General features: G+C 41.6%; 2 protein-coding genes across 3 annotated transcripts in view; both read left to right on the top strand.

The window, feature by feature from the left end:
* The window catches only part of LOC139162726 (complement component C9-like), a 35003-nt gene extending 23073 nt beyond the window's left edge, over positions 1-11930 (top strand). Inside the window, exons 7-12 of one of the 2 annotated variants that reach the window (XM_070743413.1) lie at positions 800-1040; positions 3491-3616; positions 6977-7155; positions 9305-9533; positions 9956-10130; positions 11793-11930. In XM_070743413.1, the coding sequence (XP_070599514.1) occupies positions 800-1040; positions 3491-3616; positions 6977-7155; positions 9305-9533; positions 9956-10110 (930 nt within the window). In that variant the 3' untranslated portion in view covers positions 10111-10130; positions 11793-11930. The remainder of the gene's footprint in view (positions 1-799; positions 1041-3490; positions 3617-6976; positions 7156-9304; positions 9534-9955; positions 10131-11792) is intronic. The other variant, XM_070743414.1, reaches the window with a different exon arrangement.
* Positions 11931-22595: 10665 nt separating this feature from the next.
* Positions 22596-59556, top strand: LOC139162725 (complement component C9-like). The gene is made up of 12 exons (XM_070743412.1): positions 22596-22688; positions 24717-24810; positions 26394-26541; positions 28855-29002; positions 36263-36401; positions 40056-40268; positions 45097-45337; positions 48904-49029; positions 52174-52355; positions 52969-53197; positions 54478-54652; positions 56798-59556. The coding sequence occupies exons 1-11, from the start codon at positions 22615-22617 to the stop codon at positions 54630-54632; spliced, it is 1749 nt and encodes a 582-aa protein (XP_070599513.1). The 5' UTR covers positions 22596-22614; the 3' UTR covers positions 54633-54652; positions 56798-59556.
* The last annotated feature ends 5970 nt before the right edge of the window (positions 59557-65526 follow it).

Genomic DNA, 65526 nt, shown 5'->3' on the forward strand with positions numbered 1-65526 from the left:
GCAATATCATAGAAACATAGAAACATAGAAGATTGATGGCAGAAAAAGACCTCATGGTCCATCTAGTCTGCCCTTATACTATTTCCTTTATTTTATCTTAGGATAAAGATATGTTTATCCCAGGTATGTTTAAATTCAGTTACTGTGGATTTACCAACCACGTCTGTCAGAAATCACTACCCCTAAATCCTTCTCTTCTGAAGTTTTTGCTAACACAGAACTGCCAGTACAATACTCGGATTGAGGATTTATTTTCCCCAAGTGTATTATTTTACATTTGGAAACATTAAACTGCAGTTTCCATTGCTTTGACCATTTATCCAGTAAAGCTAAATCATTTACCATATGACTATCAATAGCACTTAGACTTATATACTGCTTTACAGCTCTCCCTAAGCAGTTTACAGAGTCAGCATATTGCCCCCAATAAGAACTTCAACTTCCATGTTTGCACCTGTTGTCTATGAGCTGTGGTGGTGCAGCAATATTTCACATTCTGGAGTTTGATCCTGATGGGTTCAAGATTGACTCAGCCTTCCATCCTTCCAAGACTGGTAAAATGAGGACCCAGATTGTTTGGGGCAACATGCTGACATTTACAGAGTGCTGTAAAAGACTGTGCAGTGATATATTGATATAGTGCTATTGATATTGTCTATGAATTCCTGCATGACTTCAGAATTGCCCATATAAATAAATTTATAACAATCAGAGGACAATGTAAGAGTACTACAATCTCATTCTCTACCTCTATACTTGTGGATAGAATAACTTATATATTACTATTTTCTCTTTATAGAATCCCATCTATTTACATGTCAGATCTAATATACAACTGGGAATATTCCAGTTGCGAAGACGTGATTTGAGATTGACTGAGACATTCCTAGAAGATATAAAGCTTTTGCCAAGTGACTATGAGAAGGGAGAATATTTTAAATTTCTTGAAACATATGGAACTCATTATTCACAGAAAGGAACAGTTGGAGGAAAATATGAGCTAATATATGTGTTGGATAACCAAACTCTTTCATCACGTGGTAAGGATAGAATGAAAGTAATCTCTTAAACTCAAGAGTAAATTTTGGAATAATGGCATAGCTGGCAATCAGAGCAAATTATTTCTGACCATAATGCAGTTTTCTTTAAAACTGGGTTCTTCTGCATCTCAGCTTAGATCAGTTCAGGGTACCAATTGCACCTAAGGGTGTTTATAGGTCATGACCTATAAAGCCCTTCATGGCACCGGACCAGATTATCTCCGGGACCGCCTTCTGCCGCACGAATCCCAGCGACCAGTTAGGTCCCACAGAGTGAGCCTTCTCCGAGTCCCGTCAACTAAACAATGTCATTTGGCGGGACCCAGGGGAAGAGCCTTCTCTGTGGTGGCCCTGGCCCTCTGGAACCAACTCCCCCTGGAGATTAGAATTGCCCTCTCCCTCCTCGCCTTTCATAAGCTCCTTAAAACCCACCTCTGCCATCAGCCATCGGGGAACTGAGATATTCTTTCCCCCTAGGCCTTTACAATTTATGCATGGTATGTTTGTATGTATGTTTGGTTTTATAATAAGGGTTTTTTAGTTGTTTTAGTATTGGATTGTTACATGCTGTTTTTATCATTGTTGTTAGCCGCCCCGAGTCCATGGAGAGGGGCAGCATACAAATCCAATAAATGAATGAATGAATGAATAAATAAATAAATAATATTGAGTCACTGTTAATTTTATTGTTGAATTCTTCACCTCAAAGACAACAGTTGGATCCCCCCTAAAAACTTACAATCCTTGGTGCTTGCTTCATATGATTTTAACCTTTCTGAATACTTTTAGTTACAATAAATACATATTGCATTGGCATCAGACTGGTTAAATGATAAGAGTCAGCATCCATCATTATGGTTTTCCCCAAATTATATTCATCAATTTATTTCTTTATCAAGTTTATATACCACCCATCTCACTTAAGTGACTAGTACAGAGGGGGGTTTCTTAAACATAACTTTATAACTTTTAAAAATTATATTATTGTTGTTGTTGTTGTTGTTGTTGTTGTTGTCAATACAACACAGCAAACGAGATCACTATGCTGGATTTCGTATTTCATCACCAGTCGGGCACTTCCCAAGCACCTAGAACTGTGTGATGTAGCAGTGAATTATGTTTGCCGATCCCTTTTGCAATTGACAGATGGAGATTTTGTCAATTCCAATGGTTTTCAAATGTCCGCTGAGATCCTTTGGCACTGCGCCCACATATTGCAAAACAATCAAGTAGCCTGCCAGCTCCAACTACTCAGGATATCACGCCTAATCCACAATCATTAACTAATCAGCATACCTCAGTTACATCAATGACCCCAGGTGTTACCCCACTGACTCACCAGGAAGTTTCTGCACAGCAGGCAATTGCTGAGCCATCAAACCACACCCGGCCACCAGTATTTATAGAAGGAAGGCAGCTCAGGTCTCACTGTGTTCGCCCTAGAACAAGGACAGCCTGAAGATGACGATTGGGACCTCGTGGAAACATCGCCAGAAATTTTCAAATCCTACACGGGAAGAAACCCGAATATACCAAGACCGTCATATATATATATCTCCAATACAGTGGTACCTCTTCTTACGAACTTAATTTGTTCCATGACCAGGTTCGTAAGTAGAAAAGTTCATAGGAAGAAGCAACTTTTCCCATAGCAACCCCAACCCAAGAGTCACCCCTTTTGCCTTGTGCCGCTGGGAATCCCCGCCTCTGGACTTCCATTGCCAGCCGAAGCACCCATTCTTGCACTGCTCTGATTCCCCTGAGGCTCCCCTCACTTGGATTCCCTTCATTTTTGCCCACGCTGCTTTGAATCCCAGCAAGGAAAGCCCCAGGGAAATCCCAGCAACGCAAGAACGGGCACTTTGGCTGGCAATGGAAGTCCAAAGTCTTGCATTGGTGGGATTCCCCTGAGCCTCCCCTCGCTGGGAAACCCCACCTCTGGACTTCCGTTGCCAGCCAAAGCACCCATTCTTGCACTGCTGGGATTTCCCTCAGCCTCCCCTCACTGGGATTCAAAGCAGCGCCAGCAAAATTGAAGGGAATCCCAGTGAGCGGAGCCACAAGAGAATCCCAGCAATGCAAGAACAGGCGCTTCGGTTGGCAACGGAAATCCAGAGGCAGGGATTCCCAGCAAGTGGAGGCTCAGGGAAATCCCAGCGTTTCAGCTGGCAATGGAAGTCTGGAGGCGGGGCATCCCAGTGATGGTGGCTTGAGTTCATAGAGTGAAAATAGTTCGGAAGAAGAGGCAAAAAAAATCTTAAACACCAGGTTCATATCTCAAAAAGTTTGTTAGTAGAGCCGTTCGTAAGAAAAGGTACCACTGTACTTCCCATCTTGCAATTTCTTCTGAAGGAAATAAAATCAGGAATTTGATAGCATATTCCCCAACACCCCTTTTCTGTGTAACACTTATGTATCCCTCTAATCATTTTTATTTACTCTATTTTCAGGGGTTACTGCAGAGGATGTCAGCGACTGCCTAGGCTTTAATTTAGGAATTACTGTCACCGCAGATGTTGCAGAAGCCACAGCTGATATTAAGGCTAAAAAATGTAAAGGCGGTGGATTTAAAAGTGGTGAGTACATCAGCCCCTATCTTCTTCTGACATATTGCTGTCCAAGTTTGCATGTTGATTGACACCCCCATACAATAACTAAGACGTATTGTTACAAGCTTCATACAAAAACTAAGACGTGTTTTCAATCACATGCTGTATAATCACATTAAGTAATGAAAAATACTGATGTACTGATGTAATGCTAACATAACAGTCTCAAAATGGGTGAACAGTGCGGTCAGGCAGTAGGGAAAGCAAGTATTTATTTATTTATTAGATTTGTATGCCGCCCCTTTCCGTGGACTCGGGGCGGTAGAATGCTTGGCTGCATAGCTAGAGGTATAACAAGCAGGAAGAGGGAGATTCTGGTCCTGCTGTATAAAGCGCTGGTGAGACCACATTTGGAATACTGTGTTTAGTTCTGGAGACCTCACCTACAAAAAGATATTGACAAAATTGAACGGGTCCAAAGACGGGCTACAAGAATGGTGGAAGGTCTTAAGCATAAAACATATCAGGAAAGACTTAATGAACTCAATCTGTATAGTCTGGAGGACAGAAGGGAAAGGGGGGACATGATGGAAACATTTAACCATGTTAAAGGGTTAAATAAGGTCCAGGAGGGAAGTGTTTTTAATAGGAAAGTGAACACAAGAACAAGGGGGCACAATCTGAGGTTAATTGGGGGAAAGACTAGAAGCAACTTGAGAAAATATTATTTTACTGAAAGAGTAGTAGATGCTTGGAACAAACTTCCAGCAGATGTGGTTGGTAAATCTACAGTAACTTAACTTAAACATGCCTGGGATAAACATATATCCATCCTAAGATAAAATACAGGAAATAGTATAAGGGCAGACTAGATGAACCATGAGGTCTTTTTCTGCCATCAATCTTCTATATTTCAATCTTCTATAATTATAATAATAATACAATACAATACAATACATAATGAGTGGCATGGTGGCTTAGTGATGAAGATGTTTGCCTGCCACTAGGAAGGTTGAGAGTTCAATCCTAGGTAGCAGCACAAAGAAAAAAAATCTGCTGCCTGTAAATGTTCTACTCCATCCAGTGACCTCTGACTCTAATCTGAATAAAGGGGTTATCAGGTCGTTAAAAGGGTGGGTTTTTAAAAATATTTATTTATTTATTTATTTATTTATTAGTTGGACTTGTATGCCGCCCCTCTCCGGAGACTCGGGGCGGCTCACAACTCACAACTCACAAAATATATTATAGTAATTATATCATGTCTCATAGGACAAAATAGGAAACTAGGAAGAAAAAGGTATATTAGATATGTTTGACTCGGGATTTTGGCAGGATACAAATAAGTACCGTTAAATAAATAAATAAATAAACATAAAATATTTCACTAATGTGCCGATCACTAAATAATGCCATGATATAGTGTTAATCTGTAGCTTTATGTCAAGCATTTGTGTGAAGGGGCTTTCATGAAAGATGACGTTCATTGCATCTACAACAAGTCTAGCAAAGAAGGCAGAATTTTCTGTTCAGGAAGATTTCAACTGATGCAGTGAGTTGTGAGCCGCCCCGAGTTTGCGGAGAGGGGCGGCATATAAATCCAATAAATCTAATCTAATCTAAATCTATGGAAGAGTACCAGAATAAAGAATCTGACAAAGACTCAATAAGTTAAGACTCAATAAGTTATATTTCACAAGACAACAGATAATTGGCCACTGACATAATGAGGCCAGTGTTCCCTCTAATTTTTTTTTTGGGGGGGGGGGGCGGAAAAGTATAGTGTCTGAGCGGCAGTCCCTTCGGGACTGGGCGGCACAGAAATAATAAATAAATAAATAAATAAATAAATAAACACACAAACAAACAAACAAATAAATAAAAAACCCATCCTGTTTTGCCTCAGAGAATTTCAAAATAAAATACTGTACTGTGTGTCTATAACAATGAGCTCATAATAGGGCAACTCTATCAATATCAAAATGCCACTTAAATAGTTAGTTTCAAACTAGATTTTGATTTTATTTCTCTCTTCCTTACTCCCATTCTTTTTCTTTTTCTTTTCCTTCCTCTCTTTTTTCTATCTGTTTCTCTCTCTTCCTCTCTCTCTCCTTCCCTCTCACTCTTTCCGTCTCGGCTTCTGGGCAGGTTTGAAAAACTCTGAGTTGATGATGATTTTTAAGTGAGCCATGGCTCATTGCTCAGCTTAGAGGGAACTATGAATGAGGCAACAGGACTTTTCTGGAAGAGCTCTCAGAAACATGAGAAAAAGCTACGGTGGAACTGGCCAGGTTTCTGCAATTTAGTCAAGTACCTATGGAAGGTGTAAATATAGCTGAGTCCTGTAATCTGTGGAAACTACTTTCACAGAACAACCTTATATAGAGGTGTCCTACCTCAAGACTTATGGAACAGTTCATTCCAGGATGGCGAACCTATGACACACACGAAGCCACATTAGAGAAACATCTTTCAGCTGTGGCGAGGGGGGCATTTGCCCAGGTTCGCCTGGTGCACCAGTTGCGGCCCTATTTGGACCGGGAGTCACTGCTCACAGTCACTCATGCCCTCATCACCTCGAGGCTCGACTACTGTAACGCTCTCTACATGGGGCTACCTTTGAAAAGTGTTCGGAAACTTCAGATCGTGCAGAATGCAGCTGTGAGAGCTATCATGGGCTTTCCTAAATTTGCCCATGTCACACCAACACTCCGCAGTCTGCATTGGTTGCCGATCAGTTTCCGGTCACAATTCAAAGTGTTGGTTATGACCTATAAAGCCCTTCATGGCACCGGACCAGAATATCTCCGGGACCGCCTTCTGCCGCACGAATCCCAGCGACCAGTTAGGTCCCACAGAGTTGGCCTTCTCCGGGTCCCGTCAACTAAACAATGTCGTTTGGCGGGACCCAGGGGAAGAGCCTTCTCTGTGGCAGCCCCGACCCTTTGGAATCAACTCCCCCCAGATATCAGAGTTGCCCCCACCCTCCTAGCCTTTCGTAAGCTCCTTAAAACCCACCTCTGTCGTCAGGCATGGGGGAATTGACATGTTCCTTCCCCCTAGGCTTATAAAATTTGTGTATGGTATGCTAGTGTGTATGATTGGTTTTTAACTTGTGGTGTTTTAAAATTAATTTAATATTGGATTTGTCTTGTATTGCTGTTGCTGTGAGCCGCCCCGAGTCTGCGGAGAGGGGCGGCATACAAATCTGATTAAACTAAACTAATATCAGAGGGCAAGTGAAAGTGAAAATATAAAAACCAAATGAATATTCAGTTGCTCCTATCACCACCACCATTACCATCATCTCTTTCTACTGTCCAAGAAAAGTTGTTTTCTTAAGGCCACTCTTCCTATTATTTCACCTCCATTTTTTTTCTCCTCCAGATGAGGAAGTGAAAAAGAGCGGGATTATCAAAGATGTAGTCTCTCTAGTTCAAGGTGGGACAACAACTACTTTAACAAAGTTGAATGAACAGCTTTCTTCAAACGTCATAGTCGATATCGAACAGTACATTGAGTGGGCGGCTACACTATCTCAAGCTCCTGTAGTGATAAAACAAGAGGTGAGAGGTTTTTCTTCTATCTATCAATAAGTTGGAGAAGTTGTCAATAAATGTGAACTCACAAATGAAAGAATTTTCCTCTTTCCTGAGGAACAATTTCTCTGCTAACTTTCAGAGTCAAAGATTCTGGTCAAGTAAAGCTAAAACCACATTCATGTGAAGTTTGACTGCTGTGGTTTTCTATGATCAGTTCATCAAAGTTTTCTTCTTCAAGATATTTTTTGACTCTACATTCATTCCAATTTAAGTTATGTCTTTACCTAAAGTTTTCAAACAACATTTCTCTGATTTTAAATGGTAAAGTATAATAAAATAAAATTGTTCCAAGTCAGGGGTGTCAAGCTCATAAGCCAAATCTGGCCTGTAGTTTGATCTGTCCCAAGGGGCCAGCCTGGCTTTGGCCTGGTCTACCCAATGCAAAATGGAAACATGCCAGTGGTTTGGGGAGTGGCGTCAAACTAACCCTGCCTACCTACTTGGCCACACCCACCCAGTTGGGTACACCACCCAGTTGGCCATGCTCAACTGGCTCCCTGAGGTCAACCACAGCCCTGATGTGGCCCTCAATGAAATTGAGTTTGATACCCCTGTTCTAAGTGGACAAATCCTAGATCTCTTGCCCTATCTCAGTGATGGCAAACCTATGGTACGGGTGCCACAGGTGGCACGCAGAGCCATTAGTGCTGGCATTATTATTATTATTATTATTATTATTATTATTATTATTATTATTATTTATTAGATTTGTATGCCGCCCCTCTCCGAAGACTCGGAGCAGCTCACAACAAGAAAAAGTACAAATCCAAAAATTAAAACAATTTAAAACCCTTAATATAAAAAGCACTCATACGTCTCATACAGACCATACATAAAGCAGAAACGGCCCAGGGGAATCAATTCCCCCATGCCTGACGACAGAGGTGTGTTTTGAGGTGTTTGCGAAAGGCAAGGAGGGTGGGGGTAATCCTAATCTCTGGGGGGAGTTGATTCCAGAGGGTCGGGACTGCCACAGAGAAGGCTATTTCACTGGATCCTGCCAGATGACATTGTTTCGCCGACGGGACCTGGAGAAGGCCAACTCTGTGGGACTTAACCGGTCGCTGGGATTCATGCGGCAGAAGGCGGTCCCGGAAATATTCTGGTCCGATGCCATGAAGGACTTTATAGATCATAACCAACACTTTGAATTGTGACTGGAAACTGATCGGCAACCAATGCAGACTGCGGAGTGTTGGTGTAACATGGGCATACCTGGGGAAGCCCATGATTGCTCTCGCAGCTGCATTCTGCACGATCTGAAGTTTCCAAACACTCTTCAAAGGTAGCCCCATGTAGAGAGCATTACAGTAGTCGAACCTCGAGGTGATGAGGTTGATGGCATGCAAGCTGTTTATTTATTTATTTATTTGTTAGATTTGTATGCCACCCCTCTACGTAGACTCTGGGCAGCTCACAGCAACAATAAAACATGTTGCCCTAGCTCAGCTCTAATGTGCATGTGTGTGCTGTCCAGCTTTATTTTTGGCTTGCACAGAGACTCTGAAGGCCTTTTTTGGCTTCCAGAGAGCCTCCAGGGGGATGAGGAGGGCGTTTTTACCCTGCCCCCTGCTCCAGGGAAGCCTTTGGAGCCTGGGGAGGGCAAAACACGAGCCTACTGGGCCCACCAGAAGTTGGGAAACAGGCCCTTTCTGGCCTCCAGAGTGCCTCCTAGGAGTGAGGGAAGCTGTTTTTGTCCTCCCCAGGCATTGAATTATGGGTGAATAATTGAATCACATGTGCGCAATAGCGCGTGCTCACACTCCTTCAGCACCCAAGGAAAGAAAGATTTGCCATCACTGCCCTATCTTGATGGTGCTACTTTCCTGAGGCCTACTTCTAAAGTCTCTCATAGACATCTCTAATATCATGAAAGAATGACTGGGAATTTGATAGAAAGATTGACACTTTACAGCTATTATTGAGGGAGCAGTACTAAAGTGAATAACTAACACCTGCATTTGAAAGAATCAATTACTGAGGAGAGGTAAGTATGACTGAAGGAAAACATGGATCTTCTCAGGATGAATTGCAATAGTCAGTCATTTCTTTATGTACGTAATAAGAATAAGCAATTGTTTCAACTGAAAAAGTGCATTCAATATTTCTGCAGTTAACCCCAATTTCGGAACTTGTACCGCTGAAAATCCCAGACTCCAGGAGAAAGAAAGAAAATCTGGACTTAGCTGTAGAGGATTTTTTGGCTGAATACAGCGTATGCAAATGCCAGCCTTGTCTACATGGTGGGACGGCGATGCTGATAGAAGGGAAGTGTGAATGCACCTGCACTCCATTTTACAAGGGAGATGCCTGTGAAATACCCAAGTCAACTTTCATACCAGGTTAGAATTCGTTCATTGACTTACTATATATTCGTTCATTGACTTACTCTCTTGGCTCTACTGTAGGCTTTTTTTCATTACTCTATGTGCTCCAAATATGTTTCCTTCCAGCCCTAATCAGGTGCTAACAATGTTCCCACCTCTTACCAGCTTGCAGTCAGCCTATTGCTGCCAACAATCTGGGCCCTAATTTTGCCAACCTTGGAAGGATAGAAGGCTAAGTAAACCTTGAGTCTGATGAGATTCAAATTGCCAAATTGCAGGCAGCCGGCAGTCAAGTAGCCTGCAGTACTGCATTCAAACCATTGCGCCACCATGGTTCTTTTATACTGTAGGATTATGGGATTCTGAAGGAAGACAAAGTTATTTCTAAAATTCTGAATGTTCTGAAGTTAGACAAATTCTTTCTGATCCTGATCCAGTTCAAACAGCCATTGATGGGAGCTGGAACTGCTGGTCTAGCTGGTCCACGTGTCAGCATGGAGAACGTCAGCGAACAAGAGAGTGTAATAATCCTGCACCTGGACACGGGGGCAAAACATGTCCTGGAGCAAGTGTAGAACCAGGCCATTGTTAATTACGGACGACTACTAAGAGGTTTGTAACTTCTGAATGTGTATAATGAATATGGTACTATTTTAAAATAAGTCCATGGGATATCCTGGATTTAATACTTCTGGAAGCAACGCATCCTCATGGAGAACTGAAACTGTGAAGGTTTTGCTGGAGGGTGGGACAGAGGGAGGGAGGGAGGGAGAGAAGGAGGGAGAGAAGGAGGGAGGGAGGGAGAGAAGGAGGGAGAGAAGGAGGGAGGGAAGGAGGGTGGGATGGAGGGAGAGAGAGAAGGAGGGAGAGAAGGAGGGAGGGAGAGAAGGAGGGAGAGAAGGAGGAAGGGAAGGAGGGTGGGATGGAGGGAGGGAGGGAGAGAAGGAGGGAGGGAGAGAAGGAGGGAGAGAAGGAGGGAGAGAAGGAGGGAGGGAGAGAAGGAGCGAGAGAAGGAGCGAGAGAAGGAGGGAGGGAGGGAGAAAAGGAGGGAGGGAAGGAGGGCGGAACGGAGGGAGGGAGGGAGAGAAGGAGGAAGGGAGGGAGAGGAGGGAGAGAAGGAGGGAGGGAGAGAAGGAGGGAGAGAAGGAGGGAGAGAAGGAGGGAGGAAGGAAGGAAGGAAGGGAGGGAGGGAGGAAGGAAGGATAACTATTTGGAAATTTGGAATTTCCTGGAACAGGAGGGAATGGGAAATGTCTTTTCAGAATTCAGCTGACTGACTCAGAGAGAGCAAAGATTGATAGCACCGTGCTTGCTTTCAGTTGCTATTCCATCACTAGTTGTGGTTGGGAACTAGGCTAGTGAGCATATGGAATATGTTGGGAATGATTTCCAGAAGGGACAGACGATGGCGTGATTTGAAAAGTGTTTTAGTCAGTCCCAACTATTTTTACAATTACAACCATGTATTATTTATTTGTCAGATGGGTAACTAATCTTTCCCTCAGAACATCAAGATAACTAACATAATGCTCCCCCCTCCATTTATTCCCTTCAAGAGCAACCCTTTGAGGTAGATTGGGCTTAGGGAACTCAAAAACCATCCAGGTAACATCTGTAGCCAAGGATCAACTTGGACTGATTGTCTTCAGCCCTAGCCTGAAACCTGAATTACTGGACCATTTCTTAAATGGAACAACTTTAAGATGTGTGTTCAATGCTCAGAATCCCCCAGTCAGAACAGGAGATTTCTTTCTTTCATTCTTTCTTTCTTTCTTTCTTTCCCACCCTTCTCCAGGGGACTCATGGTGGCTTATAGCATAAAATCAATAAAAAGATTACAGATAAAATTATACACCCACCCTAAAACACAAGCCATCATCATTTGGCCAGATTTTTAGTTAAGGAATTTAACAAAAGCTTAGTTAAATTAAAGCTTTAAGCTTAGTTTTCTCTCTCTCTCTCTCTCTCTCTCTCTCTCTCTCTCTCTCTCTCTCTCTCTCTCTCTGATGCAAAATTGGCATCTTCTGACTTGGTTTACCACCTTTTCCAAGTCAGAAGATGCCAATTTTGCATCAGATCTTTTTTTCATCTTTTCATCAGTCGGGGGTTCTAAAACCCTTTACTACCAGTGCACATGCACAGAAGCATCCCAGGCAGGTAGGCAAAGCATCCTGGGCAGAGTCTCCCATCACTGGTGCTGCTGGTTCTAAGAACCAGGCCGAACTGGGAACAACTCACCCTGCTTTCAATATACATGTTTTCTGTATCTTTCAGCAACCTGAACATTCCTTTCAGATCTACGGATCAAGAATCTTGTGACCAGATTGAATTAAAAGCTATTGTACCATTGATCTTTGGATTTCAGAGCATCACTTTGTACTACACAATAAATTTAATTGCTTGCAGAATGCACAACGGTGTTGTTTGTTCTATCGACTTTATGTTTAATCCCTGAAACCTATTTTACGTCACTGTACTGGATATTTTACTGTCCCCCCCCCCCCAAAAAAAGAATAAAAAACATGACCAACTGTTCTTACCTTTTGGAAAACCCTGAAGATTGTTCTATGGAGCATGGGAAGTTAGTTGAGCCCAAGTGATCATGTACGGTATTTTCAGCAGCGGCGTTTTCTTTAAGTTACTTATGTGTATTTTCAAAATTGCATTTTTAAAGTTTTTGTAAACCGCCCAGAGTCACATCAGTGAGATGAGCAACCATATAAATAATTCAAAGAAAATGATTTAATATTATTCCATGATGGGATGCTGTTCAGAATAGAAAGGAGACGGGCAAGAGGGTGAGGCCAGAAAGATGAGATAGGACATAGGAGCATAAGGTTTTCTAAGAGCATAAGTTTGGGAAGGAGTTGGACCACCAGAAGATGCAGTCCCAGGTTGGGTCTGGATGGGAATGAGCCAGAAAAGCAGCAAGAACATAAGGCAGAGTGGAGAAGAATGGAAGTGGCTGCAGTGACCATTGGGCAGATGCTGGTGAAATTACACCACAGAATCTGGGGGTCTCAGAGGTTAAGTTTATAATTCCGAGTTCCTGGCTGCAGACTCCACATTTTTGTTTCATACACAGCCAAGATTGACTTTCTTTAAACACAAGAACTATTGAGACAAATTCCAGTTTGAGACTTAATATGTCAGAAGAAACAAACATCTTGGGGCCGGGGGCACCCAATTCTTTGCTATAACAGCACCTCTGATCAACTGCCAAGCAAAATAGATGATTCTTATTCTTATTCTTCTTGTGTCATCAGATGTTGGCAATCATGCTGGCGATCCTATTTTTATCAATGGCTACACTAAAAAATGATGTTGAGTTTTGTCCAAAACAATCCCTTAGATTTTGAAGCCATGATGTTCTTCTTCTGCTTGGACCTCATTAGCCTTCAATCTTTCCCTGCAGGATTTAATGAAGTATGCCATCTTTTTCTGGGTTTAGCACAGTGAAGGGTTGCCAAAACCTTTGCTACCACACTGTGGCCGTGGCTTATGCAGGACGTCCTACATTTTCTTTCAACGTGTTTCAATGCAAATTGGGTGCTCGGAGGTGGAGCTCCATTTTCGCTACCCCACTGCGTCTCCCTGCCCCAGCCAGGCGGTAACCCACCCCTGGTTTTGCATCACATAACCAAAATATTCTAACTTTTGCTGTTATGTGGTTTTGATTATTTTCCTTGGCTTTGGTATATTTATGACTGCTTGTCTTTCAGATTCATATTCTTCATCTGAGCAGACATTATCATGAAAACCCATTGTAATGGACTAATTTATGTCACTTGAATGACAATGTCATTGTACAAAAGGTGTAAATCCACATGGACATTACGACCACTGGGTACAAAGTTCTTATCTTGAAGCCTAGAAAATAGAGTTTTCCACATATTCTCAGAGTCATAGATTAATAGGATGCATCTGCAGCCACATGAGAGCATATGCTGTCCTTCAAGTGTTTCTTTCACACATAGAGATCTGCCATAGAAGCTGATTCTTCAAGTAGTAGATAAGGATATGTGAACTGGCAGTTTGAAGAATACAGGTGGTGGGTTTTTTTTTTTACTATAATACCTTGTTTGAACACAATACGAAAAGGAAAGTAAAAGGGGGACACTTCTTCAACACTGTTGTGGAAAACACATGGCATATGGCAAACAAATGATTATACCACAGAAGTCTTGGTACTACCACGATATGAATCAAATAAATAAATGAGCAAAATGAAAGTCCTGCTTCCATTATTGTTGGCTTAGCTTTGGGCCAGGTGTTCAATACTCAACAAGCAAACTATAAGACAATATTTCACAGATTAAAATCAGGATATCCGTGCTTGTGGGATGGGAGCGACACAAGCACTACTCTGGTATTAAATGAACTTGTTTTCATGGTGAATATGGGACAGTATTTTTCAAACTTGGCAACTTTAAGATGAGTGGACTTCCCAATTCAAAGTTGCCAAGTTTGGAAAAAATTGACAAAGGAGAAACTTTGGATCTTTGTGGATAGGTATTCTTAGAAAGCATTCTTATGTATTGCCATATTTACATTTTTCCTTCACAAATAATTCATCCCTAAAGCAGCTGGCTACTTCACATTCAAATGTAGGTGTACGTTTTTAAGTGAATACTTCAGTTTTTTAAGAGCAATGCCAAGACTGAATTTATATTACCAAGCAACTTTTGAGACTCTCAGATGTGTAGTATATTCCACTGCTGACCCTTACTTGCTGACTGCCTTCTGCCACACAAATCCCAGCGGCCAATTAGGTCCCATAGAGTTGGCCTTCTCCGGGTCCCATCAATTAAACAATGTCGTCTGGCGGCACCTGGGGAAGAGCCTTTTCTGTGGTGGCCCCGGCCCTCTGCAATCAACTCCCCCCATAGATTCAAATTGCACCCACCCTCCCCTTCTTTCACAAGATGTTAAAGACTCACCTATGCCGCCAGGCATGGGGGGATTAACTCCCCCCTCTCTTCTGACTATAGCATTTGAGAATGGTATGACTGTGTCGCATTGATTGTTTTTAATATTAAGGGGTTTTAGTTCTACTTTTATTAATTGGATTTGTATTATTGTCTACTGTATTTATTGTTGTTGTGAGTTGCCCCGAGTCTTCAGAGAGGTGCGGCATACAAATCTAATAAATTAAATTAAATTAAATTTTGCTCCTTGTTCATTACCTTTCTCTAAGCATGAAAGTGTGCTGAGCTGGAATAAGATTTCAGATTGAAACAATTACATAAATATGTGTTTGGTTATATAAATACAGTATTACCGTATTTTTCGGAGTATAAGAAGCAACAATGTATAAGACACACCTTTATTTTGTAGGTGGAAAACAAGGGGGGAAAAGTATTCTGAGCCAAATTGTGTTTTTTGCCCTTTTTTTGCAAAAACGGGGCCTTTTTTGCCATCCCCCAGCAACCAGGATTTCTCTGCAGGCTCTCTCTGTCCAAAAATGGGATGCAGGGACAGGGCTTCCAGGCAGCAAAAATGGCTGTATTCAGTGTATAAGATGCACTGACATTTCCACCCTCTTTTAGGGGAGGAAGGTGCGTCATATACTCCAAAAAAGTACGGTATATGTTTGCCTTTAAACTAGATTGCACTGATGTCATGCTAAAGAATGGAATTCTTGAGAATTGATTTGAGTATATATTCCAATGAATTCTTATCTCTTCTTCCTTCCCAGTAAAAGTCCGGGGTCAACTTGGCAATTATAACAAAGCTGATATATTACATGGTAATATAGGTGTAGCAATCTCCAGTCCTTGTAAAACAGCATGGACATCTTTTTTTGCTATGTTTATCTATTAGCTTTTATTACTTGCGTTGATAAGAACCAATTTCGATTTACTGGGATTATAGAGAAACATCTTATTTGCTTGAACTTCAGGTAGACTTTCTTTTTCACTTCAGTCTGTCAGGTGCCAAAGAATGAGACTCCGTGCAAAACCTGGAAGGAGCAAATATTGTTTGTGATATAATGGTTACACTGTTTTAACTGTAAACAAAATGAGCTATCCAAAGTATTAAAATTGCAACAGATCCTTGCTTCTTTTGCTTGTTGTACTATTATGGATCTATTTCTCAGCTTGTAGAATTTGAAGCTGTGGAGTGGCAAATGGTTCTACATGTTTACATAGTCTTTGTCTTGATCAGAGGATTAAATTGATCAGCAAAGGACTGGGTCTCTAGTTAAGACTGGTGATCAATGTCTTCTTATTGAGAGGTTAATTTGTTTGTTTGTTTGTTTGTTTGTTTGTTCATTCGTTCATTCATTCATTCATTCATTCATTCATTCATTCATTCATTTATTTATTTATTTATTTATTTATTGGATTTGTATGCCGCCCCTCTCCCCAGACTCGGGGCGGCTAACAACAGCAACAAAACAGTATACTGTATAACAAAATCCAATACTAAAAACAGTTAAAAACCCATTATATAAAAACCAATCATACATACAGACATACCATGCATAAAATTGTAAAGGCCTAGGAGGAAGTGTATCTCAGTTCCCCCATGCCTGGCGGCAGAGGTGGGTTTTAAGCAACTTTCGAAAGGCAAGGAGGGTGGGGGCAATTCTAATCTCTGGGGGGAGTTGGTTCCAGAGGGCCGGGGTTGCCACAGAGAAGGCTCTTCTTCTGGGTCCTGCCAAGCAACATTGTTTGGTTGACGGGACCCAGAGAAGACCCACTCTGTGGGACCTAACTGGTTGCTGGGATTCGTGCAGCAGAAGACGGTCCCTGAGGTAATCTGGTCCGGTGCCATGAAGGGTTTTATAGGTCATAACCAACACTTTGAATTGTGACCGGAAACTGATCGGCAACCAATGCAGACTGGATTAATGTATGGTGGGGTCAAACTCTCCACATCACGTTGCTGTCACATGACGTTTAATGACGTTGTTCCCATTCATGGAGCTGGGGTGATCTGTGTATGATGCATCCTGCCTGCGGACTGCAAGTTTGACACCCATGGAACAGCACTTAGACTTATATACTGCTTTACAGTGATTTACAGCCCTCTCTAAGTGGTTTACAGAGTCAGCCTAATGCCCCCAACAATCTTTTGCCATCATTTGCCCACCTCAGAAGGATAGAAAGATGAGTCAACCTTGAGCTTGGTGAAATTCAAACTGCCAAATTGCAGGCAGTGGACAGTCAACCGAAGTAGCCTGCAGTAATACTGTACACTCTAAACCAGAGGTCTTCAAACTTGGCAATTTTAAGACTGGTGGACTTCAGCTCCCAGAATTCTTCAGCCAGCTGTGTGGGCTGGAGAATTCTGGGATTTGAAGTCTACAAATCTTAAAGTTGCCAAGTTTGGGGAGCCCTGCTCTAAACACTGAGCTGAAACCACTCTAACATACTGTTCTCTCTGCCTAGAGATACAGTAATAAGGACTTTACTGGGAAAAAAAGTATCATTTGATTTGGAAATGGATATAGTTGCAAGATGGGAGAGGGATGTAGTAAGTGTTTCTTGCCAGCCTCAGGAAGTATCAGACTCTGAGGATGAGGAAACAGAGAGGAGAGGAAAAAGGGGGGGAAATCCAATAAATTTCCAGCAAAAAATAGAAGGAAAATATCAATTTAGGTTTGAGGAAAAATAACTAAGAAGTTGCTTAACATTTCACTTCTTGGCTCACCTTCCTAAGAGTCTTCGTTGGTCTAGTTGGATAATGATAGAAAGGAGAACTAAAAGGAAGTGTCTCATTTTTATTTTTATTGACCAACTATATTTCATTTCTATAGCAACCCAAATCAGCAAATAACTCTGGCTGGCTCACAGTTTGTTTGTCACTATTATCAGAAATTGTTGTTAATTTGGTAGGTTGAACTCTATAAAGATCATGATATGCAACTTCCTGAACAATGCAATTCTGGGGCATAGTCCTCAGCATGCAAAATAAATAAATGCAGAACTGTAATAGCCCCTTCTCTTTTCAGAAAAATCGTGTCAGCTCAAAGTTTATTCAGAACTGCAAAGAGTTTAGTTCCTTATTCTGTTTCTTTTCTTTGCTGATACCTGGCAAATATTTTAAGAGAGTGTTGCTCATCTTTGCACCCTTAAAATTAACTGGAGCAAAGAGAAATTTCTGCTTCAGAGAAAAGGGGAATTTTCTGTTAAGGCCAAAGACAATGCTTCTTCTGTATTAGTGTAGATCAGTCCACCACCCTCTTGATGCTACAAATTCATCCTCACTGCCTCCCCCTCCCTCAGGTGGGTCTGGCTTGGTGGTCAGATGATTGGGTGGTTGTGGCCAACTTGCAAAATGTGGTGAAACTCACTTAACAATGCTCTTGCTCAATTGTAGTCATTAGTCTTTCATTCTTTCTTTTCTTTCATTCTTCCCTCTTCTTCCTTTCTTTTTCTTTCTTTATGTCTTTGTTCCTACCATCTTTCTTTTTCTTCTTTTCTGTCTTCCTTCCTTCCTACCATCTCTTTCTTTCTTTCTTTCTTTCTTTTTTCTTTCTTTTTTCTTTCTTTCTTTCTTTCTTTCTGTTGTGGTTCCGTCTGAGGCCCCTCCGGGAACGGCTGATCTTCTGTCGGTTTCCAGCTCAGAGGGAGAGGCTGAGGAACAGGAGGTGCAGACAGACGAGGAGGAGGAATCCCAGGCTGAAGAAGAGGGAGGACAGCCAGAGTCCCACCAGGGGGAGCTCTCCCCAGCAAGCAGCCTGGATTCCTTAGAGGAAAATGCACAAGCCATAATTGATCTGCGACAAAGAAGAGCTACTCAGAGACGGAATCAATTGGCTAAGTACTTTCAGCATTAAAGTGGCAACAGCTGGATTTGGGTGTGGTGCTCTTGGGAAAGGCTAAAAGGCAGACCCACCCTTCCTGGCTTGTGGAGTTTTATCTTTGAGAGTCGTGGGACCTGGCTGTGAACTTTGGCGTCTTGGAATCCTGGTTTGTGCCTTTGACTATTGAAATCTTGGGGGGGGGGGTGCCAGCAAGAAGCTTGCTGTATTGTCTGGACATCAGGACCCTGCTGTAACATATTATAGCCTGTCTGTTGGGAAGAACAGGTTTTCCTCTGTGCTTATTTTTTCCAGTTATAAAATACTTTTGGCTTTTACCAGAGTGTCTGGCTGTTTTTTCCAGTTGGTGTTGAGGTCTTGGGGAACCCAGACAGAACACTTTCTTTCTTTTTTCTGTTTCTTTCCTTCCTTCTTTCTTTTTTCTTTCTTTCTTTCTGTCACCCTCCCTCTCTCCCTGTCTCTCTTTTTCTTTCTTTCCTTCTTCCCTCCCTTCCCTTCCCTCCCCGTCAATGTCGTCTGGCAGTCCTAGGGGAAGAGCCTTCTCTGTGGTGTCCCACCTATGTCACCAGGAATGGGGCAATTGAGATACCCCCAGGCTTATATAATTTGTGTATGATATGACTGTGTTGTATGGTTTAAATGATGGGTTTTTAGATGTTTTTTAAATATTGGATTTGTCACTTATTATTGTTGTGATCCACCCCGAGTCTTCGGAGAGGGGTGGCATATAAATCTAATAAATTATTATTATTAAATTATTAATTATTATTAATTATTAATGAAGTTGAATTAACAGCCGGTGTTCAGAAAAGACTGGTTGGTTGGTTGGTTGGTTGGTTGGTTGGTTGGTTGGTTGGTTGGTTGGCTGGCTGGCTGGCTGGCTGGCTGGTTGGTTGATTTGAGTTGAAAGGGACCTTGCAGGTCATCAAGTCCAACCCCTTGCTCAAGCAGGAAATCCTACACCTCCCCAGCCTGATGGCAGTCCAATCTCCTCTTGAATATGCCGAGAATTGGGGCATTCACAACCTCCGCTGGAGGGCCATTCCATTGGTTTATCGCTCTGACTGTCAGGAAGTTCTTCCTTATTTCCAGGTATTTAAACTGCATTTGTTTGTAATGACTCCTAAGAAAGCTCATTTGTAGTCCTTAATTAGTAAAGTAAAACATATACAGACTTTGTGTGTGCTGCATTCTTGGTGGTCTATAGCTGGGGCAGAACAGGCATACACCCTGTTTCCTCAAGCAAAAGGAGGTTTGGAGCAGTGATATGTATTTCTTTTTTCTTTTTTTTTAAGAAAAGTTTTTATTTACAATTATAAATACAGAAAGAAAAAAAAGACAATACAAAACACAATATCTGAGAGAATTTACTTCCTTTAGTCACAATTAACTATGAGAACAAAAGCCCTATCATTAATCCATCTATTGTGTCAGTTCTTCTTTGGACTATATACTATAAGCCCAGCATAGTTAAGCAAGTTTATTTCTAGCTCCAGCGTGATGTCAAACCCCACAAAACAGGTCAGGTTAGAGAAGATGAATCCTTCTAACACCAATGTGTCCTTGCTCATTTATTAAGAGTAATCTCCACTTCAATGTTTAATGCCATCAATTGTACAACAACTGAAACTAGGATTATTAAACAGTCTACATTTTCATGAAGAAGCTGTTAACATCTCTTTAATAATGCAGTGAAAGCTACACTGGTTAACGTGCACTGCAGGGTGCAGTTATTTTGATGAGAGAAAGCTGCTTATCTCTTCAGTCTTGAAATTCATCCTTGTTTCACTTTTGACTAGGCCTTGAGCAAAATCAGTTCAGAAGGAAGGAAGGAAGGAAGGAAAGAAGGAAGGGAGGAAGGAAAGAAGTTAGGAAGGAAGGAAAGAAGGGAGGGAGGAAGGGAGGGAAGGAAGGAAGGAAGGAAGGAAGGAAGGTACGGCTTATTATCAGGGCCAGTTCAAGCAAAGTGTTGAGTGTTTTCCGTTGATTAAACTTCATTTAAGTTGCTTCAGGTTGTAAAAACAACTTTATTTGGGCTAAATTGAACTGTTTAAATCAGTCTTCCACCCATGCGATTTTTAGGGATAAAGGCAATTGGTTTAGTTTTGGTGCTTAAATGAAGTCCAAGTGATGATACCAAACTGTCCAGATCTTAAATGTTCATCTCTAAAACACCATAGTTTCTTTTTACTCTAACATTCTGGGCGTGGGCTTATCCCCCAGATGTACAGATAATCTCTGACTTTTGACCATAACGGAGCCTTGTGATCTTAAATTGTAATGGACATAAAACAAGTCATCACATGACTGATCTGATTTTTATGGGTTTTTTTCTTGTAGTGGTCATTGAATGAGTCACCAGAGTCTGTAAGCAAACATCACAGTTCTTGAGCAAATCCATTTTTTACTATAGTTGTCATTGATGAAACTTTGGAAATATGTTGTAAGTAGCTTTGGGGCAGGGAAGGGATGGCTATTATAAATTGAGGACTAGCTGCAATATAGAAATGTTACAAGGAAAATACCCAAAGTTGCTGAAAACATGTGCCAATACTTTGTGACCAACACAAACAAGTGAAACTTTTAAAATGAATTAACTATTTATGGAGCTTTAACCAATCACCCCAACTGAAAAACAACCCCCCCCAAAAAAAAAATAGTAATGAATTAATGATAAAATACATTAAACAATACTTAAACTGCTTGGAGTAATGATTTTTTTTCTCAATCTACTGTTTTGTAGTTTTATTATACAAAATAATGAATACAAATTAGGCGAAACCACACTCACCATGAGTGATTGTGAAAGGGATCTTGGAGTCTTAGTAGATAACCAGCTAAACATGGGCCAGCAATGTGCAGCAGCAGCTAAAAAAGCCAACACAATCCTAAGCTGCATGAACAGGGGGATACACTCCAAGTCCAGAGAGGTAATAATACCACTCTATAAGGCCCTGGTCAGACCGCACCTGGAGTTCTGGTCACCACACTTCAAAAAAGATATAGAGACTCTAGAGAGGGTGCAGAAAAGAGCAACTAAAATGATAAGGGGACTAGAGACCAGGTCATACGAGGAAAGGTTGCTGGAACTGGGCATGGATAGTCTAGTAAAAAGAAGGGCTAAGGAGGACATGATAGCTGTATACAGGTACTTGAGGGGTTGCCATGGAGAGGAGGGGGACACACTGTTTTCCAGGGCACCAGAGGGCCGGACGAGGAACAACGGTTGGAAACTGACCAAGGAAAGATTCAACCTGGAGATAAGAAAGAATTTCCTGACAGTGAGAGCGATCAACCAGTGGAACGGCCTGCCAGTGGAGGTTGTGGACTCCCCAACTTTGGACATTTTCAAGAGGAGATTGGACTGCCATTTGACTGGGGTGCTGTAGGATTTCCTGCTTAAGCAGGGGGTTGAACTTGATGACCTGTAAGGTCCCTTTCAACTCTAATAATAAATAAATAAAATAAATAAAAGTGTAACAAATAGTAGAAAACCAGTTTGATGTTAGTGGTTAAGGCAACAGGCCAGAAACTGGGATACTATGAGTTCTAGTCCAGTTTTGGGCACTTAGCCAGCTGGGTGACTTGGGGCAAGACACTTTCTTTCAGCCCTAGAAAGAAGGTAATGGCAAATGACCTCTAAAAATCCTTGAAAGACAACAGTTACGTTGCATTAGGCTAAAGAGCATCATGCAATGTTCAAACTGCCCAAACCTGGTTTAGAATGCAGTCTTCCATTCTCCTTCTTTGATTCTGGTCAAGTATTAATAATAATAATAATAATAATAATAATAATAATAATAATAATAATAATAATAATACCAACAGAGTTAGAAGGGACCTTGGAGGTCTTCTAGTCCAACCCCTTGCTTAGGCAGGAAACCCTACACTACTTCAGATTAAATTAAGTTATAAGGGCAAAAAGATCCAACTTTTCTTTGGGGGCCTCTCTAGGAATCTTCTTTTCAGTTGCAACTTAGGTTGCTCTGGACACTTCGTTGATTCCCCCAGGAATTCTTCCTGGGATTCTGCCAAATCACCTGGTATACCTGGTATTTTTACTTTATATCTGGTATATTTACTTTATCATTCCTGTGTATGCATATATATGTGTGTGTGTGTGTGTGTGTGTGTGTGTGTGTATAAACACAAGGAGACTTAACAAATTGAACAAGGAAGTCAATAACATTTTGAAAAAAATCAATATGAAATTTGACCTTCATCTTTCATAAACTTTTGTTTATTGCCTTATTAATATTTAACAAAGATAAACAGTATAAAAGACTTGAATCTGCATCTTATTTTTTTATTAACGCTACCATCATGTCTTCTTCTTTGCTTCTTATAGGAGTTCTCTGCATTTTAGGAGCAAATGGTTTTGCCTCTGGGAAAGAAAGGTGAGTTTATTTTATGGGATAGAAATTACATTTGGTAGCACTTGTGGCCAATCTTCTCCAAAGTTCCTGGTACCCTGTTTTTAATTTTTGGAAGGTAGAAAGTAAGAGAATACCTGCAAGTGAGAATACCTGCTTCTTCCTGTAATTTGCTAAATGCTTTGTTTAACTCTAAGTGATTTTAGAAATCCTGATGCTTTGATTAATTTTGAATGATATGTCAGCCCTATCAAGGACAATAGAATTCATGTCCTTGCGTAAAATATAAAATCAAACTGTCAAATATACATAATTTTATTAGTCCCACAGTACTAAAATTTCCAGGGTGTGCTGATAGTGAATACAAAAGGGCCCCAAACAAAACCACATATACACACACACATCTCTTGGGTTTTGGGTCATCACTGATTTTTCCTTCATCAGTGGTAAAGAGAAAATGCCTGAGAATTCCGTAAAATGTGAATGTATAAACCCATCCCGTTATATAGCAAAGCTCCTTTGTATTAAATCATGTCAGATATAATTTTTCTTGCTGGAATTCTGTTTTTAAAACAAGCAAAGAACTTGCGCAGAGAAACTTCAAGTCAGTTGCAAGACTCAACCCTTTCTCCTATGGTCATGGGGTTTTGAGGTACATATTCCAAGAGCATGCATCTTGAACTTGCATGGTCCAGAGCAAATATTGCCATGCAACGTTTCGTTGTGAGATCTACAACAAGACAGCAATAGCCAGAGGGGTGGTGGTGGTTATATTGTTCCTATATTGTTTCCTTGCAATTTATTTATTTATATATTTATTTAGTCCAATATATAATACACATTGAAGAGAATAGATATTTAGTAATATAACTAAAGAAATGAATAGAAGAAAAGATATAAAAATATAGGTGAACAAATTTGAAAGGAAGAAAAGATAAATGAGATAAGGAGAGACAATTGGACAGGGGACGGAAGGCACACTGGTGCACTTATGCATGCCCCTTACTGACCTCTAAGGAACCTGGAGAGGTCAATCGTGGATAATCTAAGGGGAAAATGTTCGGGGTTAGGGGTTGACACTACTGAGTCAGGTAATGAGTTCCACGCTTCGAGAACTCGGTTGCTGAAGTCATATTTTTTACAGTCAAGTTTGGAGCGGTTAATATTAAGTTTGAATATGTTGCGTGCTCTTGTGTTGTTGCGATTGAAGCTGAAGTAGTCATTGACAGGTAGAACGTTGCAGCATATTGTTCTGTCTGGGTTCCCCCAGACGTCAACACCAACTAAAAAGAGTAGCCAGACACGCTGGTAAAAAGCAAAGTCATTTTATATCTTTGAAAACAAACACAGATAACAAAAACTGTTCTTACAAACTGGAATGCTATGAAGCTTCACAGAAAAGTCACGATGGCCAGACAATACAACAGGCTTCTTGCTGGCACACACACCACTGTAGATAATAAAACCCATGCCTCTCCCAAGTTTTCAGCCTTCGAGGCCACAAGCCAGAATCAGAGACGCCAAGGATCGAAGCAAGGTCACAGGACTCCCAAAAGATAACTCTCCACAATACAGGAAGGGCGGGCCTGCCTTTTCAACCTTTCTGAGGAGAACCACACCCAAACCCAGCTGTTGCCTATTAGGGATGGAAATACCTGGCTAATTGTCCCCTTCGTTGTGCTGCCCTTCTCTGCCTCATATCTATGATGGCTTGTGCGTTCTCATCTAATGACTCCAGGCTACTTGCTGGGGAGAGCTCCCCCCCCGAGGGTCTCAGGCTGTTCTCCCTCCTCCTCATCCTGACATTCCTCTTCCCCGTCTGCCTGGTCCTCCTCCTCCTCCTGTTCCTCGTCCTCCCCCTCTGAGCATGGAGCCGGCAGAGTTCCAGCCGTTCCCTGAGGAGCCTCAGACTGAATCACAACACATATAATCTTGTGGGCAATACTTAAATCGTGTTTTAGGCAATATACAAACATTATGCATACAAACAGGAACTTACAATGTACTAAGTCAGAAACATTTCAAATTATTTTAAAATTATTTTATTTTTAGGTTGAAACGGGCACCTAATGCTCCAGTTCCTGTTGACTGCTCGCTGAGTACGTGGGGCGATTGGGGACCCTGTAGTCCATGCACAAAAGAAAGAGTAAGTGACATTTCCATAATTTCACTTTCATTAAAAGGACTTCATAAAGATGATTTATTTGTGATGTATAGGCTACTGGGTGGATATTAGTTTCAAATAGTAAAAGAAAAAAGGTTTCTTGTATGGAACCTGTTAAGATATTCATGAACTGAGAGAGCCTTGTTAACAAGGTTAGCCAATGAATACGCATAGCAACTAAGTCAGCCAATAGAAGTTAAACACTTCTGAGTCTTTGCAGAGAGTCAAAACTGAAATCTTAAGCTTAAGGATGGGTGTGTCTCAGTCCACTCTGCTCTCAGGTTCACTCTGTACTCTCAATTCTCTACCATGTCTCCTCTGCTGAAATGAAACTAATTCTCCTGCTCATGGTTACTTGAAGAAATAATTTTATATATATATATATATATGTCACATGTTTTTTTTGCTGAATTTGAAAATTAAGGAAGACTAGGATAGATCTATTTCGGCCTTATTTTGGCCTCATCAGCTAGCCATACCCACTGGGACTTGAACCTGCAATCTTTGCCTTGTAAGGCAGAGAAGTATCCAATCCCTTCAATATATATATATATTACAGTGGTACCTCTACCTAAGAACGCCTCTGCTTACGAACTTTTCTAGATAAGAACCGGGTGTTCAAGATTTTTTGCCTCTTCTCAAGAACCATTTTCCACTTACAAACCTGAGCCTCTGAAACTGTAACCGGAAAAGGCAGGGAGAAGCCTCCGTGGAGCCTCTCTAGGAAACTCCTGCGAGGAAACAGGGCCAGAAAAGGCAGGGAGAAGCCTCCGTGGGGCCTCTCTAGGAATCTCCTGGGAGGAAACAGGGCCGGAAAAGGCAGGGACAAGCCTCCATGGGGCCTCTCTAAGAATCTTCTGGGAGGAACAAGGCCTCCACCCTTCCTGTGGTTTCCCCAATCGCATGCATTATTTGCTTTTACGTTGATTCCTATGGAAAAAATGGCTTCTTCTTACAAACTTTTCTACTTAAGAACCAGGTCACAGAACAAATTAAGTTCGTAAGTAGAGGTACCACTGTACTATGTTTATAAACAAGTTAATGAATCCAGCTGAATCAGTCATTTCTGTGTACTTCTGGAAATTGATTTTTCCGCAACAAACTCTGATAGAATCACTGGTTGTCCACTAATGTTAAATTTGAATGGATGGTAAAACATGGCCAATCCTTTCACAGTTTCTGATAATAGCCTCTCTAGTTGAACATCACTGTTTGTTTTTTAAAATTTGCTGAGGTCAAGATCCTCCAGAGATGGAGTGATAGTCTGTCCTCCTAAATAGTTGTGGACTTTGAATTCCCCATTCTTTCCATTTTGGGGCGTTGCAACAAGTTTCTATTTCTTTCGCCTTGCATATTTATTTTACTGCCCATTTCCAAACAGTATATAAATTTAAAGATTTAAAAACAGGCAAGGATGATTAAACTTTAATATTAGACATGAATTAAAAGGCAAGTGGAGGGCTTTCGAAACTAGCCTCATCCCCCCGCCCCCATCCATTCACCCCCTTCAAAGGCAGCTGATTCTGAGACTGTTTTAATTTTGTCTTTTAATATCTCCCACAAAGTACCGCTCAAGGAGTATTGTGAGGTTTGGACAGTTTGGAGGAAGGCCATGCCTTGAATCCCTGAATGATAAAGAGTCCTGTGAGACAAGAACTCCGTGCCCAGATGAGAGAGGTCATTGTGAGAAGCGAGAATTTGAATGTGAAAATGGTAGGTATGCAGACTCTGACATCATTTCTCTACTGCCGTCACTGACTATAGATCAATCCCCCCCTCCCGTCTACCAAACGTGATGTGTGGTTGTGAATGAATTGGCTGGCTGATTTTAATATATTGGGATTTTAGTTTAATTAATTAGATTTGTTGTATGCAGTGCTTATATTGTATCTTGTGAGCTGCCCCCCCCCAAGTCTTCGGAGAAGGGCAGCATACAAATCTAATATAATAATAATAATAATAATAATAATAATAATAATAATAATAATAATAAAAAGACCTGGTCATGGCTTACAAGTGGAACACTCAAAAAGGAGACAGAAGGACTAATACTGGCGGCACAAGAACAGGCCAATAGAACAAATGCTGTCAAAGCCAGAATTGATAAATCAACAGACGATCCAAAGTGCAGACTCTGTAAAGAGACTACAAGCATAGACATGATGCTGTGGCACAGATGATCCACTGGAACCTGTGCCGGAACTACCACTTACCAGTGGCAAAGAACTGGTGGGATCATAAGCCCGAAAAAGTGGTCAAAAATGAGCAAGCAAAACTACTGTGGGACTTCCGATTTCAGACTGACCGAATTCCGAAGCATAACACACCAGACATTGTGATCGTGGAGAAAAAGAAAGTATGGATCATCGACATTGCAATCCCAGGAGACAGCAGAATTGAGGAGAAGCAGCTAGAGAAATTAGTGAAATACGAAGATCTAAAAATCGAGCTGCAACGACTCTGGCATAAGCCAGTGAAAGTGGTCCCAGTGGTCCTTGGCACACTGGGCGCAGTACCAAAGGATCTCAGCGGATGTTTGAAAACCATCGGAATTGACAAAATCTCCATCTGTCAATTGCAAAAGCTTTACTGGGATCGGCAAACATAATTCGCCGCTACATCACGCAGTCCTAGGTGCTTGGGAAGCGCCCGACTGGTGATGAAATACGAAATCCAGCATAGTGATCTCGTTTGCTGTGTTGTACTGACATAATAATAATAATAATAATAATAATAATAATAATAATAATAACAATAATAATAATAATAATAAATTAGATTTGTATGCCACCCCTCTCCAAAGACTCGGGGCGGCTCACAACAACAATAACAATACAATATAATACAAATCTAATATTAAAAAGAACAAGTGATGGCGAACCTGTTTTGGTTCATGTACCAAAAGGGAGTGTGTGGGTGTGTTAGCATGTATGCACATGCCAAAACCCTTTATTTTATTTATTTTATTTTATTTATTTATTATTTAGATTTGTATGCCGCCCCTCTCCGCACTCCGCACTCCGCACCTTTTCTCGCCCCCCCCCCCCACTCATGTGCACTCCGTCAATGCCCCCAAACATGAGCATAGGTCTCACTGAAGCCTGGAATGTGAAAAAACGGCCAAACAGGCAAACCGGGGAAGTTTGGAAAATGCACTTCTGGTTTGCCCATTGTGCTGTTTTTTGCACTCCAGGGATTCAGGAAGCTTCCCTGAACCCTCTGGAGTGCAAAAAACAGCACAACAAGCAAACCAGAAATCCGTTGTTCGAACTTCTAGTTTGTCCATTTGGTGAGGTTTTTTGCTTCCCTAAAGCATCTGGAGGGTGAAACGGCCTTTCCCAAGGCTGAAAATCAGCTGGAGCTGACATACGGCAAATTCTCGTGTGCCTTCTGAAATGGCTCCGCATGCCACCGATGGCAAGCATGCCATAGGTTCACCATTATGGTTATAGGCTGATGATGAATATTGTGTTTTCTAATGTCATTTTTGAATTCATTTTTATAAGCCACATTTTGATGGGAGAACCACACTGCGCTGTTCAGAGAAATGTTAAATGTCGAAGTATTATGATGTTTCCCATTTAAAAAATTTGTAGAAGATCTTGTTCAGTTTTAGCATATTTTAATCACAACCATGTATTATTTTCATTGTATTATTATATGATGATGCTCATTTTATTTCATCAAATGAACCCTTTTTAATATGCATAATAGATTCAGAAAAAGTAGTTTAAGTTAAATTTGCACAGAAATGCAAACCCAAAAGCCTCAGTAAGTTTTATTATCAGTGTAGCGATATATAAAACATATTATATCATTCAAACAAATATTGCAAATAATGCAGAGAAATTAACTGTAAACCAGCCACTCATTCTGATATAAATGGCAGTTTGTTTTACTTAGGCTGAAATTTTGGGGAGTTGAAGCCAAAAGCACAATTTGGGAAAGCAATGTTGATGTATGAAGGTATTCTAAATATCCGATTATCTATCATTATAATTGTTTCATTCTTTGTTCCACACTAAGGATATTGTCTAAAGAGTAGATTGGTATGCAACACAGAAGATGACTGTGGTGACTTCTCTGATGAAGATAATTGTGATGAAACCAAACGCGCACCCTGTGGGGATCGTAACATTGATGTGTCAGAACTTGGAAGAACAGCTGGAGAAGGGTAAGTTTTAGAAAATTACACGAATATAAATGTTTATTTATTTAAATGTTGCAGACGTATTCATACAGAGAGAGAGAGAGAGATATATAAGACTTCTTTGATTTTTTAAAATCTACCTGAAACTTTCAAGATAGGCTTACAATACCAACAATGTTAAAATAATTTTTAAAAATGGTCTTTGTGCAACACAAAGTACCAGCTTTCAGTGTTGTCTTAATTTTCTGTAATGCCCTTGAGCTGAACACCAAATAAAGTCCTGACATTTTTTTTTAAATTACATGGAGCATTTGTATGGCACCTTAAGTGACATGGTAATGATTTCAGATGGTATTAGGAAATTCAAATGACAATTAAAACCAGCAAGATCAACCAAAAACGAAAGTCACTGGAAGCTTAGCATGCAATCAAGACCCATCAAACACACACTTCACCGCTCAATTGGGGAGCTTTGCATCTTGAAATGCTCCTTCATTTTGCTCTGACCAGAGGTCAATTCCTCCCAGATTGGTCCACCCGAACCAGTAGTGACCCACTGGTGACATCACCATGACACCATGAAACCAGTTTGGTCAGTGCCGGTGCAAATCTTTTTTTTTAAAGTAAAATTTGTTTTAAAAAAAAAATAAAAAATCTTCTGAGCATGTGCAGAAGCCAAGTTTTCAGTATGGTGCATAGCAATCTTGTTTTCAGCTTCCCACCCCCCACCCCCGTATTTTTGGCACTGGACATGCACATGCGTGCAAGGCACACCCACGCAACGCAGGAGGAAGCAAACCGGCAGCAAGATAAGTTAGCCCTGAGTCCCGTGGGATTGGGCAATATTTAAATTGAATTGAATTGAATTGAATTGAATTGAATTGAAATGAAATGAAATGAAATGAAATGAAATGAAATGAAATGAAATGAAATGAAATGAAATGAAATGAAATGAAATGAAATGAAATTAAATTAAATTAAATTAAATTAAATTAAATTAAATTAAATTAAATTAAATTAAATTAAATTAAATTAAATTAAATTAAATTAAATTAAATTAAATTAAATTAAATTAAATTAAATTAAATTAAATTAAATTAAATTAAATTAAATTAAATTAAATTAAATTAAATTAAATTAAATTAAATTAAATTAAATTAAATTAAATTAAATTAAATTAAATTAAATTAAATTAAATTAAATTAAATTAAATTAAATTATTAAATCTCACCTCTGACGTGTCATGTATCGTCTGCTAAGCTTAACTAAACTTTTAGGTCATGCATATTTCTGTGATGATACAATTGAACATAGAATAAAGATCAGCAGATATGGTGTGCCATGGAACCTTTACCAATCCCTTGCTGCTAATGAATTTACCATTTTGCTTTCTGGTCCTACATTTGGACATCAGGTTGGACAGTGTTAACTCCCAGCAACCAGTCAGGTCCCACAGAGTCGGCCTTCTCTAGGTCCTGTCAACTAGACCAGTGTTTCCCAACCAGTGTGCCGTGGCACACTAGTGTGCTGCGGGACCTAGTCAAGCCCGGCCTGGCTGGAGCTTCCCTGGTGGTGATGGCAAGTGAGCTTTTGGGGCCCAGTGGGAGGGCGCCGGCCACCGTTGCTTCTAAGCTGCGTGGGCGTGCGCCCGCACAACCATTAGGAAACCACCCCCCCACAGAAATTTTTGAAGTGGCGCAAAGCCACGTAGTCCTGAATCGCTCCCTTCTCCGGCCAGCAAAGTCGGCTGCCCAGGAAAGAGCCGCATTTGAAAAGCGCACGTTTAAAAAGCGTGCCGCTTTTCCAGGCAGCCGGCTTGCTGGCCGGAGAAGCAAGCGATCTGGGACTGTGTGGCTTTGCGCTGTGATGACAACAACGGCGCCGTGGTGGCCTTCAAACACCGCCCTTCGTGACGCCCCACCACCCATTCCTGCAAGTAGAAGTCGGGCGGGGTACTGGGAGGTGGCGGCACGTGGCCGGGCGCTGAGCGCCATGGACACCTAGGAGGGAGAAGGGGTGAATGTGGCTGCTGCCTCTTAGGCAGAGGTGAAGACGACAGCGGAGTCCGCACTGGGGCCATGCGGGGCCACTGATCCAGGGGGCAGCGGACCGGCAAGCCGCCCTCCACTCTCTCTCTGCTCTCTCTCTCTCTTTCTCTCTCTGTTGCCAGAGTGGTGCATGAGAGAGAAAGAGAGACAGAAAAAGGAGGAGAGAGAGAGAAAGTAAGAGAGAAAGAGAGAGAAGGAAAGCAAGAGAGAAATCAAGAGAGAGAGAGAAAGCAAGGGAAAGAGAGAGAAAGCAAGGGAGAGAGAGAGAAAGAGTGTGTGTGAGAGAGAAAGCAAGAGAGAGAGAAAGCAAGAAAGAGAGGAAGAGAGAAAGAAAGAGAAAGAAAGCAAGAGAGAGAGAAAAAGAAAGCAAGAGAGAAAGAGAAAGAGAGAAGGAAAGCAAGAGAGAAAGAGAGAGAGAAAGCAAGGGAGAGAGAAAAAGAGAATAAAAGGGAGATAGCAAGAGAGACAGAGAAAGAGAGAGAGAAAGAGAGAGAGAAAGATTGCAAGAGAGAGAGAGAAAGCAAGAAAGAGAAAAAGAGGGAGGGAAGGAGGGAGAGAGAAAGAGCAAAAAAGAAAGGAAGGGAGATAGAAAGAGGGATGGAGAGAGAGAGGGAAAGAAAGAGGGAGGGAGAGAGAAATAGGGCAAAATGGAGGAAGAGAAGGGGGTTTTGTCCAAACTTTTTTAGTTCCCCCCCCCCCCCCGCTCAATGTTCCCCAGGATTTTGTAAATGTGAATAATGTGCCGCGGCTCAAAAAAGGTTGGGAAACACTGAACTAGACAATGTCGCTTGGTGGGGCCTAGCAGAAGAGCCTTCTCTGTGGGGGGCCCGGCCCTCTGGAATTATTATTATTATTATTTATTAGGTTTGTATGCCGCCCCTCTCCGTAGACTTGGGGCGGCTCACAACAATAACAAAGACAATGTAAGAACAAATCTAATAATTTAAAAAACACTAAAAAACCCATTATTAAAAGCAAACATACAAACATTCCATGTATAAACTGTATAGGCCCGGGGGGAGATGTCTCAGTGCCTGATGGCAGAGATGGGTCTTAAGAACTTTATGAAAGGCAAGGAGGGTGGGGGTAGTTCTAATCTCTGGGGGGAGCTGGTTCCAGAGGGTTGGGGCCGCCACAGAGAAGGCTCTCCTCCTGGATCCCACCAAATGACATTGTTTAGTCGACGGGACCCGGAGAAGGCCAACTCTGTGGGACCTAACTGGTCGCTGGGGTTCTTGCGGCAGAAGGCAGTCCCGGAGATATTCTGGTCCGATGCCATGAAGGGTTTTATATCAGCTTCCCGCAGAGATTCATACCGCCCCCACCCTCCTTGCCTTCCATAAGAACTTGAAAACCCATCTGTGCTGCCAAACCTTAGCGTCTGGCCGACGAGTACGAAGTATGCTTGTTGTTGGAAGGGAATGAATGATGTTAATGCTCCAGTGTTTTTAGAGTAGTTAATTATATTAATTGGATTTTAGATTTGATATTGTATTACTATTTTTATTATGTTGTGAGCCGCTCCGAACCCTCGGAGAGGGACAGCACACAAATCCAATAAATAAATCAGGAAGATATGAGTTCTTCATTATTTTTCATTATTGACCTTCGCTATTGACCTGCCCATCTGAAATTAGAATTTACTGTCTTGTAACCTTGGCATCTTATGAATGTACATAATGCCAGCTTTATTTCTTCTGTTTTGTACTGCTGCCATGGTAGCAGCATTCCAGCTTCGAATAAACTGATAAAGCCTAGAGCTTAACAGCAATCTACTGTAAATATAAAATGGATCAAATCAGAATTCCCCAATGTTTCCGGCTTTGCAGACCGGCAGGGATGGGGTGATGGTTTGCAGGAGCAACTGCCAAGGGAGTGTGCATATGCAGCTCCATTTGTGCAAGGTGTGTGAACGTGTGTGCTCACTGACAATTTCTGCAGCCTAGTTGCAATCTGCATAGGTTGGAGACTCCTGGACTCAATTTTTTTCTAACTAAATGAAAACCTGTTTCAAATTATCCTTAGGAAGGGGTTTCAGATTAATCCAGTGTAGCCCATTAATGGATGAATATAAGAGGGTCGCCCAGAAAGTAATGCACCACTTTTTTTTTCTTCAACAATTAGTTTAGTTTAGTTTAGTTTATTTAGATTTGTATGCCGCCCCTCTCCGAAGACTCGGGGCAGCTAACAACAATAAAAAATAATGTAACAAATCTAATATTAAAAAGTAATCTAAAAAACCCCAATTTAAGAGACCAATCATACCAACAAACATACCATGTATAAATTCTATAAGCCTAGGGGGAAGGGAGAAAAAATTTTCAATTCCCCCATGCCTGACAACAGAGGTGGGTTTTAAGGAGCTTGCGAAAGGCAAGGAGGGTGGGGGCAACTCTGATATCTGGGGGGAACTGGTTCCAGAGGGCCAGGGCCGCCACAGAGAAGGCTCTTCTCCTGGGTCCCGCCAAATGACATTGTTTAGTTGACGGGACCCGGAGAAGGCCAACTCTGTGGGACCTAACCGGTCGCTGGGATTCATGCGGCAGGAGGTGGTCCTGGAGATATTCTGGTCCGGTGCCATGAAGGGCTTTAAAGGTCATAACCAACACTTTGAATTGTGACCGGAAACTGATTGGCAACCAATGCAGACTGTGGAGTGTTGGAGTAACATGGACATGCCTTGGGAAGCCCATGATTGCTCTCGCAGCTGCATTCTGCACGATCTGAAGTTTCCAAACACTTTTCAAAGGTAGCCCCATGTAGAGAGCATTACAGTAGTCGAGCCTCGAGGTGATGAGGGCATGAGTGACTGTGAGCAGTGAGTCCCGGTCCAGATAGGGCCACAACTGGTGCACCAGGTGAACCTGGGAAAACGCCCCCCTCGCCACAGCTGAAAGATGTTTCTCTAATGTGAGCTGTGGATCGAGGAGGATGCCCAAGGTGTGGACCCTCTCTGAGGGGGTCAGTAATCCCCCCCAGGATTATGGACGGACAGATGGCATTGTCCTTGGGAGGCAGAACCCACAGCCACTCCGTCTTATCCGGGTTGAGCTTGAGTCTGTTGACACCCATCCAGACCCCAACAGCCTCCAGGCACCGGCACATCACTTCCACTGCTTCGTTGACTGGACATGGGGTGGAGATGTATAATTGGGTATCATCCGCATACTGATGATACCTCACCCCATGCCCCTAAATGATCTCACCCAGCGGTTTCATGTAGATATTAAATAGCAGGGGGGAGAGGACCAACCCCTGAGGCACCCCACAAGGGAGTAACCTCAAGGTCGACCTCTGCCCCCCCCACTAACACCGACTGCGACCGACCGGAGAGGTAGGAGGAGAACCACTGGAGAACAGTGCCTCCCACTCCCAACCCCTCCAGTCGGCGCAGAAGGATACCATGGTCGATGGTATCGAAAGCCGCTGAGAGGTCAAGAAGCACCAGGACAGAGGACAAGCCCCTGTCCCGGGCCCACCAGAGATCATCCATCAACGCGACCAAAGCAGTTTCCGTGCTGTAGCCGGGCCTGAATCCAAACTGCTGGGGACCTAGATAATTGGCTTCTTCCAAGGACGCTGGAGTTGGAGCGCCACCACCTTCTCGACAACCTTCCCCATAAAGGGAAGGTTGGAGACTGGACGGTAGTTATTAAGCACGGCTGGGTCCAGGGAAGGCTTCTTGAGGAGGGGGCGCACAAGTGCCTCCTTGTAGGGATCCGGGAAGGACCCCTTCCCCAAGGAAGCATTGACAATCTCCTGGACCCAGCTCCGTGTCACCTCCCTGCTGGCCGAAACCAGCCAGGAGGGACACGGATCCAGTAAACAGGTGGCAGAACTCACAGCTCCAATGGCCTTGTCCACTTCATCAGGTGTCACCAGATCAAACTCTTCCCAGACAGGTGGACAAGTACGTACCCCAGTCAATTATTTTTTGAACACAATGAAACTTACACACAAGAAAGAATGATGCTTCTTCTACAGCCCTATTATTCCACATAATCTCCGTCCTGTTCTATGGCCATCCTCCAGCAAGACACAAGGGCGTGTATGCCCTGTCGGTACCACTCCTTGTTCTGGTCATGAAGTCATTTGTGCACTGTGCGAATCACCTCTTCGTCATCCTCAAAATGTCTTCCGTGACTAACTGTTCTTTTGTCAACTGCATCTTCTCCATAAACTGTACACAAATGTTTGTGAATGTTCCTAACAGTTTCTTTCTCTGCAGTGAGAAATTCAATGATTTTATTTATTGATTGATTGATTTTGTCCAATACATAATGAAGGTTTTAGTGGGTATACACATAGTAAAATACATAATGAAGGTTATAGAGGATATACTCATAGTAAAATATATCTAAGAAAGAATAGAAGAGAAGATATAGGAATAAAACATATCAATGAAAGAATAGAAGAAGAGATATAGGAATAGAAGAAAGGTATAGGAGATATAGGAGAGCAATAGGACAGGGGACAGAAGGCACTCTAGTGCACTTGTACTCGCCCCTTACTGACCTCTTAGGAATCTGGATAGGTCAACCGTGGATAATCTAAGGGTAAAGTGTTAGGGGTTTCTTCTATTCCTATATCTCTTCTTCTATTCTTTCATTGATATGTTCTATTACTATATCTTCTTTTCTATTCTTTCATAGATATATTTTACTATGAGTATCTCCTCTATAACCTTCATCATGTATTTTACTATGTGTATATAGATATGTACCCACTAAAACTCTCATTGTGTATTGGACTAATGAAAGAAAGAAAGAAAGAAAGAAAGAAAGAAAGAAAGAAAGAAAGAAAGAAAGCTCTTTCATTGTTACTGTCTCTGAATAAGGTTTTTTTAAAGCCCAAACCAGGAGATAAAGCTGACCAGACTAAGGATGCTAGCCAGATGAATATCTGATAAGCAGGAGACTCACTTCTACTCCCACCATAGGCATGAAAACTGATTGAGTAACTTTGGGCTGGTGCCCATAACATAGACAACAAGTTGGCCTATCACATCCTGTTGCAAACAATGGAACAACACTTGGTTTGGTGGTTGGTTTGTTTCTGAAAAAATCAGACCTTGCACTTGGAAGAAAATTATAGGAAGAAAATGAATTTATTTGGTATTTTGCATATATTACTGATTTGTTCCTGTTTGTTATTTTGGATAGTATATGACATTTAACAATGCAATGAAATGGTTGTTTATTGATAACATAAATTTCCTTCCTTCCCTTTATTGAAGTTTGAATGTGCTGGGAATGAAACCAGTTCAACAATCATTTTACAATGAGTTCTACAATGGCATGTGTGACCGAGTCCGTGATGGGAATACAGCCACTTACTACCGCAAGCCATGGAACGTGGCTTTCCTCAGTTATGAAGTAAGCCTCTTTGTGTAAAGCAGAGTTTTGATTTCCTTCAAAAGGTCAAGTCCACTCTGCCTCAATCTCAACTTCTAAAATATCAAATATGTGTTCATATAACTTCCTTGGCAATTTTACATACGTGTTTTGCCATTGCCTTAGAATTTTCTTTAAAATTGCCTTCTCCAGGTTGCATCCCTGGAATCCATTCAGTTCGTCTGAAGTTCAGGTCCTGCTTTGCTTTTTGAGATTAGCCAAGATGAACCAGATGCTTTTGTTGCAGAAAAACAAACAGGCAAAAACAAAATGCAGCACTGTCTAATTTTTTGGGGTGGGGGAAAAGCAAGGCCTCCCTATGCAGTGGAGGGCTGATCTATGCTTCAGCTTCAACCGCAACAACACAAGAGCATGCAACAGATTCAAACTTAATACGAACCGCTCCAAATTTGACTGTAAAAAAAATGATTTCAACAATCGAGTTATCGAAGCATGGAACTCATTGCCAGACTCAATTGTGTCAACCCCCAACCCCCAACATTTCCCCCTTAGACTCTCCACGATTGACCTCTCCAGGTTCCTAAGAGGCCAGTAAGGGGCGTACATAAGTGCACTGGTGTGCCTTTCGTCCCCTGCCCAATTGTCTTTCCTTTCTTTCACCTATCATATATATTCTCTTCCTTTCATATATCCTCTCCTCTAAGTTCACTTTACCCTTATATATATTACTACATGTCTATTTTTCTTCCTATGCATTTGTGTATTGGACAAATGAATAAATAAAAATAAAATAAATAAATGCTGGTGCTACTGGTACGCTCCTGGCAGTAGGCGTGCATAGGGCAGAAAAAAATCACCAAAAATCACCAAAATCTCACTCACACAAGCATTCTCGCATGAGATTTGGCTTCGGGCGTATGCGCAGAAGCTGAATCCCACGTGGTTGTACGCATGCATGATTCGGGGTCTGCAATTACGTATGCATCCCAATTTTTATTTTTTTATTTTTTTTATTTTTTTATTTTTTTATTTTGTCCAATACACAATGAGGGTTTTAATGGGTATATATCTATATACACATAGTAAAATACATGATGAAGGTTATAGAGGAGATACTCATAGTGAAATATATCTAAGAAATAATAGAAAAGAAGGTATAGTAATAGAACATATCAATGAAAGAATAGAAGAAGAGATATAGGAATAGAAGAAAGGTATAGGAGATATAGGAGAGCAATAGGACAGGGGACGGAAGGCACTCTAGTGCACTTGTACTCGCCCCTTACTGACCTCTTAGGAATCTGGATAGGTCAACCGTAGATAATCTAAGGGTAAAGTGTTGGGGGTTTGGGGATGACACTATGGAGTCTGGTAATGAGTTCCACGCTTCGACAACTCGGTTACTGAGGTCATATTTTTTACAGTCAAGTTTGGAGCGGTTAATATTAAGTTTAAATCTGCTGTGTGCTCTTGTGTTGTGGTTGAAGCTGAAGTAGTCGCCAACAGGCAGGACGTTGCAGCATATGATCTTGTTAGCAATACTTAGATCTTGTTTAAGGAGACTTAGTTCTAGGCTTTCTAGGCCCAGGATTGAAAGTCTAGTCTCATAGGGTATTCTATTTCGAGTGGAGGAGTGAAGGGCTCTTCTGGTGAAGTATTTTGGACATTTTCAAGGGTATTAATGTCTGAGATGCGATATGGGTTCCAAACAGATGAGCTGTATTATGTCCTTCCACGACAGAACATCTGACTTTTCCGGCTGCTGCCCCTCATCGTCCCTATGTATATTTGATCATTCAGACCTCTTATCACAGAGGTGACCATACGTATGGGGATTGACCCACCCAGAAGTTCCCAACAGCTGTAATCCTTATATGGCTGAAAGGCATGAGTTATACATATTATGTTAAATGCTCTTAACACCATAGAGATTTTAAAAAGAAATCTCCTATGATGCAAAGATAAAATTGGTGTTCTGTGTATAGTGATTTAATTTATATATAATAAAAACAAGCAGTTTAGTTCTTTATAAAAAATGTGGAATTTTAGCGATTCAGACATTTACCATATTTTTCAGGGTATAAGAGCTCCCCTCCCCCCAAAAAAGAAAGAGAGTGGAAATGTAGGTGCGTCTTATACACCCAAATATAGCCATTTTTTGGCCTCCCGAAGCCCTATCCTTGCATTCCACTTATGGGGAAAATGGGCCCATTTTTCACAAAAATGGAGTGTGCAGAGGGTTTGGGAGGCCTGCAGTATGCTCCTGGGGGTTGGGGGAATGCAAAAATACCCCCATTTTGGCAAAGAAAAAGGTGAAAAATGGGCCATTTTCACAAAAACTGGAGCATTTTGCCTTTCCGCAGCCCTTAGGAATATGCTGCAGGTCTCCCAAACCCTTTGCCCATCACATTTTGGCAAAACAACAGGTGAAAATGGCCCATTTTTCACTAAAACAGGCATTTTTGCCTCTCCCCAGCTTCCTGCAGGCCTCCTAAACCCTCTGCCTACCCCATTTTTTTAAAAAAAGGATGAAAACAGGTCATTTTTTTTAAAAAAAAACCCTGTTTTTTGAGGCCTGCAGAGTGCTCCTGGGACTGGGCAGGACAAAACATATCTCTTTGAAATCTTGGTGTGTCTTATACACCAGTGCATCTTATAGTCTGAAAAATATGGTACGTGAAGACCCAAGAGATTACTATACTGCTAAATTATATTTGTTATTGTTCAGTCCGAAGTCTAAAGAAGAAATAGCTTCACGTTGGCCTTAGCACCCTTTATGAGTCTGTTTAGTATAGGAGAAACCAATTCATATCCTTTTCACCCATCACAGGTTTTAGTAATTTTTATGGCCACAGGTATAGAGTTCAACTATGCAGAGCAATCTGATGTCTCCTAACTTTGGAATTGGAATGGCAGCATAGGATGATCTCAAAGTCATCATCCAAAAGATATTCTAAGAATGTGGACAGAGAGGTATCTACTAGTGATGGGCAAACCGAACCTGCACAATTCGGGTCCGTACCGAATTTTGCAGTGTTTGGTATGCCGAACATGAACCCGAATTTTTTTCAAACTTTGGGCAAAGTTTGGGGTCATGTTCGGTGTTCGGAGCTTTGACATCACCGGCAGGTTGCTAAGGACGCCAAGGTGATCACTTCCTGGATTCCATGGAATCCAGGAAGTGATTACCTTGGCATCCTTGGCAACCTGCCGGTGATGTCAAAGCTACACCCCTGGAATTTCTTCGTGGGAGGGATTCCCCATTCAGGTTTGGGCTCGGGTTCGGTTCGGGTTCGACTGAATTTTGTGTAAAGTTCGTCCGAACTTGCCGAACCCAAACACCATTGGGTTCACCCATCACTAGTATCCACCCCAATAACTCCTGGCATCTCTGCTGAAAGTTCATTGGCTCTTAATCCACCACATAGTCTTCTTCCCATTTCCTCAGAAATTGGGATGTATCACTTACACTATGGAAAGTAACAGGAATGATTTTTAAAAAGAGAAGCATCCCACACCATTCACCTGTGATGCTAAGGCAAAAATCTTAGTACCAGTCTTGGATTGGTACTAAACCCAGTCCAAGTTTCCATAGGTGTCATCATAGCCTAAGTGTTGTCCATCATTATCAAAGTGTTACTCATCCATTTAACTGTATCTTTTCTGCCTTTCAAGACAAGAGGAGACAAAAAATTTACAAGTGAATTCTTCAGCGACCAAACAACTACAATGGAAAAAATAGCCAGAACACAATCACACACTTTAGATTTGAGCGTCTCTCTTCAAATGAAACCGACTTCATTCCCTATATCAGGTGGCTTTGAGACAGGCGTGAATTTTGCCAAATCATCTAGCATGAGTGACTTCTTAGAGAATACCAAAGGAAAGGTAAGGTGTTAAAACAAATCATAGGTAAATATGAATTATTTAAGGTGAAACAAAAATTCAAACACCCCCAAAAAAGCGCTGAACCGTTGGTTGCACTCATATTGAATTGGGTTATTGAAATACCAAAAGCCTAGCTTGCTTAGATTTTCTGTATCTTAAAGTGATGCTCAGCACAAACCATCCCCTTTCCTTAGTGTTGTACATACTCTTGATCAGTTGGAGGATAATGAAGATGTTGAGGATTCAGATTCAGATCGTGTTTATGAAGTAGTGGTGGGTCCGGGGTTACAGGGAGTAGAACAGGTGGGAGGCCAGCCACAGGATGGGGCTATGAGTTCATGATCTAGTGAGGGAGACTCAGATGCTCGCTGGGTTAATCCTAAATTCAGAAGGATTCAGAAACGTAGAGAGCAAAGGTCTGGAAGAAGATAATAAGGAGAGGAATGGGTTAAAAAATTGTAGTGAGGTATTTGGCATGTCAGGAGGCTAGTGGTGAAGAAGGGTGGAGTTTCAACGTTGCTGAAAAGAAATATGGAAGGGTTTTTCGCCACGCTAAAGTAAGCAAGTATTTTGTATTGTATTTAGTCAGAGTTGCTGGTTTTTTTAGCTATGTAGTTAGGAAATAAATCTTGTCTAAGTGAAGCAGGAAAAGGAATGTGAGAAATGTGGCTAAGAGAGAGAGATTACGGAGCGAGTGATGTCTGGAATGTGTTGAAAATACAGGAGAGCAGAGAAAAAAAACGGAGTTGCTTTACTCATGAAACGATGCATTTAATGAGAGTTATTTGTAATTACTAAACTTCTACCAGAAGCCAGAACACTTAGATCTGTTCAGCCAATACTCACCTGCATCTCTTCTTCCTCAGGGACAGTGGCTTTGCCAAAATTTCTGACTCTTGGTCTGTAACCAGCTATGTCCTTCCTACACAAATAGGTCTTTGGAATAGATACCAGGGATGAAATTCAGCAGGTTTTGACAGGTTCTGGAGAACCAGTAGTGAAAATTTTGAGTAGTCTGAGGAACCAGCAAATACCACCTCTGGCTGGTCCCAGAGTGGGGTGGGAATGGAGATTTTGCAGAACCTTCCCCTGCCACACCCATCAAGCCACACCACGCCCACCAAGCCACACCCACAGAACCAGTAGTAAAAATATTTGGATTTCACTACTGGAAGATAACATCTCTTAGGGACCTTGCTTTCTTCCTACAGCCAAACCACCTGTTGACTTTTTTTTTTTGCCCTTCTTTGATCAAAATCTGGCAACCGGTCTCCATATTCACATCATCTTTATTCCCCAAATATCTCTCCAGCCATTCCCTTCTAACAATAACATTTTGTTTGCAATTTTTCTCTTCATTCTTCCCCTCTTTTTCTCCATTGTTGGATCAGACTGGCAGTATGACTCCCATCAAAGGGCTTTTGTGTACATCAGCTCTATCCAAGGTTAGAACAAGGTTAGACCAGTATTAGTTAGCAACTATTTCACCTCATCAGCCCATATGATGGAACACTTGAACTTCAAAGCTTCTTCTCCCCCTTTTTTTTTTCTATTTGCTGACTCATTTCAGCACAACAGTAACCATACAAAGCTGCTAAAAGTCATATGACATTTTAGTGTCTTTCAGCTAGGTCTTATTGTCTAGAACTAAGAAGAAATTCCTGACAGTTAGATCAATGAACCAGTAGAACAACTTGCCTTCAGAAGTTGTGAATTCTCCAACACTGGAAGTTTTTAACAAGAGATTGGACAACCATTTGTCTGAAATGGTACAGGCAGTAATGGGCTCCTACGGGAACGGTCAGGAACATAGTTCTGGTAGCAAAATTTGGAGCTCCACTCCAGAGCACCCAGTTTGCACTGAAAGATGTTGAAACAAAATGCATAAGCCACGCCCACAGTGTGGTAGTAAACATTTTGGTAGCCCATCACTGGCAGCCCATCCTGCCTGAGCAGGGGATTGGACTAGAAGACTTAAAAGGTCCCTTCCAACTCTGTTATTCTAAATTCTAGTGATGGTTTTGTCTCTTTGGGGAAGTAATCATGATTTCCAAATGCTTGTTTACAGGGGATTTTAAGAATAACAGCTGAGTCTAGATGCCAGTTCTTAAATATTGATTCTAGTTAATTACAAGCTTTATTGTATGAGTCTCAGGAGAAGGGAGGCATAGAAATCTAACAAACAAACAAACAAACAAAGTATCAGAGCTTCACTTTCGGAAGCTAGCCAGCCCAAGCAGCAAACCAGCCCAACCAACTAAACAACCCAACCAGACAGCCACAGACCAGTAGATATGGAATTGAAGTCTTCAATGAAACACAGCAGCAGTAGGAAGTCTTGGGAAAATATATTTACTTCTTATTTACACTACTACTGTATACTACATTACTATACATACAGTACACTAGTATCTCACTACAACTGTCTTAGTTACAATAACTCACAGGAACCAACAGATCAATACAGCAACACAGCAACTTCAGAGCACACTTCACACAGAGCAGGACCAGATACCAGAGAGAGAGAGAGAGAGAGAAAGAGAGAGAGAGAGAGCAACGAACAGAACAGCAGCGAGCAGAGAGCTCTTGCATATTTAAATACTTTTCACCTGATGAGGTTGCTGCATTCTTAATTGCTTTAGAATGACTCAGCATTCTCTACGCAGGCCTTCCTTCTGCATTGAGATATTACCTCAGGATATGCCGAATCCTGACACAAAGTAGTATGGGCTTCTTCAAGTATTCTTCAATGCATCACTACAATAAAGGATAGCAATACATCATTTGGTAATGTTTTCTAGACCACTCCATGGTAAAACTGTTAAGTTTTGTCTGGAAAAAGACCTCCTCTTTTCAGGGCCCAGCATCCCCAATAAAAATGGTCATGGACATCAGAACTGGACACGATGCTTAGACAATCACTGTCATGGGTGAGGGGCAACCATTAGAATAGCCATTTGAAATGCCTAAAAAGTAGTATATCAGCAAGCAAGATTATGATTTTCATAAATATTGCATATTCCAATTTGCACATGCCTATAACTCCCAATTTCTTAGTGATTTGTATCTAAGATGTGTGTCTTTAAAAAGCAGCTACAGAGTGGTATAGAAAATAGAGGATGCCTAAAATTATTTGCAGAAAGTTCAGATTTACCTTTAAGACTTCCTGTTTTTCAAATTTATCTAAATCTGCCTTATGGAAGAGATTGAAGAGTTCTACCTCCCATGTTTAAGTACCATATGTTGTCCATTTTGGGCAAGAATTATCTTCAGATTCTAATATGATCTGAGAACTGCCCATATAAACAAGTTGGCAGTCATCAGAGGACATAGAATATCATAATCTATTTCTCTACTTAGATACACTAACATAGGTGACTGGGGCCCATCCTTGTCCACAGTCGGGTTTCAGGCCCGGCTAAAGCATGGAAACTGCTTTGGTCTCGTTCATGGATGATCTCTGGCGGTCCCGGGACAGGGGCTTGTCCTCTGTCCTGGTGCTTCTTGACCTCTCAGTGGCTTTCGGTACCATCAACCAAGGTATCCTTCTGTGCTGGCTGGAGGGGTTGGGAGTGGGAGGCACTGTCCTTCAGTGGTTCTCCTCCTACCTCTCCAGTTGGTCACAGTCAGTGTTAGTGGAGGTTCAGAGGTCAACCTCTAGGTTTCTCCCTTGTGGGCTGCCTCAGGGGTCAGTCCTCTCCCCCCTGTTATTTAATATCTACACGAAACCACTGGGTGAGATCATCCAGAGGAATGGGGTGAGGTATCATCAGTACGCTGATGATACCCAGCTGTACATCTCCACCCCATGTCCAGTCAATGAAGCAGTGGATGTGATGTGCCAGTGCCTGGAGGCTGTTGGGGTCTGGATGGGTGTCAAGAGAGTCAAAGTAAACCCTGATATGACGGAATGGCTGTGGGTCTTGCCTCCCAAGGATAATTCCACCTATCCGTCCATTACCTTGGGGGGGGATTATTGACCCCCTCAGAGAGGGTCCGCAACTTGGGCGTCCTCCTCGATCCACAGCTCACATTAGAGAACCATCTTTCAGCTGTGGCGAGGGCGGCGTTTGCCCAGGTTCACCTGGTGCACCAGTTGCGGCCCTACCTGGACCGGGAGTCATTGTTCACAGTCACTCATGCCCTCATCACCTCGAGGTTCGACTACTGTAATGCTCTCTACATGGGGCTACCTTTGAAGAGTGTTCGGAAACTTCAGATCGTGCAGAATGCAGCTGCGAGGGCAATCATGGGCTTTCCCAGATATGCCCATGTCACATCAACACTCCGCATTGGTTGCCGATCAGTTTCCAGTCACAATTCAAAGTGTTGGTTATGACCTATAAAGCCCTTTATGGCATCAGACCAGAATATTTCCAGGACCACCTTCTGCCACACAAATCCCAGTGACCTATTAGGTCCCACAGAGTTGGCCTTCTCCGGGTCCCGTCGATGATACAATGTCGGCCGGTGGGGCCCAGGAGAAGAGCCTTCTCTGTGGTGACCCCAACCCTCTGGAACCAGCTCCCCCCGGAGATCAGGACTGTCCCCACTCTCCTTGCCTTTCACAAACTTCTTAAAACCCAGCTCTGCCATCAGGCATGGGGAAATTGATTCCCGTGGGCCGGTCCTTTTTATTCATGGTATGTTTGGGATGTTTGATTGTTTTTACATTAAGGGTTTTAAACTGTTTTAATAATTGGATTTGTACTATGCTTTATTGTTGTGAGCCGCCCCGAGTCTTCGGAGAGGGGCGGCATACAAATCTAATAAACAAACAAACAAACAAACAAATAAATAAATAAATATTACTGTTTTCTGTTTATAGAAATATGAGTTTTTACATGTCAAATCTAATATACAATTGGGAACTTTCCAAATGCGAAAACGTAATTTGCGCTTGAGTGAATCCTTCCTTGAAGATCTAAAGGAGCTGCCCAGTAGCTATGAGAAGGGAGAGTATTTTACATTTCTGGAGACATATGGAACTCATTATTCGCACAGAGGAACCATAGGAGGAAAATATGAGCTCATCTATGTGTTGGACAGCGACGTTATGAAATCACAACGTAAGGACATACTGAAAGTAATCTCTAATAACCAAGAGTAAATAATTGGAAAATTGTCAATCGGTGCATCTGATCTCTGACCAACAACATGTTTTCATTCAAATTGACTTCTTTAAGAATCTTAATTTGGGATGGTTCAGGACACCGGTTGTGTCTAATGCTTATTAACCCATTATAATACTAAATATATTATTTATTTATTTATCTATCTATCTATCTATCTATCTATCTATCTATCTATTTATTTATTTATTTATTGGATTTGGATGCCGCCCCTCTCCGTAGACTGGGTGCGGCTAACAACAGTAACAAAAAACAGCATGTAAATCCAAACATTATGATGTTTATATTGAGCTGCCATTAGTTTTGTTGTTGGTTTCTTGACTTCATAAGCAAGCAATGGATTCCCTGTGCAGGTAGACCTCAACTTACAACCAGTTGCTTAGTGTCCCTGCATAGTTACAACAGACCCCTGAAAAGCTGCATGCAACCTGGTTTTGAAATTATGGCTGCTGCAGTGCTCCCATGGTTATGGGAGATGGGAGGGTGGATTTGCTCTTATGACCAATAGCAGGGACACTGCAGCATCTATTACTCCAGTAGCATGATGAGAAAGGAGAGCAGTCCACTCTACCACTTGGTAATCTTGGCACCATCCTGAAAGGGGAGGCCATTTTCAGAACAGACCCAAGGAACTGAGTCAACTCCCAAAATGGCATCTGTTTCCAGGACAGCTCCATGTGGCCTGCAGGGTTGCAAGGCATCAAATGGCTTGCTTTCCTTCTCCAATGCAAGTACCAAAGCTCTGGATATCTAGAGCAGATGAATGATGAAAAGGTGTGGGGAAGAGGGTGTAGGACCTGGTGGGGTGGGAAATCGAAGTGCGGGGACCCTGAGGTGTGGGAAATGGAGTGTGGGGTGCCTAAGGGTGGGACAAGGCTTTGGGTGCTCTGGGGTAGAGGGAAATAAGGTGATAGGGAGCCTTATTGGAACTACTCAAAATGGGTGAACAGTGCAGTCAGGCGGTAGGGAAAGCAAGTAGGATGCTTGGCTGCATAGCTAGAGGTATAACAAAGCAGGAAGAGGGAGATTGTGATCCCGCTATAAAGAGTGCTGGTGAGACTACATTTGGAATACTGTGTTCAGTTCTGGAGACCTCACCTACAAAAAGATATTGACAAAATTGAACGGGTCCAAAGACGGGCTACAAGAATGGTGGAAGGTCTTAAGCATAAAACATATCAGGAAAGACTTAATGAACTCAATCTGTATAGTATAGAAGGAAAAGGGGGGACATGAGCGAAACATTTAAATATGTTAAAGGGTTAAATAAGGTCCAGGAGGGAAGTGTTTTTAATAGGAAAGTGAATACAAGAACAAGGGGACACAATCTGAAGTTAGTTGGGGGAAAGATCAAAAGCAACATGAGAAAATATTATTTTACTGAAAGAGTAGTAGATCCTTGGAACAAACTTCCAGCAGACGTGGTAGATAAATCCACAGTAGCTGAATTTAAACATGCCTGGGATAAACATATATCCATCATAAGATAAAATACAGAAAATAGTATAAGGGCAAACTAGATGGATCACAAGATCTTTTTCTGCTGTCAGTCTTCTATGTTTCTATGTTACTCATACAAATCATTTTGTGTCTGTACCTCAGAGTAACTTATTAACCCATTGTGATGCTAAGCTTGATAGGAATTTTATCTGCATTCACTAAATCCATGACATTTTTTGAGCGAAAGCCTCGCCAGTCTTTGAATAGCTCTAAATGACAACGAGGAATGGTTCACTGCTTTTCGGGGAGGGGATTCCTTTACAGATGAATTCACATCTACCCAGTGAAGCTGGTCCATGACTTCTTAAACACCTTTCCCTACAAGCATTGTTTTGAAGTGGGGGAAAGTTGTATGCCCTGATGCAGGAGTGGGCTGCTAGCCAGAATGCCTAATTGGGCTCGACTCCACAGCTCTGGAGGTACCGTGAGTTCAAGTAGAATTATGCTTCTGTGCCCATGCAGGTAGCAAAATCACGCATAGAGACGCAGGTGCGCCCATGTTACAGCGAGGTTTTTAAACTTCTGTTCATGTGGGACATGAGCGCACCTGTGTCGCTGTGTGCAATTTTGCTACCTTCACGCAGTGTTCCCTCTAATTTTTTGGGGGGGTGGACGGAAAAGTATAGTGTCTGAGCGGCAGTCCCTTGAGGACTGGGCGGCACAGAAATAATAAGTAAGTAAGTAAGTAAGTAAACAAACAAACAAACAAACAAATAAACAAATAAATAAATAACCCACCCTGTTTTGCATCAGAGCATTTCAAAATAAAATAGCTGTACTGTGTGTCTATAACAGTGAGCTCATAATAGGGCAACTCTATCAATATAAAAATGCCACTTAAATAGTTGAGCTAGTTTCAAACTAGATTTTGATTTTCTTTCTCTCTTCCTTACTCCCATTCTTTTTCTTTCTCTTTTCCTTCCTCTCTTTTTTCTATCTGTTTCTCTCTCTTCCTCTCTTTCTCTCTCTCTCCTTCCCTCTCACTCTTTCCCTCTCGGCTTCTGGGCAGGTTTGGAAAACTCTGAGTTGATGATGATTTTTAAGTGAGCGATTGCTCACTGCTCAGCTTAGAGGGAACTATGCCTTCACGGGCGCAGAAGCATAATTCCGCTCAAACTCACGGTATCTTCAGAACTGTGGAAAGTGAGGCCAATTAGGCGTTCTGGCTAGCAGCCTACCACTGCTCTGATGTCCTGAGTCCTTGATCTGTCCCACATCAAGGCATATGCATATATCAGCCCTTCCCCAAAATGGTGACTTAGAGATGTGATGGTTATAAAACTCAATAACATATGATTAAAGTTGCTGAGCTTGTCAGCTGAAAAGCTGATACATGGATTCGAGACCAGGGTGAGCTCCTGTTACTTGCCCCAGCTCCTTGGCAGTTCAAAAGCATGCAAATGGGAGTAGATAAATAGGGACAACTTCAATGGGAAGGTAACCGTGTTCTGTACACCTCGACATATAGTCATGTTGGCCACATGAGCATGGAAATATCTTTGGTGACATTCAGCTAAGAAACACTGCCCCCTAGAGTCAGATTTTATAATTTCAGAGTTTATAATTTTCAGAAATCTTATCTTGTAAAGAAATTGTATTCTAACATACCTGGACAACATCAGAGAAGGGGAAAAGACGGGGCAAATTACACACTAGAGATTGTTAATCTGCACTTATGATTTGAGAGCCCTTATATTAGAAATTGGTTCAGATCTCTAATATGAACTACTTGTCTACCTGTTGCATGGGGCAGGGAAGAAAGAGTCAGAGAGATGACAAAACTAAAAAATAAAGAGACACAAAATAAAAGAATTGCTATTGCTACTATTGGCTATGGCTGTACCCATTGCTTGCTTCATCACTTCCCACTTCTTTGAATGGAGGTAAAATCAAGAGGTTCCATCTAAAAATGTTTTAATTTAAAAATATAAAAGCATAGCAAAGCATTGGATGTATGTTATTTATTTCCCATCTGTAATCATTTTTACCAACTGCATTTTCAGATGTCACTAAAGAGGAAATGAACGAATGCCTAGGCTTTAATTTAGGTATTGGGGCCAATATATTGATCGCAGAACTCAAAACGAACATTGAAAATAAAAGATGTAAAGGCAAAACATCGGAAAAGGGTAAGTATCGCAGCTCCTACCTTTTTCTGAGATTTTGATCCCCAAGTTTGCATTTTAATTGGTACATTGCATCCCTCATACTGGAACTAAGTTGTATTGTTGGAATAGGTCAATCATGTACAATAATACCTCGTCTTACGGGTGGAGGTTCGTAAGGCAAAAAGTTCGTAAGACGAAACAATGTTTTCCATAGGAAACAATGTAAAATAAATTAATGCATGCAAGCAAAAGAAAATCGCAAAAACAGCGCTCACCCAGCTGTCACCTTTTGAAACAGCCAGGCGCTTCTCAGCGTTCCCCTGAACACCAAACCTGGAAGTTCGGCAAAAGTTTGGGTTCGGCGTTTGGGTTCGGGAGGCCACCGAGAAGCCCCGCCACCTGACTGTCGTCTTTTGAAACAGCCAGTGGGCTTCTCAGCATTCCCCCGAACGCCAAACCTGAACATTTGCGGAACTTCCGGGTACGGCATTCGGGGGAATGCCGAGAAGCCCCCTGACTGTTTCAAAAGGCTACAGCTTGGCGGCGGCGCTTCTCCGCGGCCTCCCAAACCTGGAAGTTTGGCGAAAGTTTGGGTTTGGCATTCGGGGGAATGCCGAGAAGCCCTGCGGTTGTTTCAAAAGGCAACAGCCGGGCGGTGGCGCTTCTCGGCAGTCTTACAAACCTGAACGCCAAACCCGAACTTCTGGGTTCAGCGTTCGGGCGGCGGGTTCATAAGGTGAAAAAAGTTCATAAGAAGAGACAAAAATTTTCCAAACCACGGGTTCGTATCTCGAAAAGTTTGTATGACGAGGGGTTCGTATCACGAGGTACTACTGTACTCTATAATCACATAATGTAATAAACAATACAGTGGTACCTCGACCTACAAATGCCTCTACTTATGAACTTTTCTAGATAAGAACCAGGTGTTCAAGATTTTTTTGCCTCTTCTCAAGAATCATTTTCCACTTATAGACCCGAGCCTCCGAAACTGTAACTGTAAAAGACAGGGGGAAGTCTCCGTGGGGCCTCTCTAGGAATCTCCTTGGAGGAAACAGAGACAGAAAGGGCAAGAAAAAAACAGTTGTGTATTAGGAGCGTCATGTCAGCACAGACCTAGTGAAGCAAGCTCTCACCCCACTCAGTTTGCGCCTTGCCTCTGGCCATGTTTCCCCCTCCCTGCAAGATGTGTCCTCAGTCACATTCCTTGAAACAATTTTGCGGGTCACAGAAGTCACTCCCTCCGGCCATTACTGATTTCTGTGGAGATGGCCTTGACTTTTGCCATCTAGGATGTGCGTTGTTTTGACTGAGGTGCAAATTAATAATTATTATTATTATTAGAACAGTAGGACAGGGATAGTAGGCATAATTGTGCGCTTATGCACACTCCTTACAGACCTCTTAGAAATGGGGAGAGGTCAATTGTAGATAATCTAAGGTTAAAGGTTTTGGGGTTAGGAATAGAAACCACAGAGTCAGGTAGGGCATTCCAGGCATTGATTACTCTATTGCTGAAGTTGTATTTTTTACAGTCTAGTTTGGAGCGGCTGACATTTAGTTTAAATCTATTTCCTGCTCGTATGTTGTTGCGGTTGAAATAGTTGCTAACAGGTAAGACATTTTGGTATATGATTTTATGAACTATAGTTAAGTCAGAACGGAGATGATGGAGTTGTAAGTTGTCTAATCAAAGAATTTCAAGTCTGGTGGAGTAAGGTATTCTGTTGTGAAAAGAGGAGTGAAAGATTCTTCTTGTGAAATATTTCTGAACTCTCTCAATTGTGTCGATGTCAGATATGTAATGTGGGTTCCATACAGGTGAGCTGTATTCTAGGATTGGCCTGACAAGTGTTTTGTAAGCTCTTGTTAGCAGTCCAATGTTACCAGAGAAGAAGCTGCGAAGGATTAGGTTAACAATTCTTAAAGTTGCCATCTTGAATTTTCACACATACAAACATACTCTTTTTCTTTATGTGTGCAGTATATTATTAAATTTATATGTCATAAAATAATTGAAGAATGATCAAGTAAGATGCCTATTATAGAGTACTTGATTGACTGCATTGGCAGTTCTGTGTTAGCAAAAACTTCAGAAGAGAAGGATTTGGGGCTAGTGATTTCTGACAGTCTCAAAATGGGTGAGCAGTGTGGTCGAGCAGTAGGAAAAGCAAGTAGGATGCTTGGCTGCATAGCTAGAGGTATAACAAGCAGGAAGAGGGAGATTGTGATCCCGCTATATAGAGTGCTGGTGAGACCACATTTGGAATACTGTGTTCAGTTCTGGAGACCTCACCTACAAAAAGATATTGACAAAATTGAACGGGTCCAAAGACAGGCTACAAGAATGGTGGAAGATCTTAAGCATAAAACGTATCAGTAAAGACTTAATGAACTCCATCTGTATAGTCTGGAGGACAGAAGGGAAAGGGGGGACATGATCGAAACATTTAAATACGTTAAAGGGTTAAATAAGGTCCAGGAGGGAAGTGTTTTTAATAGTAAAGTGAACACAAGAACAAGGGGACACAATCTGAAGTTAGTTGGGGGAAAGATCAAAAGCAACGTGAGAAAATATTATTTTACTGAAATAGTAGTAGATGCTTGGAACAAACTTCCAGCAGACGTGGTAGATAAATCCACAGTAACTGAATTTAAACATGCCTGGGATAAACATATATCCATCCTAAGATAAAATACAGAAAATAGTATAAGGGCAGACTAGATGGACCATGAGGTCTTTTTCTGCCGTCAGTCTTCTATGTTTCTATGTTTCTACTCTAATAAAATTCCTGGTCATTCAGGCACCATGGAATTCAAGCAGGAATCCCTGAATTATTCAGAGCCACTGGGTCACTAGTGTACAAGTTGGAATAGGGAATACCAAACCATCTGAAAGATGACCACGACAACTCAACTGCTACCAACAAATATACAAGATTATACTTCCTCAATCTGGGCAAATAGAGTTGGTAGAAACTCAAAGTTTCTCCATTCTCAACCATAGTAAACATCACCATTTTCCTTTCTTTGAAATTATAGTTAAAAAAATAATAATTTTCACTTATATCATCTTCATTATGATAATCTTCTTCATTATCGAGGGAAGTTGTTCAGGTAAACCGCTCTTCCTCTTTTTTCACCTCCTATTCTTTTCTCTTCCAGGGTCTAACAGTGAAAGAGAAGGGATTATCAAAGATGTAGTCGCTCTAATTCGAGGTGGGACAACAGCCACGTTAACAAAGTTGAATGAAATGCTTGCTTCAAATCCCAATTCAGTCGATGTCGAACAGTACGTTGAATGGGCTTCTACACTATCTCAAGCTCCTGCAGTGATTGACCAAGAGGTGAGAGGATTTTCTCCTATCAATAATTTGGTGATACTAATTTGGTGGTATTAATTTGATTAATAATTTGGTGATATCAAGCAGGAAGATGGAGAGTGTGATCCCGCTGTGTAGAGTGCTGGTGAGACCACATTTGGAATACACTGTGTTCAGTTCTGAAGACCTCACATACAAAAAGATATTAATAAAATTCAACGGACTTATGTTCCTAATGAACCTTCCTTCCTTCCTTCTTTCCTTCCTTCCTTCCTTCCTCCCTCCCTCCCTCCCTCCCTCCCTCCCTCCCTCCCTCCTCATTCATTCATTCATTCATTCATTCATTCTTCATTTCATTGTTCATGCAAGACTTTTAAAACTTCTGGACTTCTACATTAGTTTTCCCAGCAACCTTTATATTTATAGATAGCAGTAGCAGCAAGAAGTCTGTAATAAACAAATATTACCAAGTTTGCATCAGAGTATTTACTTAGGAGAGGTGAATATTACTACAGTGGAACGTGGATGTTCTCAGGATAACGTGCTATATTCTGCACAGAACTGCATAATAATGCTAAACAATGGTTTAAACTGGGGGGGAAAATGCACACGTACATGTGGTTAAATATTTTTGCAGATGGCCCCGATTTCGGATCTTATCCCGCTGACTATCCCAGACTCCCGACAAAAGAAAGTCAATCTGAACAGGGCTGTAGAGGAATATGTGGCTGAATATAGTGTATGCAAATGCAAACCTTGTCTACATGGTGGAACGGTGATGCTGATTAACGGAAAATGTGAATGCACCTGCACTCAGTATTACAAGGGGAAAGCCTGTGAAATACCCCTTCAAGATCATATACCAGGTTAGAAGTCATTTTACTTACCATATATTTTGATGGCTCTCTTAGCGCTACTGTGTTATTTTAAAAATATGAAAAACCTACATTGTAAGCAAATAAAATAATAGAGACTATTTCATTAAATAAAATCCATAACTCAAGTCAGCGGCAGTCAAATCGAAACCACCTATCTATCACAAATCAGAAAATGCTACCAATTATTCTTAATTGAGTAGAATCGCAACTATGAATACATGTTTATAGAAGAGTTTGAATGTAATTAGAACAAATCCAGAATCCATACATTGTAAATAAGAATTTTCTCCCATAGATTTAGAATGTCCTCTTATTGTTTTGACCACGTGCACACACTTTACGATTAAATATGTACTGTTTCTTGGGGAAAGAAAAACTATTGGTTGATTTGGATTTATGCAATAAGTTAGTCCCAATAGCCAATCAATATACAATTAAGGTATACTGTCTGACTGTGAAATTCTGTAAGTAGATGAAGTTAGGGGAATGGAAGCTAAAACATATGAAGAACGGTTGCAGGAACTGGACATGGCTACTTAAATGAAAAGAAGGACTAGGGGAGACATGATAGCAGTGTTCCAATATCTCAGGGGCTGCCATAAAGAAGAGGGAATCAACCTATTCTCCAAAGCCCCTGAAGGTAGAACAAGAAGCAATAGGTGGAAACTAAACAAGGAGGGAAGTAACTTAGAACTAAGGAGAAATTTCCTGACAGAACATTTAATCAGTGGAACAGCTTGCCATCAAAAGTTGTGACTCCTCCAACTCTTAAAGTTTTTAAGAAGATGTTGGATAACTATCTGTTTGAAGTAGTGTAGGGTTTCCTGTCTAAGCAGGGGGTTGGACTAGATCTCCAAGGTTCCTTCCAACTCTGTTGTTGTTGTTATTATTGTTATAAGTCCTGATTATTAGTATCGTCGGGTCAGTTTTTGATACCTGGTGATTGGCATTTATTTCTGGTTTTTAGAAAAAAATGCCCATTGCAAATAATGGGTTTGTTTAACAACTATAGAATTACTTAACAACCATGGATTCACTTAATAACCATAGTTACTCCCTTAATGACCATTGCAAAAAAATGTCATAAAACTCAGGCCGGTCACCTGATTTGTGCTACAACCATTATGAGTTGTTGTTGCTGCTGCTGCTGCTGCTGCTGCTGCTGTTGTTGCTATTATTATTATTATTATTATTATTATTATTATTATTATTATTATTATTTCTGAGGTTCTGAATGTTCTGACAAATGCTTTCTTTTCCTGATTCAGCTGATGGAGCCGTTCAAGGGAGCTGGAGTTGCTGGTCTAACTGGTCCACCTGTCAGCAAGGAAAACGCCAGCGAACGAGACGATGTGACAATCCTGCCCCTGGATATAATGGGAAAGCATGTCCTGGAGCAAGCTTAGAACCAGGCCATTGTTAATTGCAGAAGACTACTAACAGGTTTGTAGCTTCTGGATAAGTATAATGAATATGTTCCAATGGTAGCATAAGACTTTGGGACGCTTTGGATTAAATGCTTCTGGAAATAGCTTATGCCAGGGATGGCGAATCTTTTTTTGCTCAGGTGACAAAAGGTCGTGCATGTGCATGATAGCAGGCATGTGTGTGCCCACACCCATAAGAACATAAGAAGAGCCATGCTGAATCAGGCCAAAGCCCATCGAGTCCAGCATTCTGTGTCACACAGTGGCCCACCAATTGTCCATGGGGATCTTGAGCAGAAAGAGAAGGCAAAACCCTCCCTTTCCCTTGACCCCCAACAAATGGTACCCAAAGAAATCCTGCCTGCCTCAACCACACAGAGGTGGCACTTGGACATCCGTTTCAATAACCACCGATACACTTGGCATCCATGAATCTGTCTAATCCTGCCTTGAAGCTATCTAGGCTGACAGCTGTCACGGCCTCTTCTGGAAGTGAATTCCATAAACCAACGCCCCTCTGGGTGAAGAAATATTTCCCTTTATTTGTCCTCACTTTCTTACCTATGAGGTTTAGGGAGGGCCCCCCTCATCCTAGTATTGGGTGATAGAGAAAAGATTTTTTCTCTAGCCACCTTTTCTATCCCATGCATGCCCTCCCACTGCGCATGCAAACACAATCTCACTGCTCCATGTTATCCCCCCTCCCCTTGCATGCACTGAAGCCTCTAGACTTTCAGTAGGCCCGTTGGGTTTGTTTTTCTCTATCCTCAGGCTCTGGAGGCTTTCCTGATGCCTGGGGAGGGCAAAAACGGCCTCCCCCAACCCTCCAGAAGTCCAAAAATCAGCTGGCCAGCATGCACATGAATGCTGGAGCTGACATATGGCAAAACCTTACGTACCCTCAGATGTGCCATAAGTTTGCCATCACTGTTTTTTGCATTTCCTAAGATGAAATGAAACTAATGAAGGGTTTGCTGGTTTAGTTAGGGAGAAGGGAGGGAGGGAGGAACAAAGGGAGGAAGGAAGGAAGGAAGGAAGGAAGGAAGGAAGGATAGGAAAGTTCAAGAGAATAGCAAGAGGGAGAGAAGTTCAAGAGATCTTCGGAGAGGGGCGGCATACAAATCTAATAAATAAATAAATAAATGAATGAATGAATGAATGAATGAATGAATGAATGAATGAATGAATGAATGAATGAATAAATAAATAAATAAATAAATAAATAAAATAAAATAAAATAAAATAAAATAAAATAAAATAAAATAAAATAAAATAAAATAAAATAAAATAAAATAAAATAAAGATCTTCCAATAGCAACCCTGTGAGTTAGATTGGACTGAAAGAGAATGACTGGCCCAAAGTCACCAAGGGAACATCTGTAGACAAAGGTCAACTTAAACCGGGCTCTCCTCAATCCTAGTCCAACCCCTATATGGAATGTTCCGCAACCTTGGACAAATTTAAGGTGTATGGATTTCAACTCAAGAATTTCTAACCAGCATGGGAGTTGAAGCACACAAATTAGAAAGTTTCTAGGGTTGAGAAACATTGCACTAAAGCACACTGGCTCTTTCATAATAGGTACAGATAATTGCAAGATATTCTCCCAGTTAAAAGAGCTCTTCCACCAAGTTCTATACCAGTGATGGGGAACCGATGACACGGGTGCTACAAGTGGCACATGGACCATATCTGCTGGCACACGAGCCATTGCACTAACTCAGCTCCAATGTGTATGTGTGTACTGGGCTGCTGATTTTTTGGGAGGGTGTTTGTGGCTTCCAGAGAGCCTCCAGAGGGATGGAGGAGGGCATTTTTACTCTCCTTCAGCTCCAGAGAAACTTTTGGAGCCAGAGGAGGGCAAAACACGAGCCTCCTGGGGCCACCAGAAGTTGGGAAACAGTCCGTTTCCAACCTCCAGAGGGCCTCCAGGGGTGGGAGAAGCTGTTTTTGCCCTCCCCAGGCATTGAATTATGGGTAAGGGCACTCGTGCATGCCCGATAACATGCACACATGCTCTTTTGGAACCCAAGGGGGAAAAAAAGGTTCGCCATCACTGTTCTATACCCTATAGTTGGCAATGACTGGGGGGACTAAAATCTGCAGGGACTCCTTCACCTTTTTTACCATGTTCTACCCAACTATTTTGTTTGGATTAAGGTGACCTTGAGGACACAGATAAACTTCCAAGTGCTTCAGTGACCCTCTAAAAGGATGCAAATCGCCAGCTGTCTGCAAGGAATATAAATCCTTCCACGCCCCACTATCCTATCAGAGCTGAAGAAGCTTCTTGGATGAGAAGCGAAACATCTTCAAAGAAAAAAAGAACAAGAATGCTCAGTCGCTTCCTGACAACCATGACCTGGATGACTGAGAATCTCTACATACCACGTGCCCTGGTCCTACTCTGCGAGATGCTTTGCTTGCAATACGATATTGTCCAGCAGAGGGCTCTGTTCTTTATGTAGAATGAGACTCGCCTCAGATCTTTTAGCAGTCTATTATGGGGAGGGACAAAAAGCAATATCATTTATGTACATGATTTATTTTCAGTTGAAATTTATTCTGTAGGCTTTACTTCTATCTGTGATATATCCCTGATTGTTTAGAAGCAACTTTTGGATCGTTTCTATAGAGCAGTAATGGCAAGCCTTTTTCGGCTCAGGTGCCCAAAGGCTCCATGCATGCAGAAAATTACACACAACTTCTGGTTGGCCCGTTGGGCTATTTTTCACCATCCCCAGGGTTCAGGAGGCTTTCTGGGAGCCTGGGGAGAATGAAAACAGCCAAAAAGAAGGCTGAAAATCAGCTGGTCAGTGCATACGTGTGCTGGAGCTGACGTAGGGCAACGCCTCATGTTCCCTCAGAACATGAGGCATTGCCTCATGTCCTTCTCTAATTTTCTTTTCTTTTTCTCCCCCTGAAGGTGTCCTCTACTAGATACATTGTGTATTATTGTGTATTGGACAAAATTAAATAAATAAAATAAATAAAAATATGGCTCCGCATTCCACCTGTGGCACACATGCCATAGGCTGGCCATCACTGCTATAGGATACAGTGGTACCTCGACATACGAGTTTAATTCGTTCCAGACCCGAGCTCATAAGTCGATCAACTCGTATCTCGAACGAATTTTCCCCATATGAATTAATGTAAATAATTCTAATTGGTTCCAGCCCTCAAAAAAGTCCCAAAGTTAGTCTAAATTATGAAAAAAGACATGTTTTTAATTCATAAATGTACATGCAAAATGTATAAATGAACAATAAAGTAAATAATTAAAAGAGAAATGTACAAGATTCAATAAGAAAATGTATAAAACACGGTACAGTAACTTTTACTTGGCGACAGACAAGTGCGGCTGTGTACTGTAGGCTACGTAAACAACACTTTCTTAAACTATCATAAACGTAAACAAAACAACAATTCCATAGTTAAATGGTATAAAACTGTAAAAAATTATCTCCTGCTTCGTTTCTATGGATATCATCCTCTTCTTCTCAGCGGCCTTTCCACTAGCGGATACTTTTTTCGGACCCATGATGCACACAAAAAGTTCAGATTAAAATATACACTCGCTCTAAACACTGACACAACCAAGACAAGACTTTGTTTTTCACACCGAGATAAGCGGAAGCAAGGAGATTCTGGGTCAGAGAGGCGATGCGCCAACTAGTGGTAGCATCCTGAAGCTCGGCTCGTATCCCGAATTTGAGCTCGGGTTTCGAACAGAAATTTCGCTCGCATCATGGCTCGTAACTTGGAATACTCGCATGTAGAGCAGCTCGTATCTAGAGGTACCCAAAGTTTTGGAATTCTGGGCATAATTCAGCAAACATTTAGGCAAAGAAAGCCAACTTTTACATTACATCCACACATGAATTAAACAATGAGTGCAGTTTCTGTGAAGAATAATTTCAGGGAAAATTAGATAGGCGTAATTAATTTTTTGAAGTGCGTTTGGCCATGAACAGACAGAAATTTGCAACCAATGTCCAGACTCTTCAGGACAGAAAACCTGAAAGTGAGATTCAGCAGCCTGTCGCAACATACATACACACACACACCAGAGTTGGTTCGGACCAGTTCTGGAGAAGCAGTAGCGGAGGTTTTGAGTAACTTCGGAGAACTAGTAAATACCACGTCTGACTGGCCCCACCTCCATCTATTCTCTGCCTCCTGAATTCTAACTGATCTGGAGGAAATGGGGATTTTGCAGTAACCTTCCCCTGTCACATCCACCAAGCCACACCCACCAAGCAACACAACGCCCACCAAGCCACACCCACTGAACCAGTAGTAAAAAAATTGAATATTACCCCTCCCTCCTGCTCTCTCTCTCTCGCTCTCTCTCTTTCACACACACACACACACACACACACACACACACACACACACAAAGGTTCTCAGTGTAGCAGTCTTTGCACAGATGTGTTGAAAGCCTACTCCACTAGTCACTCCTTGAAAGCAAAAGGAAAACTCCATTGATTATAAAGGGACTTAACTTCAATCATTTCTGCAGATTTTTGATTAAGGAATATCTAGCCTGGTTTTATCCTTTTTTTTTTTTAAGTACAGAAAACCTCTGCATTTCTAATTGTATACATTAAGAGATAAGATTCCAGACATAGTCTAGGGAGAGGGGCAGCATACAAATCCAATAAATAAATAAATAAATAATCCAAGGGCAAGTCCGTTCTAAACAGTAGAAGGAAGATAGGAAAAGGTTGTAGTCTAGCTTGCAAGTCATGATTAGCAATGTTGGCCCATGAATGTATGGATGACTGTAACTATTTTAAATTGAAACGTCTTTTATATTGATTTATACCTGTTTTTATTGTTAGCTGACCTGAGGAGTTGGGCAGCATAGAAATTTGATTATATAAATAAATAAATAAATCGATTTTTGTCGCACACTTTTTTCTATTGTGTCTTTTTATGTAGACAATCTCTCTGTGTCATGTTTAATGCTTTATATCCAGCGTTATAGTGGAGTCAGCACTCAGCAAAGTGGTGCCAGATGTTCCATCACTCCTAATATTCCATAACATCCTTGAATACAGCTCATCCGTTTGGAACCCATATCGCATCTCAGACATCAACACCCTTGAAAATGTCCAAAGATACTTCACCAGAAGAGCCCTTCACTCCTCCACTCGAAACAGAATACCCTACGAGACTAGACTTTCAATCCTAGGCCTAGAAAGCCTAGAACTAAGACGCCTTAAACAAGATCTAAGTATTGCCCACAAGATCATATGCTGCAATGTCCTGCCTGTCGGCGAATACTTCAGCTTCAACCACAACAATACAAGAGCACACAACAGATTTAAACTTAATAATAACCGCTCCAAACTTGACTGTAAAAAATATGACTTCAGTAACCGAGTTGTCGAAGCATGGAACTCATTACCGGACTCCATAGTGTCATCCCCAAACCCCCAACACTTTACCCTTAGATTATCTACGGTTGACCTATCCAGATTCCTAAGAGGTCAGTAAGGGGCGAGTACAAGTGCACTAGAGTGCCTTCCTCCCCTGTCCTATTGCTCTCCTATATCTCCTATAACTTTCTTCTATTCCTATATCTCTTCTGTTCTATTACTATATCTTCTTTTCTATTTTTAGATATATTTTACTATGAGTATCTCCTCTATAATCTTCATCATGTATTTTACTATGTGTATATATATATATATATCCACTAAAACCCTCATTGTGTATTGGACAAAATAAATAAATAAAAAATAAATAAACAGTGATGGTAAACCTTTTTTCCCTCGGGTGCCAAAAGAGTGTGGGTGTGCAATATTGTGCATGTGCAATAGCCTACACCCATAATTCAATGCCTGAGGAGCTCGAAAACAGTTTTCCCTGCCCCCCGGAGGCCCTCTGGAGGCCAGAAAAGGCCTGTTTCCCAACTTCTGGTGGGCTCAATTGGCTAGTGTTTTGCCCTCCCCAGGCTCCAAACGCTTCCCTGGAGCTGGGGAAGAGTAAGAATGACCTCCCCACCCCCTCCGAGGCTCTCTGGAAACCAAAAATGCCCTCACAGTCTCTGTGCAAGCCAAAAATCAGCTGGCCAGCATACACATGCACATTGGAGCTGAGCTAGGGCAATGGCTCTCATGCCAGCAGATATGGCTCTGTGTGCCACCTATGGCACGTGTGCCATATGTTCACCATCGCTGTTCTATAACAACTGTAATTCTGAATTGATACATTTTTTTTCATTCTACGAACCTCTTTTTCCATCTCCTCTTGCTACAAAGATGAAGTTTTTTTAACATTCACATCTTTTCATGTATTCAACATCATGTTTATACATTTATCTTATATATGCTTATCTTATCAGTGCCTGAAAAATAAATAAATCTAAAATAAAACAAAATAAAATATAATAAAATAACAAAACAAATGTAAGATAAGATAAGGTAAGGTAAGGGGTAAGGTAAGGTAAGGTAACATAACATAAAACATAACATCACATAACATAGCCACATAACATAACATAACCATATAACATAACATAACAAAAAACTTCAGAAGAGAAAGATTTAGAGGTAGTGATTTCTGACAGTCTCAAAATGCGTGAGCAGTGTGGTTGGGTGGTAGGAAAAGCAAGTAGGATGCTTGGCTGCATAGCTAGAAGTATAACAAGCAGGAAGAGGGAGATTGTGATCCCGCTATATAGAGTGCTGGTGATACCACATTTGGAATGCTGTGTTCAGTTCTGGAGACCTCACCTACAAAAAGATATTGACAAAATTGAACGGGTCCAAAGATGGGCTACAAGAATAGTGGAAGGTCTTAAGCATAAAACATATTAGGAAAGACTTAATGAACTCAATCTGTATAGTCTGGAGGACAGAAGGAAAAGGGGGGACATGATCGAAACATTTAAATATGTCAAAGGGTTAAATAAGGTTCAGGAGGGAAGTGTTTTTAATAGGAAAGTGAACACAAGAACAAGGGGACACAATCTGAAGTTAGTTGTTTATGTTTGTTTGTTTATGTTTATTTAGATTTGTATGCTGCCCCTCTCCGCAGACTCGGGGCAGCTCACAACAAAGTGAAAAAACAGTTTACAACAAATCTAAATTTCTACTAAAAACATTTTAACAACCCCATTTTCTAAACACACATACATACACACATACCATTCGTAAATTGTATATGCCCGGGGGAGATGTCTCAGTTCCCCCATGCCTGACGACACAGGTGGGTCTTAAGGAGCTTATGAAAGGCAAGGAGAGTAGGGGCAGTTCTAATCTCCGGGGGGAGTTGGTTCCAGAGGGCTGGGGCCTGCCAACCGACATTGTTTAGTTGACGGGACCCGGAGAAGGCCCACTCTGTGGGACCTAATCGGTCACTGGGATTCGTGCGGCAGCAGGCGGTCTCGGAGATATTCTGGTCCAGTGCCATGAAGGGCTTTAAAGGTCATAACCAACACTTTGAATTGTGACCGGAAGTTGATCGGCAACCAATGCAGACTGCGGAGTGTTGGTGAAACATGGGCATACCTAGCTAGGCCCATGACTGCTCTCGCAGCTGCATTCTGCACGATCTGAAGTTTCCAAACACTTTTCAAAGGTAGCCCCATGTAGAGAGCATTACAGTAGTCGAAACTCGAGGTGATGAGGGCATGAGGGACTGTGAGTAGTGAGTCCCGGTCCAGATAGGGCCGCAACTGGTGCACCAGGCGAACCTGGGCAAACGCCCCCCTCGCCACAGCTGAAAGATGGTTCTCTAATGTGAGCTGTGGATTGAGGAGGACGCCCAAGTTGCAGACCCTCTCCGAGGGGGTCAATAGTTCCCCCCCCAGGGTAATGGAAGGACAGATGGGATTGTCCTTGGGAGGCAAAACCCACAGCCACTCCGTCTTATCCAGGTTGAGCTTGAGTCTGTTGACACCCATCCAGGCCCCAACAGCCTCCAGACACCGGCACATCACTTCCACTGCTTCGTTGACTGGACATGGGGTGGAGATGTAAAGCTGGGTATCATCAGCGTACTGATGATACCTCACCCCATGCCCTTGGATGATCTCACCCAGCGGTTTCATGTAGATATTAAATAGCAGGGGGGAGAGGACCGACTCCTGAGGCACCCCACAAGGGAGAGACCTCGGAGTCGACCTCTGACCCCCCACTAACACCGACTGCGACCGACCGGAAAGGTAGGAGGAGAACCACTGAAGAACAGTGCCTCCCACCCCCAACCCCTCCAGCCGGTGCAGAAGGATACCATGGTCGATGGTATCGAAAGCCGCTGAGAGGTCAAGAAGCACCAGGACAGAGGATAAACCCCTGTCCCGGGCCCGCCAGAGATCATCCATCAAGTTGGGGGAAAGATCAAAAGCAACGTGAGAAAATATTATTTCACTGAAAGAGTAGTAGATCCTTGGAACAAACTCCCAGCAGACGTGGTTAGTAAATCCACAGTAACTGAATTTAAACATGCCTGGGATAAACATATATCCATCCTAAGATAAAATACAGAAAATAGTATAAGGGCAGACTAGATGGACCATGAGGTCCTTTTCTGCCGTCAGTCTTCTATGTTTCTATGTAACATAGCATAGCATAGGATAGCATAGCATAGCATAACATAACATAACATAACATAACATAACGTAACGTAACATAACATAACATAACATAACATAAAACATAGCATAGCATAACAGAACAGAACAGAACATTAGATAGTAGTTGCAGGAAAAACAACATTCTTGCAACTGCATCTTGCAACAGAACAGAACAGAACATTAGATAGTAGTTGCAGGAAAAACAACATTCTTGCAACTGCATCTTGCAACAGAACAGAACAGAACATTAGATAGTAGTTGCAGGAAAAACAACATTCTTGCAACTGCATCTTGCAACAGAACAGAACAGAACATTAGATAGTAGTTGCAGGAAAAACAACATTCTTGCAACTGCATCTTGCAACAGAACAGAACATTAGATAGTAGTTGCAGGAAAAACAACATTCTTGCAACTGCATCTTCTTTCTCCCCCAAATCATAGGTGGGTTCGTACTGTTATGCCCCAGTGAGGTAGTTGACTGTGCAATTTGTGTGTGACAGCTCCAGTGCTGACTTTGCTAGTTCCATTTTTTAAAAAAAATAATATTTGCCCTTGCATGATTTTGGGCAATCTTTTGCTTCTGCACATGAAAGGAAGCAAAATTGTGCAAGGGGACACCTGTGCACACAAAAATGCACAGCACACCGGTATACAGGTCGGAGGAAAAAAAAAACCCTGGCCCAAAATACAAGAGAGTTGGCAGCTACATTTCACGAAACAGCAAAGGCTACTACAAGGACTGCAAACCTTCAAAAGTTAGCAACAACCACTATTCATAGTGATTAATGACTTGAACACATACTTTACAATAATCCAAAGAGAAGTTAAGAATAAGTCAGTAGTGACATTTTCAGGACCTTCCGTATGAATGTAAGGATTTGATCTTGTTACCAAATTTTGTCTCACTTCTTGGAAAAGTTAATGTTAAAAAAAGCATGAGACTACTTTTGGGGTTTTTTTTAAGGCAGCTCTGTGTCATACACTTTCCACTTTACTTCCCCAAAATTTCTTTTTTCACTTTTGTGTCACTACAGTAAATATTTTATTATTCCATCAGAAACAGATTGTAAAAGATGCATGGCCGTTATCAACCTATTTTGTCTCGAAAGTGAAGAAAGCTAAAATTATGGAGAGGAAGAAAGTCAGGGTTTCGTGGGGCTGCACTTTTCTTTTTGGTTTTAAAGCAGAAGCTTCTTAATACTGTATATCATAACATACATATTGAGCCTACAATAAAATGTTTCTCCTGATGAGGGTGCCAGTTAATCAGCCAAATGTTTTATTCAAAGCAGACGGGTGAGAGAAAGGGAGAAAGACGTATTGGTACAAACACAAAGAAATATAAAATTTTATAGCCATATAATCAGTGATGGGCTGCTGCTTCCACGGTCCGGTGCTCCACCCTGATAGGGAATTCTGGGATGCGCATGCAGCTGCTCATGTGCCCCGTGTGAGATTTGGCTTCTGGGCATGCGCAGCAAGAGAAATCTTGCATGAGGATGCTCGCGCGACAGATTTTTTGCTTCTGCGAGCAAAAATATTGGCGAAAATTGCCAAAATCACGCTCGCTCATGAACATGTCCTCACACAAAAGTTTGCTGTGTATGTTCAGAAGTCAACTCTTGTGCAGATAGGTGCGTGCACACCCACTGGATGTGCACCGACCTGCAACATCCTTGGAGGGTGCACCGATAGCCCCAAAGACGAGCAGCCCTTCACTGCATGTAATATCCTGTTTGGCTGTTTTTCTTGTCCCACCAAATTTTTATTGCAGCATTTAGTAGTCATTTTTTTCTGAGTACATATTATAATGAAACCACTGAGAGAGTTAGGTGATATCCATTATTATCCAATGTACACTAAATGCAGAAGTACAGTATATAATTAGAACAAAGTATGGTATTTGCATGACAATGTCATTGTACAAAAGATGTAAATCCCCATGGAAATTTGGTCTGCTGGGTGCAAAGTTTTTATGTTGAGGACTAGAAAATACAATTTTCTCAGAGTCATAGGATGCATTAGCAGCCCCATGAGAGCAATTGCTGTCCCTCAAGTGCATCTTTCACTTATGGAGATCTATCCATAGAACCTAGTCTTCAAATACCAGAAAAGATGTGTGAATTAGTCATTGGTAGTTTGAAGAACATCCTTCATGCTGTTTTAAAAATTGCTTTATTAACCCTAGTATCATGATCTCTTGTACAGAGAAAAGAAAAACCATGTGCCCCATAGAACCTCCCATTCCTTGAATGGATAGCCCAGTGATGGTGAACCTTTTTTTCCTCAGGTGCCGAA

The sequence above is a fragment of the Erythrolamprus reginae genome, chromosome 2 (assembly GCF_031021105.1).
Source record: "Erythrolamprus reginae isolate rEryReg1 chromosome 2, rEryReg1.hap1, whole genome shotgun sequence".
Classification (NCBI taxonomy): domain Eukaryota; kingdom Metazoa; phylum Chordata; class Lepidosauria; order Squamata; family Dipsadidae; genus Erythrolamprus; species Erythrolamprus reginae.

What these genes read in the sequence shown, in the direction of transcription:
- LOC139162725 (XM_070743412.1), top strand. Translation starts at nt 22,615, where the DNA reads ATGTCTTCTTCTTTGCTTCTTATAGGAGTTCTCTGCATTTTAGGAGCA. An exon ending in TAGAGAATACCAAAGGAAAG is followed by an intron (nt 40,269 to 45,096) that starts GTAAGGTGTTAA and finishes TTCTGTTTATAG; the next exon opens with AAATATGAGTTTTTACATGT. An exon ending in CGACGTTATGAAATCACAAC is followed by an intron (nt 45,338 to 48,903) that starts GTAAGGACATAC and finishes CTGCATTTTCAG; the next exon opens with ATGTCACTAAAGAGGAAATG.